The following is a 72,089-nucleotide window of genomic DNA, read 5'->3' as shown; positions in this document are numbered from 1 at the left end:
TCCATGCAGTATACCCCAGAAAAACTGAGAAGTGGTTTAGCTTCTCTCCATGGAACCCAATCAAATTGTCTTTTTCTTTTCCTTTATATCACAGGAAGGAAGAAAAATTAATTGCTCAGGAGTTGTCCTGACTCCTTACATACAGAAAGGAAGCAAGAACATTTAATCTGTAAGTTTTTAAGTCTGAGGTTATGAAAACCAGAATTCACCTCATAAAACTCAAGTTCAAAAACTGCATCTAAAAGGTGGAAATGATGGAAATTCTCAAATAACTTATTAGTAGTTTTATAGAATATTAATAGATATCAAGTGAAAGAAAAAGGTTTTGTGGAGAAATCCACTTAAAAGAATGGAGTAAAACAAAAAGAAAGTGACCCTTTTTTTCTAATATTTTTATTTCTTTGTTGTAATGAAATTAAAGAAATTATCATTTATAATGATTTTCAATATTTATGGTATAATGTGATTGATATATATATATATATATACACATTATATGATTATCACATTAGAGCAACTAACAAACACATTCTCTCAAATTTTCACACCTCTAGCTAATTTTAATGGTACAGTGAGTCAGCTGGACAGTGGTGGCGCATGCCTTTAATCCCAGCACTCAGGAGGCAAAGGCAGGCAGATCTCTGTGAGTTCGAGGCCAGCCTGGTCTACAGAGTAAGTTCCAGGACAGGCTCCAAAGCTACACAGATAAATATTGTCAAGAAACCAAAAGATAAAAAATAAAAATAAAAGGTACAATGAGTCAATATATAATCAATAAATGATAGCTTAGTGTTAACTGTTGTCATTCTGTTGTGTTTAGAGCACTAGGGAACATTCTATCTCCCTGAAACTCTGTGCCTCTTTATTAAACTGTCCTGAAATCCTCCTCTCCCTGTACCCCAGGCTATAATGACACTGTTCTGTTCTTTATTTCTATAAGATCTGCTATGCAGATTTTCATATGAATGAGATCACAAATAAATGCATTTCTATGACTGGCTTATTTTACTTATCACCTATAGATGTTGTCAGAAATGACAGCATTTCATTCTAATATCCCACTGTATATGTGTCTGTACACACCAACGTTTCCTTCTCACTTCATTTGTTGATTTGCACTTCTGCTGATTCTGTGTCTTGTTTACTATGAGTCATGCTACAGTAGACGTGAAATTCAGGCAATCTCTATGGCATAGTGGTTCTTATGAAACCCTAAAAACACCCAAGTAGCTAAAGTAACCAATCCTTTACAACAACAAACATGCCCTACAGGCTAGTCGCCGTCCAGTGATGCTGTTTTGAGAAGCTTTGGACTTTTCTGGACATGGGACTTAGTTGGCAAACATAAAACACAGACAGAGGAAGGTCTTGAGGATTTCAGACCAGCCCCACCTCAGCCTAGCTCCTAACTTCTGGATCCACCAAGATGTCACAATCCCTGCTGCTGTAAACTCCCCACAAACAAAAACAAGTCTTACCCCCCAGGGTTTCTCTGATTGATCCCTCTGAACCATGAGCCAAAACAGGGCTCTTCTTCCTTAGGTTGCTTGCTTCTGCCAGGTCCTCTCTCAGAGCAAAAAGAAGTCCATACCACCTAACTCAAAACACCATGGAGAATTTTAAAAGACAGCAAGGAGAGGTAAATGAGAGGGTTTGGAGGGAGTAAGGGGAAGAAGGAAATAATGTAATTTTATCATAATCTCAAAAAATAAGGAAATAATTTTTAAAACATGGCACTGGTACAAAAATACACAAATAAATATCGCATAATAGAGAGCCAGAAATAAAGCCATGTATTTACAGCCAACTATCTTTGTACAGAAGCATCAAGAAACTGTAGAAAAGACAGTTTCTTCAAATAGCACTGACAAAACAGGACCTAGATAGTCAGAAGAATGAGACAAGTCCCTAACTCTTATCATACACGAAATCAACTCAAAATCAAAAGACTTAATTGTAGGACCCATAACTACGAGTCTACAGCAGAAAACACAGGAGCGATGGAGGACACTAGGCTTAGCAAAGATTTATTTCATATATGACCTAAAAACACAAACAGCAAAAGCAAAACTGGACCAATGGAAATAAACCAGACAAGTTTCCACACAGACGCAACAGCTGCCAGAGTGAAGAGACTGCCTGCAGAAAAGGAGGTCTTTGCAAGCTGGTAAGAATTTTAAAAGGCTGATGGAAGGCATACTGTACTGACCCCAAACTCGACTAAGTAAATGGGATCAATTTGTTCAGAAGATAATTTGAGAAGTGCTACTTCTGAACAACTCAATGTGCACATGAAAGAAAGCTGAATTTCAGAAAGATGACTTACTGGAAGAATGGGTAACCATGGAACCAGTCCTTCAATCTAAGCTGCCTGGCCTGCAACAAAAGAACTCCCACGCCCCATCTTTCTTATGTGGCCATCTCTGCATCTGTTCCCAGAAAAGTTCCAATTTGTCTCACACCTTAAAACATCTATAATATTGTGATGAAAATTACTGCCTCTATCCTTTAATTGAGAGGTCAATTGAGTCAACTTGTAAATAACAGTGGCTACTATTCTTTAGTTGGGAAGTATTCCCTTTCCTTCCCCTCCTCCCCTGGTTTTTCTCTCTTCCTCTTACTGCACTCCATGATGTCAGAAAGATAGGTACTGTTCTCTATTACTTATATAATCTCATATTCATGAAGATATCCTTATAGCTAACATAGGCCAAATGTTAACTCTAATTATACTGATGATAGGTTCTGTCTAAGTGGTAAATCCAGTTCATTCTTGAGGTTATCATTTGCAATGAACAGGTTGTTTCTGTGTTGAAATCCTAAGTTTACTGGGAAATGATAAAGTCACGGGTGTGGTGTCCTCATGGCTATTAGCATCCTTATAAGAAATGGACAGGAAGCTATCATGCCCTATGCTCACCAAGTGAGACTGCAAGAAGTCAGCATTCTGCCACCCACAAGAGGAGCTTTACCTGGATACCACCATTGCTGGCATCCTGATATCAGACTGTCAGCCTCTAGAACTTCAAGAAGTGAATGTCTATTGTTTATAAGCCATTTGGTTTGTGGGACTCAGTCACCACAATCCAAACTAAAGAATAATTATTTCATGCACCAAACATTGTATTAAGTGTTTTTACATTTGCATAGTTATTGAATATCATGAGGGCAATAGTATCAAATCTATCTAATGAATCAAAAACTGTAGACTGATGAGTACTGCCCCAGTCGGCACCACTAGCTAGCTGAGCTGCAAGTTAAGTAGTCACAATGGGACTCTAGAGTCCCACTCGTAACCACTCGCCATATGGATGGTTAGCTCTAAGTGTTCCCAGCAGTTCCATGCCAAGCCACCAAGACCAGAATGATAAATCTGATATGATGACTAAGAAAACAGAAACCATGAATGCAATATTGCTGCTCAATCTGTCATTCAACAGCATGTCCATCTCTCTCCTCAGCAAAGGATTGTTTTATCATCTGTTGCCTCCAACTTCATGCACGGATGGTGGCAGATCTGATACCAGTGGCTTTCTGTATCTACTCAGAATGATTCTCCTCAGAGTATACAACTGTGGGGTCAACATAGCACTAAGCTACAGCAGACATTGCATTATATTCAATAGCCCATGAAGAAACTAACATTTGAACAGAAGGTACAGAGATTAATTTTGCGCATCAAATTTATTACCCAGAATAAAAGAAGGCATTCAATGCCCTCTTTTGGATGCTTAAGTAATAATGATGACTTCTCAATTCAACATGTCACCCAGTCTCATATGCCTCAGTTCGGGTTTGGCCTAATAAAAACTTCTACACACAACTTGCTGTTGGGCTGCCTTTCGAGATCTTTGGTCAGCCTGCATGTACCCATTTTGGTTTTGTGCCTCAGGAAGATGACCTCCTGAGACAGTGTCACTAGACTCCCTTGCTCTCTGACTTCCAGCATGTGTCAACCAGGAAGCTTGGAAAGACATCAGAAAATAGAAACACAAATAGGTGAAGGCATTTATCTCAACACCCTCCCTGCCAGATTGCAGCTTGGTGCATGCTCATTCCCCTTGTTTACAGCCCCAGCTCTAGCTGGGGCTGTGTTTCATTGATGGTCAGGTACTGGTTCCTTCTCCTTGGTGTTTTGTACCTAGAAACACGACTCTTGAACCTATACTGACCCGAGGTGACTCACGGCCATGAAGTCTGTGACCCTGCCTGATTATAGGTCCTTGTTTAAAATAATCAGAGCAGTCCACAGTCAAACAAACCACAAAATCATTGTCTCTTTTTCACTTCAGAGGCAGCTTCCTAGCCAGGAACCAGCACCCATAGGCACAGGAAGTGGGAGGAGGGCCAGTCACTCTGTGTCCCTTGTGTTTGAGAGTGGCATCAGTGGCCCTCTTGAGCACCCACTGACTAGTCCACTGCCTACTTCCTAGAGTTTGAGCTATGAAGTCTTAGATGATAATTTTTATTAGAAGAGAGTTCTGATTTCTTTATTATATACATTTGTGTATGCCTGAGTGTACAGATGCAAATGCATGAAGGTCAGAAAAGGGCATTAGATCCCCCCCCAAATTGGAGTAGAGGCCTGTGTGGGCAACCTGTTATTGCTGCTGGGAATGGAACCTAGCCAAGTCCTCTGCAAGAACAGCCAAGTGCTCTTAACCACTGAGCCATCTCCCCAGACCCATGATTCCTTAACTAAGAAAACTGAGAAATTTTTGAAAGAACTACTTTTAACCACCAAAAGCCATATTCTTCTGTCACTTTTGAAACAGCTTAAATGTCAGTTCCCTTTTGATAGCTAAAGTCACTGAGAATTATTTTGTCTTGATTAAAGAGACTATCATTTTAATGAATCATGAAAGCCTTGATATTTTAATTTCACCAGATATCCTGTAAGAGTAGGCGAGGATAGTTTCAATTTTCATATTACTTTCGGGAAGGCAGAGTAAAAAAAAAAATAGATGAAAAATTAAAAATGATAAAGCAAAGGAAACCCGCACCTTCATATATATTACAATATTGAAGACATTTTTAAAGTGCAATAGTACATCTAAAAAGTTCTAATGAAATGTAAAAACATGGCATGTTTGTTTAAATAAATACATAAAAATGAAAGTATGATCATAAAGTGTTGTACCTGTTTCAGGAAACCCCCAGAGACCAACAAGGAGCCAGTTACCATGCAAGCACATAAGGGTCCTTTTATTGTCAGGTTCAACCTGGGCCACCACCATGCAGATGGAGGGAAATGGGGTGGTGGCTGCAAGCCCAGGTATAGAGAGTTTTTTATAGGGAAAAGCTACAAGTTGGAAATTGCATGCTTTGGCAACTTGGGATTGGGTAGAAGGGAAGTGGAGCAAAGTGATTTCTTAAAACGATTGGTCTACACTTTGGGCACAAAACCACATTTGAAACCATTGGGTTAGACTTTTTGGTGGGGAACCACAACTTGCTGAGCAGGATTATCTGGACTGCTCAGCAGGATTGTCTAGATAGCTACAAGGAAAGTCCATAAACCGCAGATAGAATGTCTGCAAGAGCATACTGCTCTGGATCTGAGTTGTCATGGCACATTCCTGAGGTTCTTCCTGGAACTGAGTACAGTAGGTGGTCTAAGACGGTGGCCTTACCCTAAGATGGGGTTTGTATTGCTTTCACAAAAGGAGCTCAGAAACGAGCAAACATTGTGTTAAGAATTTTTCTTAACACTTCCATTGGTTTGTAAAAATGGACAAATCTGCCCCAGCCTCTCCTCTTGGCTTGCCAACACCATCTTCACAATTGGATACCTTGCTCTCTCCCAACTTAAGGCCATTCCTTAATTACTTCACCTTGGCTTGGATATGTCTGTAAAGACCCTGAGAAGTTTAATCTGAGGTGGTTGGGGTTAGTTAGCATAAGAATGCATTAGAGGGAGGTACAGTTCAACCCAGATTGTTAGAGAAATGACAGAAACTAAAACCCAAAGATCTACTTAAAATCACTGCTATGTGGTTATTCATGAGACCTGAGCCCAGGCCACTATCCCCCAGACTCTCCAAGCTGGGGACACTATGTTCTTTCTGAGACACTATGACATACACATTTATGCTTCTAATTCCCCAGGAGAAGGAAGGTGATGGATGAATGCAATGCCCATCTCTCTCCCATTAGTCACAGACCTCTCTTTGGATAATAAATTCTGAAGCCCATCTAAGCCACCCATCTGCTCTTAAATCACTTTATCAAGAGTCAGAGTCCTGGATCTCCAGCAGATCCAGGCCGAGTTAGATTAGATTCCAACCAGAGCTTTGTGAGGACTAAGTGACTTTAAATTTTTGACCCAAATTTATCTTCTTAGAATTTCATTATTCGGACAAACCCACATTCCCTTTCTGCCACAAGAGATACAGTCTTGATTTTTTTATTATTATTATTATTTTCTTATTACAGCTTTTCAGTATTCAGCAAGTGAAGATGTTGTTCTGGGCATGAAAGGCAGAAGTTTCCTTTGCTAAATGACAAAAACTGAGGGGCCACAATGTTCCTTTAAAGCAGTCTTTCACTTCATTGTGTACTTGTAACTGTTACTGGGTGGAGTGTGTTCAAATGCTCTGGCAGGATTTTTTAAATCTCACGTTAGCAAGTCTATTCTACAAGATTAATCTTGGGTATTCTATAAAGCCTAGAGTAGTTATTTAAATGGATGTGAACCAGGGGCTGAATTTTGCACATACATTTCAAGCATATCTGCTCATTAGCCAGCACACAACGAAGCCATGTGTTTTTAATTATGAAATAACAATAGGCACCCTAAAGTCAATAGTTTCATATAAGTAAACCTGGTTTTCTTTTTATATGTTTTCATGCATCTAGAACTTTAAGGGACTCACTGTCCATTTTAGACAATCTGCATTTCATCGACTTGTTTTTTTTTTCCTTCTTTTATTTATTATATTTGTGTTTTAATTTTACACATCAGCCATGGGTTACCCTGTCCTCCCCCCTCACGCCCCCATCCCCACTTTCCCCCCATCCCCTCCATTCCCATCTCCTCCAGGGCCAAGACTCCCCTGGGGATTCAATTAAACCTGGTGGATTCAGTACAGGCAGGTCCAGTCCCCTCCTTCCAGGCTGAGCAAAGTGTCCCTGTGTAAGCCCCAGGTTCCAAACAGCCAGCTCATGCACTAAGGACAGGCCCAGGTCCCACAGCCTAGATACCTCCCAAACAGTTCAAGCTATTCAATTGTCTCCCTTATCCAGAGGGCCTGATCCAGCTGGGGGCTCCACAGCCGTTGATTCATGATTTCATGTGCTTCCATTCGTTTGGCTCTTTGACCCTGTGCTTTTCATCGACTTGTTAAGCATTGCTCAATGGACTTTCACTCTTGTTTACAAAAAGAATGAAACACAAAGGAGTAGAGAGCAGTCTACTTGGGGTAAATATTGAAACTGGTATTGAAAGTCTCATCCCTCCTTTCTGTTGCTTCCCCCCGTGAGGCAGGGGGTAGAGAGACAGCTAATCAGAAGGAGCTGGGTTTTGGATTCCAAAGAAAATGGAAAGCTATACACAGGATCCAGTAGGCACGTCCCAACTTTTGACATTGCAATGAAAGCAACATCATCTATAATGTTCACACTCGAAGACCACACTACTGAGTTATATATTTTTAAAAAATTACAAAAGGCTCTTATAATGCTCTAAGTAAGTTTTCACAGCTATCCTGGGGTGTGCGCAGCAGTGAGCTGCAGGTTGGATACACATAAAAGGTCTGACCTCTGGAACTGCACTGGAGCAGGAGGGGTCAGTTCTGGTAGGAGGGCTGCTGAGTGAAACATCCACATAGATCATTCATGGCTCTGTGGGGGACCCACCTGGGCTCCAGGAATCTACAGAAGTGCCTGTTATTTTTTTTCTGATGAAAGTTGCTTGTAGGAAACCCTTGATCTGTAGGTATTGACGATGGTGTAATGAAGATAATGAGGCTTGAAGGTGATTCTTTCCTTCAGTGGAAAAAAAAAAAAAAAAGCTATAGAGTATTAACCCATGGCATGCCCTATCTGAGGGAGGACAGAGCTGCTAAGTTGGTTGGATGTTGGCCAGGCATCCTCCCTGCTCCCCAGCAAGACTCTCCCTTAGAAGATCTTTCTTCCTAGCGTGTGAATGGCTGGATTAAATTGTACCCTGGTCTTCCTAAATCTTAGCGCCAATGAGAAGAATCTGAACATGTTTAATATCTTCACCAAATCAACTCCTTTCTCAGTTGCTCATTTATTTACGCACTTCCTAGAATGTATTTAAGCTTACCTTGAAAAACGTAGCAGTCCAATAATTCTTGCTGAAAAAGATATATGGTGCTTCAACCAACTGATTTGGATGAAAATGAAAAGCTAAGTCCATGCTTAAGATTTATAAATATAATATGCACAAATAACATACTTATGGGATGATATAGTCGTGTGTATAAAAAGATGGGAGCTGCTACAGAGAAAGGTACACCTCCTGCCACATTTACTCTTACACTAGCTGTATACATCATTCCCCCCAGTTAGAGAGATTTTGGAGGTTTTGTCATCCTACAGAAGTTCCCATCAGAGGGTGAGTTGTTTCCCTGGCACCTGCCCCAGCATGGTGTTGGCAGCTATCCTTTCCTGCTGACAGAGATTGCTCATCTCAGCATACCTGTCAGGATCTATTGCCCCTTCTGATGATAATGGGCTGACGGAAAGGAGTAAAGAAAACTACTGAGGATAACTGCTCCATCCAGGCTTCCAAGTTGATCATTCAAACCAGAAGGGGACTTGGCAGCCAGCAAAGGGAGGCAAGCTGTTGAGACCTTGTTGATGCCATGCTCAGCTCCAGAGGTATTACTACTCTCTGTCTACTGCATGACAGAGTCTAGGATGCTTCAGACGCTGTCTGTTGACCTACAGTCACTAAATGAAGAAATCCTGACTCAGTGGAGCTAAGTGAGAAGGAAAAAGTAAGCATTTCCTCCTAAATTTAAAAAAAAAAAAAAAGGTATGTCTTGACTTTTTGGGAATTGAATTTTCACTGTGTTCAAAAGTAGAAACAGAATAGGGAAATTTGACCTAGGGCAGTGCAAAGGGGTTGTTCATAATCTGGAAATAATAGTCATCACAAAAAATGCTGTGTTCAAAGCTGCTTCAGTTGCATACAGCAGATGTCCATGAGCTTACTCACATCACATGACAAGTTGAGTCACCACTTGGCAAGACAGATAACAGTTGGTGATGAGTACTACTGAGGTTTTACCTCCATCTTTCCTCTCCTTTTCTCTTTTCTTTCTTAGCTTTACTAACATTATTCTGTCTGTCTGTCTGTCTGTCTGTCTCTCTCTCTCTCTCTCTGTCTCTCTCTCTCTCTCTCTCTGTGTGTGTGTGTGTGTGTGTGTGTGTGTACACACTGGTACATGTGTATACATGGGCTTGTTGAAATCAGAGGACAATGTTGTATGTCATTCCTTGGGCTCTTCCTTCTCTGCCTACCCCCACACTGGTCTAGAGCTCACTGAGTAGGTTATGTTGGCTGAACCAACAATCACTAGGGATCTACCTGTGGATGCCAAGCCTGGGCCACAAGTCTAGCTCTCTTTACAAAGGTTCTAAGAGTTGAACTCAAGTCCTTGTGCTTGTGAGGCAAGCACTTTGCCACCAACGGAGCTAACGCAGCCCTTCTTCTACACCTCTTACTACAACCAGCTTGAAGTTGTTGGCATTCTAGCACTAGCCCTTACCCAAAGATTTCATTACAATCTATCGAATTCCAGTCTCTGGGAAATACTTGTTATTGAATCAGTGGGGACAGATGTCCATTCCTGAGTAGGTAGCTGTTGTAGGGAAATGGATTACATGACAAAAACTCAAAGAACAAGGTACACTCATCCATGGTTGCTCTGAATCCTTCACTTTCTATAGGCCAACTGTGTTGAGAAACCACACCTCCTGACACAAGGTGAGGTCATTGGCTACTTACAAAACCAGGAAATGATTGCCTTCCTCACACCAATAATGTGAATTATCTCCATTTAGGGCTCCTGTTCCTCCTCTCAACTCAGCGCTGCCCTTACATAGATCATGGGGAAAATCTACAGGTCAACCATAGTGGCCTGGGATATCTCATACCCAGCCAATCTGGTTTTATGTTCTTGACTAAAAATATTTGACTCTGAGATCTTCTGGTTGGAAAGAGGGACAGGTAGATGAGATAACCATAACTCTCTCCTACCTCACTTCATTCTGCCCTGAGCTTCACTACCCTCAGGTTCCCTTTAGTGGCCACATCATGTCAGTACCGTGGCTCTCTGCAGTTGGCTCTTGCTCTCTGAGTGCTCCTTAGTACCACTAGCTACTACTGGAATCTTCATTGTTATTAGCCACCCTCCAAGACTCAGTTCAACATCACCTTCTTTCCCTGATAACAAGGACTGTCTTTCCGCACACAACACTGAGGCACCAGTTCCAACAGGAATTTCATTTAGACTTTATTTTTTTATTTCTAAACTTGCTTTCCATCACTTAGGAAGTGATAAATGTCTAAAGCACATAGATGATTCCTTAGTCTGTGTTGCCTGCATGAATCAAGTCTCTTAGAATAACACTGAATGGATGAATGAATGAGTGAGTGAATGAATCTTCATTAATTTCTAAAGCATCTGGAGTTATCAATCCAGCATTCATAGAAACATAAAATATTTTTCAAATAATATTTTGAAAATTTGTTCGTGGTACAATGACCTCAAACATTAATATTATATTTAGTCATGGCCACCAACATGAGTGACCAAGCCAACAGGAAATCAGTTTAATACTTTATACACCTTTTAAATATGTTTTTATCCCAGTAACTAAATGTTTAAGATCAAATTCCTTTGCCAGTTGTTATATACCATCATGAACTTCCATGAGAACCTTAAGTGTCTTATACGCCAAAGAAACTACTGTAAAAGACGAATATTTCATTTCCTTGACTATCATGCCTGCTCTATTTCCTGTGGGCAGCCCATGTTTGTTGCACTTCTGACTTCAACTCCAATATGTCTTTAAGTAGTGCTCTATAGTTTTGTCTTGTAAAAATGAGACAAGGTAAGTGAGTATGACTGTAACTCTTATTATCTCCTGCTGAATCTGACTGTGTCTGTATGCAGTTAATTCTATAAGCAAGGGTATGTCTCCTTCTGGGATCACTCGATAGCATGAACACATGTCTACAGGGGGACTGCCGTAGAGAATCTCTTCTGATAAATATTTAGAAAGTAGCAACACCTCAGAGCAGGGGTTTGAGGTTGATGCCATGTCCTGTGGTGACCTTCTGACCCTCAACCCTGAGAGTGACTTCACATTAAAAGCTAGTGAGAAGAGAATGGGTGATAGGAGATAGTTCACCTGGGGGTTCTCAAATCAGCAAGAGCTTATTCAAACAAGTAGAAACTCAAGTTTCTCACATTAAAATAATTGAGTCACTGTCGCCATAATGGGGGTGGGGGGGGGCAATTGCTTTTCACTCCTCTATTTCAAAACCAGGAATAACGTGAATAGGCTTTGTAAACAGCTGAGCTCCTTCCCTTGCAAATATTTTGCAAAAGAGATTTTTATTCTCATCTAGATAACATGGTTCATATCAATAAAGCTGAAAAAGGAAATCTGTGTTGTTTTAATATTTTTTTAGTTGTAAGAATCTATGTTGCAAAGAAATAAAAAAGACTAACTATACCTCAGAAATAGCAGAGATTCCTGAGGGCTCAAGATGGCCTTGAAGAATGGGACTAGAGAGTCCTCAGATACCCCCAAAGCCAGATGATGTTATTCATTATCTGCATGAAAAGATTATCAACAGATTTGTGACTAAAAAAAAAAAAAAAAAAAAGGCGGAAATTCTCCAAACATCACACAAGGTGACCTGTTGCCATCTCAGACAAGCAGAATGAAGGTACCGCATCTGCAGATGACTTGAATCTGCACATCTACATGACCTTCTTCCAGCAATGGCACGAGAAAGGTGTTTATGCCCCGAAGAAAGATGGTCAGCTTGAAAATAGGAAGCAAGAAATGCTGAGAATCAAGATCAAGTGTTGTTTCTATGGCATGCTCAGAGACTTTGGGAAATGCTAATGCAGGTACTGGAGACAAAGACAGAATACAAACAAAAAAAAATCATTAAGCATCAGCATATTTCATAGAAAAACTCAACATTACCATTCCCCTGCCTCTGCTCATGCCACACTCACCAAAGCTGCTTCTGGTTACTGCTTTGATGGTAATAGACAGCTTGCCTACACATGTGACTTAGAGGAATTGTGGTCATGGACACTAAAGGTCACACAGTGAGCTGTGAAGAACTACTGCCCAGTACTGAGACCTTCCAACCATCTCTGCCAATAATAAACTCTTCCTTCAGTGCCTTCTAGGTGTTTTAACCTTATAAAAACATACAATGCATGTGTTGAAAGGGCCCAGTTCACATATGCATCACCTGTTCACTTTCCACAAACCAAGCTTCTGTGCAGCCTAGTGCACAGCCAGTATCTCACCTGATCAGAGAACATTCCAGAAAGCCTGAAACTTCCCTACAAACACAAGCCATGACTGACTTCACAAATCATTGGACACTTTTTTCTGGTGTTGATGCTTACACAGATGCATGGCATGTTCCTTTTTGTGTCTGCTTTCTCTCAGACAGCATCACATATAAAATTCATAGATTTTTTTTTCCCTGAAGTGGTCTCTTCTCACTGCTGTATAGTAATCTGTTCTATAGCTATCTCATGATTTATTTTTTTAATTGTCATTTCTGAGATGTTTATTTGCAAAAATACAGTGTTGTCTCCAGTTTGTGGAGTTTATTTTTAGGGCTGGAGTGGGTATGTTTGAGTATGATGAACTCTAATAGATTCTATCAAAAGCAGGTCTTCTAAAGATGTAGCCAGTTTCTATTATCAATAGCAGCTTAAGTTACAATTGTTGCATATTCCATCTGTAGTTTATTATCATTTATTTATATATTGTTCATATTTGGTATTTTGATCTCCTAAAATATTTTTGAGCTAATACACAATTTGTTGTATCAAACACTGCATTGAATTGTGCAAGCTCTCCCAGTGTGTTACAGGAAATCATGCAAAGATACCAGTTAAATATACAATGTATGCAACATATAACAGCTATAACCAAATGACTGGTAAATGATCTACAACAATAACTTCCTAGCAATTATATACTTAATACAAGATGGAAAACCTGGAAACAATAATCATTTCTTCTATGTAGAAGTGAGAAATAATTTTTAGCACACAGTAAAATATGAAATTCATTTATTCAAAAAATACTTTCAGGAACATTGATTAGAAGAAGTTAAAGGCCCTAATGAGACTCCCTTTCTAGTCTGATGATGATTAAAAGAATACCATCATTCAGAACATATCTGTCTTCAAATAAAAAATTCTTGTGTCTGAAAAAGAATGTTGAAGCCAATTATGCAAATATGCAGAAGGAAAAAGGCAAGATTTTGAACTATTTAATATAGTCACAGAGAGCATTCTCAAACCAAACCTAGTTTCCAGAGTCATTATCCTATAAATCTAAACACAAAGGCAAAACAGACTGGATATTTTGTGCATAGTGATGTCCTGCTGTTAAGCTGTAGCAACTGTGACCCCTGCTGTCCACAGGTGTTGGCACAGGTGTCTCAAAGCTCTAAGTCCTCTGTGATTGATCTTTGAGCTTCTGATTAAAAGGGCCACTGAAATGAAAACCGATTCAGAACCTGAAAACACGGCTCTGGTTCTGAGGAGCAGGACATTGAGTTCTTTGTGTAGGAACAGATCGTTTTAGCTTATTTGTTTATAAGCATGATTGATCTTAGAGAAAATTATACAGGGGAATGCTTATATGTGTGAGGATGGAAAAGGAAGCATGAAAGATTCGGGAGAAGAGTGTACAAAGCATTTTCCTAGGAAAGCAGGAGATTAGAGGACTAACAATATGGAGTAGGATTTACCAAGCTGCAGTTGCTGGGTATGAATTTTAAGTAAGAATCATTCTGATTTTCTGACCAGTCACCTTCAGTGGGGTTGCTGCACATCCAAGACAGACAAAAATCTGGGTTTATCGGGGTGACAAATAGACAATAGAAGGCTGAATCACATTAAGTTCCCTATATTTACCTTTTAGGTGCTCACTCTCTGTACACGGATCCATCGTGTCCATAGCATAACACTTGTGTACATGGTAAATTCACACTATTTCCTAAATTACCTCATTTGTGTCTATTGTGTGTTTAATGATTGATAGCCATTAAACTGTGTACAAATCTCACCTACTTTTTTAAAACAGGGTAATTTTTACTCCTTGAAAGTTCCACTCATTTATACAAGTTGTCTTGATCATACCTACCCACCTGTGCCTCCTCCAGCTCCCCTTGATACTCATCCCCTACCTCCCCTGGTAGCTTCATGTCATCTTTTTCTTTCCTTGTGTGTTATTAATAACCCCCTAGTCTAATTAATGTTGCCCATATGCACATGAGGTATTTGAGGGGCCATCCTTGGGGGCATGAGAAGACTGCTGATAGATTGTATCAACAGTCACACCTTCAAAGGAAAGTACTCTCCCTCCCTCTGCTAATAATCTTCCAACAGAGGTAGAAATGAGGAACCCTTGCCCCATTCCACACTGGAATTTAGACTGGTTTCACCTTAAGCAGGCCTTGTTTGCTTAACCACAGCTATGGTGAGTTCATATGTGCAACAACTAAATCATGTCCAAAGAGCACTTCACAGCTCTCCTCCCCATCCTCTATCACTTAAATTCTTTCCTCTCCTTCCTCAGTGAAGTTTCCTGAGCCGTGATTTGTGGGAGGTTAATAAAGATGACCAGCCACAGTTGAGCACTGAATTATTTATACTCAGCACCTTGACCAATTATGCATGCAACATACCAAAGACTTTTTTGTTTCATCATATTCTCAACTTTGCCTGATTTTTTTTTTCTCTCGGGGAGTAGCGATCAGCTTCTAGAAGTATCTTGATAGTTTAAACAAAACATGGGAAGTCTATAATGCTTGTTTTAAAAATGAATGCAATTTATTTTCAGTAAAAACAAGATTCTTAATCCTGAGGAAGAATATGTTTATCATTAAATATTCACAGACTATTTTCCTGTTATAAAAACGCTGGCCACTTCCAATTGGTTAATGAAGAACAAAAGTTTCTTACATTATGAAACACAGCTGTGCCAGCCCAAAAACATCTCACATATTTCCAGTGTTATGAGGATTGTTTCAAATGTGCATCACCCCTAATTTTTCAGTGAAAATTATTTATGAATATTGAGGATTTTAAGCAGTGTCTCAACCTAAGATCCTCCCATCATTTTTGGAAGAAGGGGGTTTTCAAGTAATAAATGTATGCCTGTGTTCTTTGTGTGTTCAAGTACTATTTTTAAACTTATAAAGTAGTACCAATACATGAATGATTGATTCCATAATAAATCAGGGCTTAAGCCAAATAGGAAATCATTTTATAATATGAAATATCAGCAATAGCCACACTTTCTTCATAAATGTTTTCCTATTCTCAAAGTCATAAGTTATACATATGATCTATACATATACAAATATGATAAATCCCCAAATCCTCAAGGCCAACTCTTCTTGTTTTGCTAACAAAGGAGATTCCTCCTGGGGAAAATCATTTCTTTAATGAAAATCATTCCTGTGCTTCTAAATAAGCACATCATTTGAGGACCGAAATAGAACACTGCATTCTTTGTGTTCAAGGGTTTCCAGAATTGTCTTGCTTATACCACCTACTTGCAAAAGTCAGTTCTGTCACAGTCACCCTTTAAAATGAAAAATCAGTAGAACATGAAGAAAGGAACTAATACTGTAAGTTCAAGAAGTATGGAATAGTGAATGAGACAAAAGTCTAGGACAAAAAGTAGTGATACACCAGTTAAGTCAGCTGTTCCTTTCAATGAAACATTGCCACCAACTGAACAGTCAGCTCTCGAAGCTAATGGAGCAATCATAACCATAATACCCCAGATTTGAATGAATACTACATAATTTGTTACGAGCTTAACATACTATGGCTTATTCATGAAAGCCCAAAAAAGTGGGTTAGAAATGTTAGATAATAGTGACTTAAAGAGACGGCTCAGCAGTACCCAAGTTAAGTTCCCAGCATCCACACTGGACAGCAGACCATCAGCAATACTCCAGCTCCAGGAGGAATCCCACACCTCTGGTGCCCGTGGGTACCCGCACTCATATGTACATTTCCACACACAGACACCTAATCAAAAAATAAAAGTTTTTTTTTTTAATTTTAAGGATTGTTAGATAAATTATAAAAGATGTCATAGGTGCAGCGGAAAAGCAACCAACACAAATCAGCCTCCAAAAAAGCTTCATTGGGAGAGTAATTAACATCATATCATGGGCAACTGTGATGGGCACCCATGATGTCCTGGAGGGGGAAGTAAACCCTTTGGTTCCCATGCTTGTAAGACAGTTATAGTATCATGATTGAGCAATGTGATGGGGCCCTGAAAGGGGAGGTGAATCCTTCATCTTCCTGACAATTCAGAGAGTTACAGCATCATGTGACAGGCAGTCACAATGGGTTCTCAAAGTGCGAGAACAAACTTTTGAGGCAAGGTCTCTCACTAGTAAGGCCTGGCGGAAGGCGGATAGGCAGGGAACCCCGGTGAACCTTTTCCTGCTTCTGCCCTTCCCCAAGCACTGGGGTTACAGAAACATGTGGCTTCTCACATGGATGCTCCAGATTCAAATTCAAGTCCTCATATGTGTGCAGCAAGAGTATTGAACCATCCCTCCAGCAGCCTCCAGCAGTGAGGTCACCATGTGTTTGTGTATCCACCAGTCACTTCATGCAGCACAATGCCCTCCAGTTCATCCACAGCGCAGCACATGGCGGGTACCCAGGTCTTCATCTTCAATGTCATTCCACTCTGTGTGCGCACTGCATCCTCTTCACCCACCATATATTTAGAGTTTCCAGATGTTGGCTGTTGTGAACAGTGCTGGATGAACATGGGGGTGTAGGGACCTTTCCAAGATGGAGATTTATTTCATTCAGATATATGAGCATGGGGGGGGGGGGATCCTGAAACAGTCTTGCTTTTAATCTTGTGAGACTCTCCCTGATATTTCCCGTAATAGCTGTAAAACTTTACACTTTCCAGCAAGGTATACAGTAGTTCTTTCTCTTCGAATCCTTGAATTATGTCTATATGACGATAGCCATTATGACATTTTTAAAGGATTGCCCACTGCTTATGATCTGTACCTCCTGATGACTAGTGATGGTGAGCATTTTAAATATGCCCATTATAAACTCAGAAACAGAGTTGAATGTTGGTTGCCAAGGAGGTCAGGAGAAATGTAGGTAATAGAGTATGAAGGTTCCAGTGTAGATTCAGTCCCAAGACCTAATGTACAGACTATAACCAACTATAGTGATGACAGCTGACAGTACCATACTATGTAATTGAAATTTAGTAAGGACGTTTCTCTGAAATGATCTCAGTATCAATAAAGGATCATTGGGGTGACAAGTTTGCTGCTGAGTTTACTAGTGGTAAATAGTTCCCAGTGTATACCTATGTCAACATACCCAACTATATACATTACATATGTAATTTTATCAAATCTCTCCAATGTAAGGAGACCACCATGAGAGCCTTTCATATAGAGTAGTGGTTCTCAACATTTCTAATGCTTTGACCCTTTAATACAGTTCTTCATGGTGTGGTGACCCCCCAACCATACAATTATTTTCATTGCTACTCATAACTGTAATTTTGCTACTGTTATGAATTGCAATGTAAATATCTGTGTTTTCCAATGGTCTTAGGGACCCCTGTGAAAGGTTATTAGATTCCCCCCCCTGGGGGTATCGACCCACAGGTTCAGAACAACTGATATAAGCATTCTTGGAAGTGTTCATCAAGCCTCAACTACAGCAGTCCTTAGGAGACTAGAATAGTGAACAACTACTACCTCTCTTTCTGCCTCTTGTCTGCACTATTGCAACACATGAATAGAAACTTAATTATTACCTTCAGCTTGGCTCACTCTGATTTACTAACTCCACACTTGGCAGCCCATCCTGTGAGAAACACATTATTAGCAGGTTGACTGTACAGAAATTTCTAACAACTATCAACACAGAGAACAGAATAAGGTAAAAAAAAAAATGTCTAAAACCTGACAGAAAATATTTATTTGAGTTTTGGCCACTCTTTTAAATGTCCTCACACCAATTGACAATAGCCTCAAAGAAATAAAATAGCTAGAAATAAACCTAACCAAGGAGGGTGAAGGATCTTTACAGTGAACATATTAAACCTCTTAAGAAAGATACAAACACCAGAAAATGGAAAAACATCTCATTGTTTTTGATTGGAAGAATTAATATTGTGGAAATTATTTTACCAAAAGCTACTTATAGATTCAATACAATCCCAATCAAAATTCCCATCTCATTCTTCACAGAGATAAGAAAAAACAATTCCAGGATTCACATGGAACCACAAGAGCACCCTGACAACCCAAGCAATCCTGAACAAAAACACAATGCAGGAGGCATCACCACTCCAGATCTCAAGACACATTATAGAGCCACAATATTAAAAACAATATGGCAAGGTCTCTTGGAGGAGGTTGAAATGGGGGGTATATTGGGGGGAAAGGCTGAGGGGTAGAAGGAAAGAGGACAGGGGAATATGTGGCTGATGTGTAAAATTAAATTAATTATAAAATAAAATATTTATTAAAAAATATGGCATTGACACAAAAACAGCCGTGTAGATCAATTGAACAAAATCAAAGACCTGTGAGTACATATAACATCAGCCATTTAATATTTGACAAAGATGTCAAAAACATATGCTGTAGAAAAGAAATCATCTTCAACAAATAATTCTGAGAAAGGTGGACATCCACTTGCAGAAGAATGAAATTAGGCTTGTAATCTTCCCCCATGTGAAGAACTAACTCCAAATGGATGAGAACCTTAAACTGGACACCTAAAACAGAAACACTGGGAAGAAAACCAGGCAGTGCCGTACATGAAGTATGTACAAGAAAGGACTTCATTTGCCCAAGGATTAAAGAGGGTGAAAGTAAGATGTCTGGAAAAGTCAAAAGGAATATGCTGTTAACTATCTACCCCAAAATACCCATAATACATGTAAGTGAATGTATAAATAACCATAAATTGTTCAAATTAAGTTTTTCCATCTGAGCTAACAATGCTTCCATAGGAGCCATAGACCATCTCACAAAAAAAATCCCAACATCAGACATGAGAAGCCCTCTTTTGAGTTGGTCAAGGTTGTCCAAGGGATCCCCAAAACATTATAGGCTTTTGCAATTGTTCTTGATTACCCCCCTCAAGAGGTAAGTTCCTGTTGCTAAAGACACCATGCATCTCAGACACAAGGCCCAGTCTTTGGTCTGATTCGAAAGCCTCCTCCCTGAGTACTCATTTTGATGGTACCAGAAGATACCGTATATGCTTCCAGAGGAGAGAAGCAACCAACAGTCCTTCCCAGCTGTAACGCCTATGAACCACAACAATTACCAGCTGCCCACTGGTACTGTCCCTGCTCTGTTACCTACAGGCAAGGAAGCCTGGGTGCAGGTTTACCAGCTTCATTCAGGGTACTTAGTAAAACTAGAACTTGACCTCAGGTAACCTGAGCACCTGCAGTAAACCAGGAGACTCGATAGTTGCCTGGAGGTGTCTGTGGGGAAGCCTGGGAAGCTGAAGGTGCTAGGACAAATAATGATTATCTCAGTGGAAGGAAAAGAAAAACAATTCTGGGAAGAAATAGGAGCAAGTGAGATACACAAAAATCACATAACCTGCCCTAAGCTATTGACAAGTCCCTAGGTAAAAATGAGATGTTTCTTCATATACATGTTCTTTGAAAGAAGAAAAATCATCCTTTTTTTTTCTTTTATTCTTTTTTCATATATTACATCCTGACAGCAGTTTCACTTCCCTCCACCCCTCCCAGTCTGTCCTCCCTGCCCCCATCCACCCCTCTGTTTCCCTTCAAATAAAAGAGCTGGCTTGCCAGGGATATCCACTGAACATGGCTTAACACGTTACAATTAGACTAGGCATATACCCTCATCTCAAGGCTGAACAAGGCAACTCAGTAGGAATAAAAGGGTCCCAAGTGCAGGCAGGAGTCATAGACACCCCCACTCCCACTGTTAGGAGTCCCACTCGAATACCAAGCTGCACAACCATACGGTATATGCAGAGGATCCAGCTCAGACCCACACAGGGTCTGTGTGTATCACTTCAGTCTCTGTGAGCCTGTATGAGTCCTTAGTTGATTTTGTGGGTTGTGTTTTCATGGGGTCCTCAAGCCCTCTAGCTCATCCAGTCCTTTCCCCGTCCTCTCCTGTGGAGTTCACCCAGCCCCACCCAGTATTTGGCTGTGGCTCTCTGCATCTGCTTCCGTCAGTTACTAGACGGCGCCCCTCTGATGACAATTGGGTTGGACACCAATCTATGAGTAGAGCGGAGTATCATCAGGAATCATTTTGTTGACGTTTGTGTATGTGTGTGTGCCAGTCATGTTTGGGTCTATCCTGGATCTCTGGTCTATCCTGCCTATGGTTCCTGGACACAGAGGTAGTGCCAAGCATGGGCTCCCTTTCATGGCATGGGCCACAAATTGGACCAAGTCGTTGATTGGCCATGCCAACAAGTTCTGTGCCAGCACATCTAGTAAGCAGGAAATTATACTTTAAAAGATAAAGGGTAGTGGCAGCACACATCTTTAATCCCAGCACTCAAGCTATAAAGGACATGTGACATCTCCCCTCAGGATGAGTACAAGGTGAGTACAAAGACCTCTGTGCTCCCAACACACACATATGCGTGTACACACACACACACACACACACACACACACACACACACACACACCAGCTTTTTTTGAGCTGATTTTTCCATCTTGCCATTGTTACTTAGAAAAAAGAGAAAGTCAGAGGCAAAGAGTCACTTGAAGGAGTTTGAGAGGAGGAAGGAGTGAATTAGAGCACAGGAAAGCAGGCCAGCACTCAAAAGAAAGAAGCCTGCCTTTTATCTGAGTCAAGAGGAGTGAAGGACAGGACATTAGTCAAAAGTTCAGGAGCCATCGAGAGGCACAGAGATGGTGTTTGGGCCAGGTGTGAGGAGTGGAGGCGTTCTCGCACAATGCCCTCAGTCTTCTCGGGAAAATCAAAGACAAGGTCATGAGCGAAGACTAAGATTTGAGGCTGATTGGAAGGGACAGGGCTAGAGCAGCCACTCAGATGATGCATTAGGCAGGGAACGTGCAGTAAATAAGAGAATCACTAAGCAGCAGCAGGCAGAGTCATGACATCACCGCAGCACAGCTAGCAGGGACGGCAGCACTCGGGACGAGATGATGCCCCTGGCAGCCATAGGAATAAGGAAGCAGGCCTGAGATGGAAGGGAATGTACCCTAAATATGATGTACCCTGAAACGTTAGGCCAGATCATTTACACCAGGCAGTGCAGAAGGCTACGTCTCACTGCCTTCCCACTTCCTGGAATTCCTCATCATGACTATTACTACAAAGGGTTACATTTATTATCTCCCCCCCCCAAACATTTATTGTCTCCCCCCCCAACTTGATAGCTCCTATCCTACCTCGTTCATCACTCTCCCAGCAATGAAGAGTAAAGTACCCACCACACCCAAAGGGACCAGTAGTATGCTTGACCTGGGCTGCCACGCTGTGAGCTTCTCACCTTGATGTTATTCCAGCTCCAGCCGCATCTTCCTTTTTGACTTTTCCCCTGGTGGAGACTCTGGTCATGGGACTTGTGCACACCCTGGATTTGAGCTGCCTGTTCTGCTTTGCCTAGCAGCTGTGTTGTCCTTTCACTGTGGTCGCCTGATTCCACAGCCCTCATCCTCTGCTGGTTGCTGCTCCAGCATCCTATCCCAGCTTACTGGTTAGCATCAGTGCAGCTGTTATGATTTTTGTGATGAACTTTGCCTTTGCCTATGAAGAGAAGTGATAGCTACCCAGAATGAGAGGAAACCATCATTCTGGAATGTCGATGGCATAAGGAGACAGAACTAATGGGGTCAGAGTTGGAATTATAACAGGAACAAGATAGCATCTGATACTCTAAGAACAAAGATCAGGAATAGGTCAAAGACCAAGAAACAGAGGGAGGAACAAAGAAACAGTAGAGATGAGGATGCCAAGAAGGCATCAAGTTCCAAACAACAAGCCTACACTCGTGAGTCAGAGGCATATGACCCAGCTCAGCTCTGGCTCACAACCTAAGGGACCAAAAAAGTAAGTATAATAAAAAAAAAATAATAAGCCTAAGAGTTGAAGAGATCTGCTGGCTGGGGGAAGTCTTTCTGTATGCCATTACTATGTGTTGCTCTTATTGGTTGATAAATAAAGCTGCATTGGTCTATGGCAAGGCAGCTCAGAGGCAGGTGGGAAATCCAAGCAGATATAAAGAGAGAAGAAAGGGCAGGAGGGAGAGATGCCAGCCTGCCACCCAAGGTGCAACAAGCAAGCAGATTGGTAATACCACAGCCATGTAGCAAAACATAGAGTAATAGAAATGGGTTGATTTAAGATGATAGAGCTAGCTAGCAAGAAATTGCAGCTTGTAATTAATATAAGCCTCTGAGTGATTATTTTATAAGCGGCTGCAGGACCACAGGGCTGAGTGGGACCAGAGAAACTTCTTGCTCCAGAGATCTTTCTACTTATTGTATTCATTCCCATATGCATGTGTCCTAGTTAGGGTTACAATTGCTATGATGAAACAACATGAATAAAAGCAAGTTGGGGAGGAAAAGCCTTATTTGGCTTGTACTTCTGAATCATTGTCCATCACTGACAGAAGTCCTGGCAGGAACTCAAGCAGAGCTGGGACCTGGAGACAGGAACTGATGCAGAGGCCATAGAGGGGTACAGCTTACTGGCTTCCCTTCCATGGCATGGAATGGGCAGGGCCCTGCCCCATCAATCACTAATTAAGAAATGCCCTATAGGCCTGCCTGTAACTAGATCATTTCCTCAATTGAGGCTCCCTCCTCTGCCATGGCCTTAGCTTGTGTCAAAATGACATAAAACTAGCCAGCACAACTGACCTCTTGTCAACTTGACACAGAAATATATCACTTAATCCATACCTTTCTTTATTATTCATCCCCAAGATCTCATATTAATAGGAACATTATGGCAGCAGAGTGTGGTCTATAGAGTATGTGCCACTATGGATGCCTGGAGTACTTGAAACACAAGTTGGGAAGACTCAAAATGCTGGGCTGGATTAAATACCTGATGAGGATAGTAGGTATTTCAGCAAGTTGGGGTCAGCATACAGTCGGTACTTTGCTCTGGAAAACCATACAGTTCACCTCTTCATCTCAAAGTATTATAAGGAAAACTGGAACCAAATTATCTCTGATTCAGTATTCAAGAGTTCAGTTTCCAGCCTACCAGCCATGCAACAAAATGGAGTCTCATCTACCCAGCAGAGGATGTGGTGGCATCTTTTGCTAATGTTAGATGGGTAGGCACAGAAAAAAAAAGAGCGTGTTTAATAGACTCAGGCCAGAGGTCAGGTCTGAGCCTACCCTTGAGGATGGCCTTCCTTGCTTTGAAAAGCTCCCAAGCAAGCACATTTCCTTCCCCAACTTGCCTCAAGATGAACCTCCTCCAAAAATGACCCTGGCCATTGAAGAGGCCTTGCAGAAGATCTCCACACTACAGAATGAGCTCGCTGCACTTAGAGCTCAGATTGCCAAGATTGTGACCCTGCAAGAGCAACAGAGTCCCACCTCAGGTCACTTAGATTCTTCCACCTCTGTCTCTCACATCACCACCTCCTTCCCATCCCCCTCCATTGCAGCTCCACCAAAGTATGTCAGATTAAAGAGAAAAGAAGAGAGAAAAACTCGGTGCTGGAAAGACTTTGGCTAAGAGCATCCCAAAGAAGCCTGAATGCCAAATATCCTTAAGATATGAACAGAGTAAAGCTATGGTCCATCAAGAGATCAGAGGAAGACATAAAGCCTAAGAGCCAGTGGATGCTACTGACCCTGCTGCCCTCACAGCAGATGCTCTGCAATAGAAGTTTGCTTGGCAGTATTGACACAACAGCCAAGGTGAACTTGAAAGAGAAATTCTAAAACTAGAGTCAGAGGCTACCTCAGTTCTGGAGTTCTCCTTAACTCAAGTATATTATGATATGTTTTGGGTAGGTATCCAGGGTTCATCTTCAAACATGGAAAATTTTTGTAGGGCTTCAGGACACAGACTGGCTATTTGTGGATGTTTCTGTGCATCGATATTTTTTCTTTTCTTTTCTTTTTTTTTTTTTGGATTTTTGAGACAGGGTTTCTCTGTGTAGCCCTGGCTATCCTGGAGCGCTCTTTGTAGACCAGGCTGGCCTTGAACTCACAGAGATCCACCTGTCTCTGCCTCCCCAGTGCTGGGATTAAAGGCCACCACTGCCCAGCTCCTATTTTCAATTCTTAACATGAATATCTGAGAAAATGTCTTATATGCACACATTTGGATACAAAAAAAGTAGGTAAAAACTCGTTCTGATGGCATCAGTGAGGATACTTTTCATCTTCATTGACAGTCTGCTGCTCAGTGATGGAACACCTGGTCTACCATGTCATTAGAGCACAGTATTGGAGATGCCTCCAGCAGGACTCATGTATGTTCTCATTTTTTTTCTGGAGCTGAGTTTACAGAAGATGTTTGCTGCTGTGTCTTGGAATTGCTTTCTGTTAGAGGGAATTGAGAAACAGGAACTCCTTCTACACCTCATTGCCACCCACTACTGGGAAGCAAATGTACTTCTCAAGTAGTAACAAATCAAATTATAGAATTAAATCACTTCTTAAATAAAAGCCAGGATGTATTTTTTTTAAAAAAAGGAATATCACAATATAAAATATTCAGAATTTTGAAATTCCCCCAGTTTTTAAAAATTCAAACACCTGAAAATTCATTCTCTTTAAAATAGCCAATCTTTTCAAATCCAACATCTTTCAAAATTCAAAGTCTCCTGTCAAATCAAAAATAAATTAAGTACTTTAGTACTTCCAAGAGGGAAAAACCAAGCCACAGTCACAATCTGAACAAAGCAAAACCAAACTCCAAAAGTGTAAATAACTCCATGCCCAATACCTGGGATTCACTCAGGATCTTCTGGGCTCCTCCCAGGGGCTTGAGTCACTTTCTGCAGCACACACAGTTTGTCCTCTAAATTCGGGCAGGCCTCACTCCAACACTGCAGCTGCTGTTCATGACCATCCATGGTACTGGCATCTCCAAAACACTGGGGTCTCTTGCTGCATGCAACTAAGCTACGCTTTCACCATTCACTTTTCCTGGGCTCTCTTTGTGATACCAAGCCACAGCTTTTCTGCATGACCCTTTTAATCCTGGCCTGCAGCTGCTATTAAGGCTGTACCTCCACCAATGGCCTGTCCTGGCTTCTCACAGTGCCAAGCCTCAGCTGCTCTCCATGACCCCTTCATGCCTTCAAAACCAGCACTACCTGGGAAATTCTTACATGTGACCAAATTCAGCTGCCAGCTCAGGGTACAACTCTGACAATGTCTGGAATATGCTCTGTGTACTGACTCTGAGAAAACACTCCCAGAATATTTCACCTCAATGATGCTGGTCTCTTCTTAATCACCACTAATTTCTTAGCTGCAGCTGACCAGCATTAATTGCCTCAATAAAGCAAAGGTTCTTCAGTGGTTCTGGTCTCTTGTTAAACACACTTGATTCTTCAACCCCAACTGACCAGGCATCACAGATTCTTAACTCAAATGTAGAGTTTTTGCTTCCCTCTAAAACTTCACCAGACAGTTCTCTATCCTCCACACTGCTCTCAACATTCTTTAAGCTCCTACAAAGCAGCCTACTGTGTGGCGATGTATTGTGTTCCCCAATATACTGTGTCTCCCAATAAAATTTACCTGAGGATCAGAGGAAAAAGCCAGCCACTATATAAAAGTCAGGCAATGGTAGCACACACCTTTCATCCTATCACTTGGGAGGCAGGGAACTGTCTGGATCTATGTGAGTTCAAGGCCACACTGGGAACAGAGCCAGATGTGGTGGCACACACCTTAAATTCCAACACTAGTTAACCATGGATATTTGGAGGTCTGTACAGACAGACAGAAAGTGACAGATCTGGCCAGGAAGAGGAAGTGATGTAGCTGGGCTGAGAGAGCAAACAAGAGAACAGAACAGAAAAGGCATATTGGCATGGATAAACAGGAGTAGGTCACTTTCGAAGTTGTAGAGTTGGTGAGGTGAGGTTAGCTGTGGCCTTTCTTATTCCTATGATCTCTCTCAGTCCCTAACTCCAATTTCTGGCTCTGAGTTTTTTATTAATAAGACCATTTAGCAATTCATCTACACTACTGAGCTTCAACACTCAATGACTTTTCTAGTACCAAATTTCAAAGTCCTTCCACAGTCCTCCCATGGACAAGTCTGTCACAGCCATACTCGACTATGCTGGTACCAATTTCTGTTCTAGTTTGGGTTACTATTGCTATGACTAAACATCATGACCAAAAGTAAGTTAGGCAGAGAAGAGTTTGTTTGGCTTATGCTTCCATATCCATAATCCATTACAAAAGGAAGTCAAGACAGGAAGTGAAACAGAGCAAGAACCTGGAGGCAGGAGCTGACGCAGAGGCCATGGAGGGATGCTGCTTACTGGCTTGCTCATCATAGCTTGCTCATCCTGCTTTTTTATAGAACCCAAGACCACCAGCCAAGAGATGTTCTATCCCTCCCACATTAATCACTAGTTAAGAAAAAGCTCTACAGGCTCACCTACAGCCCAATCTTAGGAAGGCATTTTCTCAACTGGGGTTCCCTCCTCTCAGGTGACTCTAGACTGTGTCTAGTTAATATAAAATTAACCAGCACAGCAGGACATGTTGGAATTACCAGAAGACCTGTGCTTTCAGGTCTGTTCTAATATTTGGTGTAAGAGATGAATCCACACACCCAGCAGACATCTGTTACACATCTACTGTGTGCTTAGTGCAGTGATAACCAAGGCTGTGAGAAGAGGGAAGTCAGAGTGTATAATATCATGAAAAGCAATGTCAAAATCCACCTCAGACAGAAGTATCTTCAGATGGCAAAAGGGACATCTCTTCCTTCTCTCCTCTAATCTATTGGATTAAAAGGAGCTTTCTGAGCAAATGACAGCTGAAGAGGACAGACCACTAGATAGGAGAACATGCCACTAGAAAAGAGCATGCTGAGTTTAGCAAGCCCCGGGCAGCATGGTTGGTGCCTCAAAGAGAAATCCAGCAGTGATGGGGAATAAGACTAAAGAAAGTGAGCAGCAGCAGATGACAAGGACCCTGATCAGGATGAGCAAGCAGTTAGAATCTGATCTTGCAAGTGGGAGGGAGGAATATAGTGAAAGGAACAGGAAAATGGAAGCCCAAGCAATAGGAGCATGTAGGAAATATTTCTGGGATATTCATGGGATAACATCCAGAATTGTGGTTTGTGGTGATATATTGTTTGTAATATAAGAAATAAAACTTGCTTGAAGATCAGAGAACAGAACAAGCCACTTGATTAAACATAGAGGCCAGGCAATGGTAACACACACCTTTAATCCTAGCACTTGGGAGGCAAAGGCAGACAGCCATCTGGATTTCTGTGAGTTCACGGCCACACTGAGCTACATGAGATTGACTCGGTCTAAATAAGAAACAGATCCAGGCAGTGGTGGCACACACCTTTAATTCCAGCACTTGGTATCACACACCTTTAATCCCAGCACTAGGAATATTAAAACAGAAAGTGATATGGGTAGGCAGACAAAGGAAGATAAGGTGGGAGGAAACAGGAACTCTGGCTCTTTCAGGCTGAGGAGTTGGTGAGGTAAGAGGTGGTGACTGTGGCTTGCTCTGCTTTTCTGATCTTTTAGGCAAATTTTATTTGTTCAAAATATCACCACAGTAGTTCCTCACAAATATAGGCCATCTGGTGGCATTCAAGCAAAGGCTCCCAATTGGAACCATCTTGGGTTTCTTGAAGCTTCTAAGCAACAGGACAGACAGCACTATTAGGAGATGTGCTAGCTTGAATGTAACTGGCCCCCATAAACTCATGGGGAGTGGCACTATTGGGAGGTGTGGCTTTGTTGGAGTAGGTATGTCCTGTTGTTTGTTTCTGCTCTTTTTTTTTTTTTTGGGGGGGGGGGGGCTACAACCTAGCTCACAATTAAATCACACACTGAGAGACTTATTATTACTTATAAATGTCTGGCCTTATCTTTTCTTGTTGCTAGCCAGCTTTCCTTAGCTTAAATTATCCTGTCTACCTTTTGCCTCTGGGCTTTTTCTTTTTCTTACTTGTGTAATCTTACTCCATGGCTGGCTATATAGCTGGGTGACTGCCCCTAGACTCCTCCTCCTTCTCTGGCTTCTTCCCTTTTCTTCTACTCCCAGATTTCTCCTTCTATATATTCTCTCTGCCTGCCAGCCCCGCCTATGCTTTCTCTGACCTTGCTATTGGCCATTCAATATTAGACCATTCTTTATTAGACCATCAGGTGTTTTAGACAGGCACAGTAACACAGCTTCACAGAGTTAAACAAATGCAACATAAACAAAAGTAACACATCTTAAAATAATATTCCACAACAATGGCCTTAGAGGAAATGTGTCACTGTAGAAGTGAGCGTTAAGGTCTCATGTATGCTCAAGCTATGCCCAGTGTCTCAGTTCACTTCCTGTTGCCTGCTGATCAAAGATGTAGAATTCTCAGCTCCTTCTTTAGCACCATATCTGCCTGCATGCCACCATGTCCTACCATGATGATAATGTGTAGATGTAACCATCTTGTTAAATAGGAAACACAGAGCCAGTTGTAGAGTTAAAAGCCAAGAGGTCAGAGCAATAGCTGAGAGCTGAAAACCTTACCCTTCACTGCTGCTCTGTCTTTCCTCTCTGCCAGAGACCTACTTCTGTGTGTTTTTTCTTTTTTATAGACTTTTTGTTCTGCTTTCTCATTGGTTGTAAACCCAACCACATGACCTCCTTGTCATTGCCTGTCTGTACAGACCTCCAGGTCTTCTATGGTTGGTATTGAGATTAAAGGCAAGTGTTGCAATGCTGGCTGTATCCTTGAACACACAGAGATCTGCCTAGCTCTGCCTCCCAAGTGCTGGGATTAAAGGTGTGTATCACCACTGCCCAGCTTCTGCTATGGCTTGCTCTGACCTCAAGGCAACACATTTCAGTACAAATAAAATATCACTATACTAATGAAATGAAACAATTAAATGTTTTCCTTTATAAGAGTTGCCATGGTCATGATATCTCTTCACAGCAATAAAAACTAAGACAGAAGCTGGTACCAGGGACTGGGGTATTATTGTGATAGTCCTGACCATGATTTGTTAAAAGTAATACGGACTTTGGGAATTTGGCATTAAGAAAGCACTGGAATGCTTTAAGTGCTATTTAATGGACCATACTAGTAGAAGCATGGAAGACAGTGATGCTGAGAGATATTTGAACTATGAGGGCCTGGCTCAAGATGTTTTGAAGGAGAAGAATATTAATGTGTTGCCTAGAGACCATTCTTGTGATATTTTGGTGAAGAATGTGGCTGCTTTTTGCCCTTGTCTGAAGAGTCTGACTCAGGCTAAAGTGAAGAGATTTGGATTAATTCTTTTGGCAGAGGAAATTTCAAAACAGCCTAGTATTAACTCTGTTGTATAGCTATTACTAGTCACTCTTACACAGATTTATAATGAAAAAGAGAAAGCTGAGAAAGGAAAAATACAAAATGTACAATTTGAGGAGAAAAGGAAGTGGAATGGAGCTAAGTTATGTGTTCAAGGAGTTAAACAGATTAAGGAATGGAATGAAGGGAGTTGTGACCTTAGGGCAAGATCTCACCAAGCTAATTTTCCAAGTTGTGAAAGGAATTTTTTTTAAAAAAAGCTTAAAGCAGGGTGTGGTGGTACTTTAATCCCAACACTTGGAGGGCAGAGACTAGTGGATCTCTGAATTTGAGGCCAGCCTGGTCTACAGATCTGGTTTCAGTTTGGGGACAGCCAAGTTCAGACAGTGAAGAAAACCACTGAAAACATAAAATTGGTGAAGATATACTTGAATGAGGGGGCCATGTTCCAGTCCCTGTAAGCAGTAGAACTTGGCAGCTTCAGCCATGTGGTTCTGGAGTTAAAGATTGAAGAAAGGGGCTATGGAATTTGCATCTGCAAGTGAGGAAAGCCCCCAGGACCAGGCATGTATCAGGGTATCCCTGATAGGAGGCCTAGAAAGGCCATTATGTGAGGCTATGCAGTTGAAGGATTGCCTTGGAGACCCCAAGATGCTGGAGATGCCAGAGCTGTGGGATACATGTCAAGGAAAGCTGCTCACAGGGAGTGGAATAACACACACACAAAAAAGAAGTATGTTGCAGTCAAACATCTGAATGGAATTAGCGATCTGAAGAGTTTATTGACATCAGACATGGGGATGCAGAGTTTGCAGTTTGTCCAGCTGGTTTTTAGTCTTGCTTTGGTCCAGTATTTCCTTCACTATGCTCTCTTCCCTACATTTTGGAATGGTGATGTATAAATCCTGTACCTTTATATGTTGGAAGTATATTGCCTGCTTTTTTTTCAAATTTTATTTTTTAATATGGATATTTGTGTTTCAATTTTACATATCAGCCATGGGTTCCCCTGTCCTCCCCCCTCCCACCCCCACCTCTGCCTTTCCGCCAGCCTCTCCCCCCCCCATTCCCATCTCCTCCAGGGCAAAGACTCCCCTGGGGATTCAGCTCAACCTGGTAGATTCAGTACAGGCAAGGCCAAGCCCCAGATGGAGCTCCAGGAGTCCAATTGGCGAGAAAGAGGAGGGATTGTAAGAGTGTGAATTGTTATTACCTGCTTTTTTATTTCAATTTTATAAGGGATTATAGTTAAGAGATTTTATGGCTCTCAGAAGAGACTGAATTTTGGACTTTAAACTATTGTTGAGACTGTGATAGACTGTGCAGACTTTTGAAGTTGAACTAAATGCATTTTGCATTGTGATGTGTTTACAAGCTTATGGGGGCCAGGGAGTGGAATGTGGTAACTTAAATGTAATTGCCCCTGAAAAGCTCACTGGGAGTGGTACTACTAGGAAATGTGGCTTTGTTAGAACAGGTATGGCCTTGTTGAAGGAAGTATGTCGCTGTGGAGGAGGGCTTCAAGGTCTCATATTTGCTCAAGTCATACCCAGTGTCTGAGCTCACTTCTTGTTGCCTGTGGATCAAAGATATAGAACTCTTGGCTTCAGCACCATGTCTGCCTGTTTGCTGCCATGTCCCACCATGATGATAATAGACTGAACCTCTGAACTGTAAGCCACCCAAATAAATGTTTTCCTTTATAAAAGTTCCTGTGGTCATAGTGTCTCTTCACAGCAATAGAAAGCCTAACTAAGACAGGAGGCCAGTCTCCTCTTCGGTGAGAAAAGTGGAGACTACTGTCTGCCCCACTAGTCTTACTAGAGAAAGCCAATGTGGGAATCAAAATTGACAACTATTTAAAAAAAAATCCTTCCCAGGTCAGGCTTTCTATTTCTCTGTATTTTGGAACCCCAGAATGTTACCTGTTCCAAAGATACTGAGCATTTGATTTTCCAGAGCAAAAGCCAAAATTAACTCTAACAGAATCCTTTAACAAGTAGTCCCAGGCCTTGGTGATTTTATGGAACTATAGTTAAAACCAAATTTCAGCATTTAAAGAACTTCTAAGACTTTGGAGTTTGAGATTTAAGACAGAAAGTACAGAGAGGGAGAGTTCTTAAATTATAGATAAAATAGTTTAGTCTTCTTCAAAATACATTTCCTGATGTTAAGGACATTTTAGCCTGCATGCCACAATGATAGAAAGTCAATTATATTCAAGAGGTTTGGAGCTGCCTTTACTCAGCTGAGGTTTATAAGCAGGTTGTGTCTGTTAGCAAGAGCTGTCTACTGGCCTCTAACCTAATTTATCTTTCCATGAAGATTGAGGTCAGCAAGTAGCAAGTACATTGATCTTATTGGATTTTTTTTTTCATCTCAAATGTGGCATGATCTTTGATTTGCGTTTAGCCGATCAGAGTGTTTGGTAACATATAATTGTTCCTGATAAATTTTAATGTTGTGATTTTTTCAAAAATGGATTTTTTTTCAGATCTATGAACACTGTGTTGTTACTTTTCAAGCTGGATTTTTTCTATCAGTGAAAATGTATTTGACACACCGGTGTTCTGTGTTTTAAATGAACTCAGATGAGACTCTGGGCATCGGTGCTTTAATACCATGACCATTTCTTAAACCCACCTGAGAGGGTTTCATCTCTCACTATCTCATGTAATGTGGATGTAATCTGAGGAGCATCCCGGCAATGAAGTAAGAGAACAATACAACCTAGGAGACTTGGTCTCTTTTCATAGAGTTCTGTAAAGTCTCCATTAGTGAAGTTTAACTCAGAAAATAGGTTGGTCTCACTGGATGGGCTGCATCTTGTGTAGCCATCTCTCTATCCCTCATCCTATTACCTCACCTCAGCGATGTTTCCTACGCTCTGTGACTGTCCATAAAATGTTTCCCATGCCTGGCTGCTCATCAGAATAACCAGAAAATTGTTTATAAAAATCCTTGCCTGAGATCTGAAATCATTAGGCAAAAGCTCTAAAATCTGTAGTTTGTCACAAGTTGCCCATGATAACAGATGGAGCAAATGTGTTGACTGGTATGACATCCAGATTCAATCCAACTTTTTCGATAACCAACTCCATTTCCTAACATCTCAAATTCTCTGTAAATTGCCTGTACCATTGTCGGAGGAGTTTCAAATCAGAAAACATTTACCATAGCATATCCTCCAGCTTGACTATATTATACTTAGCTTTCATCATTGCCTTTTTGACCAACCACCAAAGCCCTACTTCTGGATGTTTTTCCAACTCTATACTTAAGACTAGACTGAGATAACCTCAATACCTTGAGGAAAACCATACACATGGTCTATTGGGGTAGCTCAGTTGGTATAGTGCCTTCTCTGGGTTCCATTTTAGCCACACATAAACCAAGTCTGGAGGAGGTGCACACCTCTAATCCAAGCACTTTGGAGGTAGAGGAGGGGAAATCTGACGTTAATAAATTATCCTTAGCTATATTGAGATTTTTGAGACCAGCCTGGGCTATATGAGTCCCTGCCTCTGCAGCAATCAGAGGTGGCAGAAGGTAAAGAGGTGAAGGTCATCCTTGCCTACACAGCAAGTTCAAGTCCAACCTGGCCTACAGGACATCCTGTCTCAAAAACAAAAGCAAAAGAAAAATTTTTTTTAAAAATCTTTCTTTTCCATATATAATATTGATAAGCTTCATGTTTCTAAAATCCATCTTAAATAGGTATAACCTACCCAATCTATACGCCCAAATGCTCTCATCTTAAGTGTATCATTCAATGACTACTGACAATTATTTTTAACTATGGAACAACTTGTATGAAAATATAGACCATCCCTAAAATCCTCCTATACTTAACCACTGATAGCACTTTCCCTTATGTCTTAAGTTTTATTTTATGTGTGTTGGGTGTTTGCTTGTACCATCTGTGTGCCTGGTGCCCATGGAGGCCAGAAAAGAGCATCAGGTCCCCTGGAAGTTTAATTACAGATGATGTGAGCCACTGGGGATCAGACCTGGGTTCACTGCAAGAGTAGCCAGTGGTCTTAACCACTGAGTCATTTCTTCAAGCCCCAACTTTCCATTGCTTGAACAGCAGACGTCTACTGCAGTTTAAATCTACATAGTCTTTTGGGCTAATTACTTTTTATATATTGACTAAATATATAGCTCTTTTTATGAGGTGGCTGGTAAAATCTTGGCCCCCAATTTTAGTTCCATGGCCTTCTTACTTCATATCATTAAATTTTAAATAAGCCTTGTGTGTTTTGCATACAACACCTTTTACAAATATACACACTCAAAAAGTTGTCCCCAAGTTGTGACTTGCATCTTTCACATCTTAGAGCAGAAGTCGATAGTTGCTTTTATTCCCTATTCAGCACTACTTATAGTGATATTTTATTTGTATTGAAATGTGATTTTATTTGTATGTTAATAAAGTTGCCTTGAGGTCAGAGCAAGCCAGAGCAGAAGCTGGGCGGTAGTGGTGCACACCTTTAATCCCAGCACTGGGGAGGCAGAGCTAGGTAGATCTCTGTGTGTTCAAGGACACAGCCAGCATGGCAGACACACGCCTTTAATCTCAATACCAACCATAGAAGACCTGGAGGTCTGTATGGACAGGCAGTGATGAGGAGGTCATGTGGCTGGGTTTACAACCAATGAGAAAACAGAACAGAAAGTCTATAAATAGACAGGACACACAGAAGTAGGTCTCTTGCAGAGAGGAAGGACAGCAGAAGCAGTGAAGGGTAAGGTTTTCCCGCTCTTGCTCTGACCTCGCGGTTTTTAACTCTGCAATTGGTTCTGTGTTTCTTATTTAACAAGACGGTACATCTACAACTACTTTCTCTTTTGGTTTGTGACTTTGTCCTACCTTAAAAAATGCTTACCAAATCTACTCACTTACATGTGAATATTATTAGTCACATACAGTAAATAAATGATAACCAGCCTGCAATCCATAGACTGAGAGCAGTTAAGTAAAGAGAAAGGGGATGAGTGGGACATATGCATCTCCTTGGGAGGGGGACATAGAATAGATTTTACTGCCAGGAGACAGTGGCACACGCCTGTAATCCCAGCATTAACTGGGAGGTAGAGGCAGGAGGATCTCTGTGAGTCTGAGGCCAGCCTGGTCTACAGGGTGAGTTCCAGGACAGCCAGAGCTACACAGAGAAATGCTGTCTCAAAAAACTAAAAATAATAATAATAATAATAATAATAATAATAATAATAATAATAATAAAACAACTAGAATAGAATAGCTCTTACAGGTAGAATGGTGGAGGGGGGGAGGATTGGAACAAGGGGATGGGGGGAGAGGATATGTGGGTGGAGAGTGGGGATAAAGGGTTAAGGGAGGGAAAGCCAGAAGAGGCCATGGGAAATGAGGGGCATTTAAAGGATGATATGGACCTCTAGTGCAGTGGAAACTTCCTAAAATAGACAACAGTGATCCTAATGAGTTTTCCTCTCTTTCTGCTCCTCCAGATTCAATCCCTTAGTCCCATCCCCAGTTCTGTAGCAGAAAACCTGCTGCAGCCCCCCATTTCCTCTCTGCCCATATCCCCAGTGGATCACAAAGATCTTCCCCCAACTCATCCCAGTATCTCGGCCTCCAATACCAGCAAGAGTGAAGAGAGGCTCTTGTTCCCTTCTATACGACTTTAATTTTGCTTTTGCATTTCTGTCAATAGTTAATTTGGGCTTATCACTTGTACCCTGAATAAGGCAGAAGTTGATATTGGTTTTCCCCCAAATGTGTGAAGTAATATTCTCCATATGGAATCCCTTTGTCAACTTTAATGAAAATCAGTTGACAACAATATGTGGCTCTATTCCCAGCCTCTTGATTCTGCCTCATTCATCTATGTCCACCCTTTGTCAACACAGTACTTTAATGACAGAATAAGCCTTGACATCAGGTGATCTAAGACATCAAAATCTGTTCACCATTCATAAAAATGGTTTTGGGGACAGTTTAGACCCTAATTGCCAATGTATTTCATAATACATTCAGCTCATTTGTATCAGCTTTTACTCAATGATATGAACACAGAGCAACCCCTAAGACCTTTCCTGGTTAACTGTACACACTTTTGGTGGTATATGTGTACAACTTAGATGAATGCCACACTGCAAGTCAAACCAGAGTACTACAGGCATACAGTGGCGTCACACTGAAGTTCACCCCACAGTCTTACATATAGACCACTATCACACTGTAGTTCACACCATAGCTGTGCACTTAAACTGATGTCACACTGTGTTCTACACCATAGCTCCACATACAGACCACTGCCACACTCTAGTCCACATCTTAGCCTGACATGTAAACCACTCTCACAATTGTGGTCCATGCCACATCATTGCTACATATGGTCCAATGTCACAGTGATGTCCATTTCACATCATAACATACAGACCACTATCACAGTAGCATGGTCCATACCACAGCCCTAGTTATAGACCACTGTCAAATTGCAGTCCTTACCACAGTTCTAAATATAAACCACTGACACGCATCAGTCTACACCATATCTCTACATATATACCACTTTCACACTGAAGTCTGTACCACAGTCCAAAGAAAGACCACTGTCATAAGGTAGTCCATATGACTGCTACATTGCAGTCTAAAACACAGCCCTGCATAAAGGCCACAGTTGCATGGCAATCCATGCCTCAGCCATACATGTAAACCATTGTCACACTGCAATCCACACCACGGCCCTTTATATAGGCTATGGTCACAGGGCAGTCTACACCGGAGCCCTACATACAAACCACTATCACACTACAATCCACACTACAGCCTTACACAGTCACACTACAGCGTGCACCATAGTCCTAAGTAATCTGTCACAATGCACAATGTCACACTGCAACCCTACATATGGACCACTGTCACATAGTACTCGCATATGTGCACAGTTGTTCACAGCAGATTTCATCCTGATAACTGCATGCCCTCTTCCTGTAATCTTTTCTCAAATCTCAATTTTCTCAATTCTAAACTGAGTTCCTTTAAACCCAGCCTGAGTGCTGTCACTACTAATTCTCTTAATCTTGATGATAACATCAGAGATCTAACCTTTGCAGGGCTTAGACACAGGACAACCACCTTTACGACATGTACAAATGCCACTGCACATTTGGATGGCATTTTCACTGTGTCAGGGCAAACCTAATTTCTGGTCTTCTTTGGCTGAAAGTCACCTTCTGGCTTGTTGATTCATAACTTGTATTTGCTATTGTGAATCATTTCTCTCATACAGCCGTTATGAGTGTTTTCTAAAACAAATCACTGTGGAAGTTTTTATTCATCCCAAATCATTTGTTTTTTAATGAAATAAAGGTCAGAGGAGCAAATGAATGGTTGAATTTAGATGCCTTATTCTGGAGGTTACATATACTCATTCTTTCCCGGGGAATGAAATAAGGCAAGGGAACTGCATATTAAGAAGAGGGAGAAAGGAGGAGGTAGGGAAGTCCTTGCTGTGGAACTGGCATGAATAAGGTGATGACCAAAGATGTAGGAACATAGGGACGCAGTAATAATAGTTCCAGGCATGTCTTCCTATATTCAGTGTTCTCTTCCACAGACTCTTTGGGAACACACGCTGCTGTCTGTCACTGTACTCATCTAGTCCCAGCTGCTTCAGTGAAATGGGTAGTATGTTCCATGCTGGTAATATGGCTGACCTTGCTTTGATTTCTTTGACCTTTAAACAGAGAAGACTAGATGTAACTTCTCTCTTTCCCTTAGTGCCAAGGTAAATATGACAGTACTAGAAGTACTTAACAAAATGACCCCACGGGTTACTAAGTGTCCCCAGGATTCTAAATCTATGCCAATTCAGCATTGCACAAATTTGCTGTGAGCTTTAATGATACTGGAAAGTTCTATCAGTGATGCATCATGGCCACACTTGACCTCTGAGTTCATAGAGAGACACAAGGCAATGCCCATTTCTGCAGCCTGCACAGATCATCGAAAGCAGTTTGTTCAGAATCATCTTCATTACAACTGTCTCTTTTCTCTTTTTCAAACAGATCTTGCCTCAAGTTTATTTGTAGAAACAGCACAGGGCACCAAACACCTGCAAATAGGGTGTAGGTATGTCACATCTGTCCATCTGTCTTCATGTTGGCCTTTTCTTTGGGGCCTTCACAGGGACCTGGGCACCTTGAGAGCCTGAGGTGGAGCTGAACCCTAGACCCAAGATGGAGCTGAGGCCTCTGACTTGGTTTGAACCTTGGGCTGCCACCCTTGGCCGTGTAGCCTTGAAGCTGCTTCTCAGGCTTAGGGTGAGCCATGAAAGCAAGACGGTTACCATTAGGACCCTTATGCATCTTGAACTTAACTGCCTTAGGCTTCACAAGGACCTCAATAGTCTCCATGCATGTGCATTCACTGCCTTCTAATTATTTGCTGCACCTTCTTCAGGCCTTTCCTGTCATGCTTCTTGACAAAGTGCATGTTCCCCAGGAACCCAGGGTCAGCCTCCTTAAGAGAATCATATCTTTGTGACCAGGGTTTCTTGGTGCCATTTCTCTACCATTTCCAGGATGGGTTATGTACAGTGTGGTGCTTAGACTCGGCCATGTCTGCATGACTACCTGGGTCCCCCCGAAGTGCCTGGGACCATAAGAGTCTATTTTCTTGACAAACTCTAAAATTTTAGAACCAAATGAGACCTTGGATCACTACTGGTTTTAGTGGTTTTGTAGATGTACAAATTGGCTTATGTAAAGACATCCATGAATCTACTCTAAACAGTAACCAATATTGGCTTCCTGTCACAGTCCACAAACTCTGCTAGACCTAAAGTGCCCTCTATGTAACCTTTCCAGACTCTCTTGGAGGGTTTTTTTTTTTTACAGCCCCTTCAAGCTTAAAAGCAACATTGCTTTACATATATGGAGACTTACTTTCCACTGAACAAAAGAAAACATTAAGTTTGGACTACTGAGAGCTAAATGGAATATGAAATGACAACTGGGCTTTTTTTTCCTCCATTGTCCAGGCGTTGTTATAAGGAAAAAGTAATAGCAAACACAGTCAACTGAACAAAGGACAATTTGATGTAATTTTATGTAGGTCATCATCTTAATAGTGTTTTTAACCCTCTTGTGCCACATCTTAATGAAGAATTACTACCTACTCCACTGTAAAAGACACATAAATCTGAGGCCACTGCAGCTCTTTGAAAGCACTGAATGTATCCCCCCTCTGGAGCTGGGGACTATGAAACCAACTAAGCATGTGTACGTGTCCCTTAGACAACAGGCAGTTTATAGTAGCAGATCACCTCAGGCTCCGAGATGTATGTATGCATTTCTGTTGTTAAAGACAGACACCATGGGGCATACCAATAATAATCCCAGCACTTGGACAATGAAGACAGGAAGATCATGAGTTCAAAGCCAGCCTGGGCTTCAGAGAGACCCTGTTTCAAAACAAACAAACAAACAAAACAAAACAAAACAAAACAAAAAACAGAAAACAAAGGCATTAGTAAGAGCAACACATCTAAGTGTTGACACCAAGTTGCAGCCTGGTTTCCATCTTCTAGAAGGTCCTGGCTAGATGGTTCCTCATCCTTCTGATTTATTTGTATTATTGGCAGACTCCAAAGACACCCAAAGATCTCAATGACAAATGAAGTCATTCAGTCAATGACCAGCCAGCAGGTTATAATGTTACCTCAGGTGACTGTCTGCTAGCAGGTTGGAACTCCAGTGCCAGTTCAGCATGTTGTCTGCCAGCATTCCTCTACCTCTATTAAAAGTCTTGTATGTTCATTTTGCAGTTTACACTAAGCTGTGAACTATAAGTTTTTAACTGTCCATATCGACAAGAAATTGTCTTATTGTAGATGGCCTTTTGAAGGACAGTACAGTCATGTGTCAACCTGAACTGTAAGACAACAAAGATTTTATAATGAAATACCTGCAATCACTCTCATACCTGAGCCTACAACCCACTCCTGAAATGTTAGTGGCTTTTACCATTCCCACCTCTATGTCCAGTAGCTATCCCCAAAACACTAACATGTTCATATTGTCATGCCTTTTTATTTTTTTTTATTTTATTTCATGTATATGGGTGTTTTATCTGCATGTCTATGTACCATGTGTGTGCAGTTTCTATGGAGGTCACAAGAGGGTGTCACATGCCCTGGAACTGAAGTTACATATGGTTGTGAGCTGCTGTGTGGGCACTAGGAATCAAACCAAAGTCCTCTGTAAGAGCAACAAGTGCTCTTAACCCCTAAGCCATCTCTCGAGCCCTGCCATGCCTTTCATTATGCAATTTCTCCAAACTCTACACAAGTAAAGGTGTGAAAATTTATCACTTTATGAGACTTTATCTTCCCTTGTTTCAACTCTTGGAATGGATAACCATTTTCTTTTCTTCTGTGAGTAGCTTTGGTGATGTTGAATACTGTACCTCAAGCCCTAACATCTGTTGCTATCAACTTTAAACAGACCGTACTACTTACGTTGTAGAATATTTATACTTTAGTTCTCTCTTCCTGCATGTGTTTCCAATCATGATTTCCCAACTTCTGTGTATTTCTCTATTCCCTGTTTTCATATTGTTGAAATATATTTTGTACATATAACTATATTATCCATCTTTTGATTATTGGCTACAAACTTAAACCAAATAAGCAATGGTTCCAGTGACCAGTCTATGTGATATCTGGTACCCAGAGGAGAAATTAGGTCACTTACTCTAGGAAGCAGGAATCACTGGCTTCATTTTTCTCATAGCAGAATAGCAAAACTAGTTGGACATTTTGTGAGGGAAAGGGATTGTAACTTTAGGATGCACAATCAAGAAGCTAGCCCACAGACAACCTTCCACACACATCAAAATGAGAATCGCCTCATTTGAGTGTGCTAATGTCGACCTTCAAGGTCTCCTGTAATGTCTTGAAGGAGTGGTCCTCAGAGCAATAATTCTCCAGGCCAACAGCAACAGTGTTACATCAGTGGGTTATATGCAAATTCTTCACCACCACAGAAAAGCACCTGCAATCTAACCCATCCATGCCAACAATCCACTTCTCAAACAGCCAGTGGGTTTTAACATCTAGTCTAGTAGTTACCCTCAAAACACTTGCTAGCACCAGTGTGTTAGATGTAAATTCGACACCACAGAAATACCCTAGAAATCTTGGGATCAAATACGGGTTCTTGAAGCTTTTACCTAGATGTGATACAGGTCACCAATGAATGATTCATCCCATAGGCAAGCCTAATGCCACTAAGGTAGAGTACTGTGTCCTGCATGCAAAGGAAGAACAGGTAGGTGTGAATAACCACCCCGCTGAGCACACTGGGAGTATGGGAACCTGGTACCTCCCAGGAGGCTTCACTCAGAGTGTATTCTGCTTTATTCTACATGCCACACTTCATTTTATCCTCACAGCAGCTTATGAGATAAGATGATATACCCATTATATCTGCATACCCAAAAACAAGACTTAGAGGGTTTGTATTAGCTACGAGTTGGCTGATATAGCTCCCATGGTTGGAAAGGAATGTGTAGGCTGTGCAGTGAGTGACTCTTATGCTGAAGAGGAGACTCAAGGGTTCTGTGAAAACGTAGCAAGAGAGACTTTGGGATCTGTTTGTCCAGAAGGTTCTAGGATTCCACAGATACTTATGATTCAAACAGCTATTAAGCAGCCAGACAGTAGCAAATCGATGCATTCAGAAAAGGAGAAAGCAAAACCCAATGTCACAGTCATCTGCCACTGAGGTTTCCGGGTTCCCATTTGTAAATGTTGGGAAAATTTCTATCTCATTGTCTCTTGATCAGCATGCAGCCTGTATCAACTACTGGCTCAGTAACAAAAAAAAAAAAAAAAAACTGCTATGAATTATTACCATGAAGCACCAAGTCTTCCACATACTCTGGGTTCGCTGCACTGGTGGTTCTGCATAAAATGCAGAGATATTGGTATGAGTCTGTCTATCAGTCCTCTGGACACAAATATTCTCTTGGGTCAAATGATAAATAAATGTTCCACCAGAGAGCACAAAAACAAGTACAATTATTTGTTATGTCATTACTTAAAGGAAAGAATGTCCTTGAACAGATGAGCTATGGTTAGGGTTGTGAATTTTAATAATATTTTTAAAGCTATTGAAGGAACCGTTCACTTTCTGGTGACTCTCCACACCCCATACTAACACATGAGCTTTAAGATTTTCTTAGGACTAACTCTAAAATTAGCTATGATTTAAATGGTTTATTGGATGCAGTAGTTTGGATATTTTCGCTTAGCAAATAAAAAATATGGGCATAAAAATGAAAAAAATAAACCTAATTTTAGAGTCCTTATTCCTTTTTTACTAAAGACGCCATTTTTACATGATTCCTCTTCATCAGAGCTCTGTTGGCATAAGAACGCAAAGGATGATAGGTATCTGCATACTTTATGTTCACCAGTCATTTCCTGGTTGTGAACTCAACAGTAGGTAACGTTTTTGGAAAAAATACAAAATCTCAATGTCTTTGAAGTCATGTGAAATATTCAGCATTTCAGAAACTCTTATCCGTTTGTCACCTCGGCCCATCCCAGCACTGCTCATGGCAGAGCAGGGTACCAGAGTGTTAGCAAAGAGATTTTCAAGCTGGTCCTTAGCCAGTGACCCAGTAAATCATCTTCTTCAAACCCAATTTTAAGTGAGGCCAACCATTTAAAACTGATTTTGGTTTTGGCTCCCAAGAGGTCGTGAGTCACAAATGGTACAAAACCTAACAGGTTGTCTAAAATAAATTGTCTCTGCCAGTGTTCCCTTGCTAATACCCCCCAAGATTTTTCTAAAGTCGTGAGATTTGAGCCTTGATGGCAGCCATCATTTGGACACAGCCAATACCATTCGTTTCCTGGAGAAAACTTAAGCCCCAGAGTAAAGGAATGACCAACGAGAAAATGTAAATATTTTCACTTCCCCTGTTTTTTTTTTTTTGCTCCTAGGGAACTGTGACAATCTCAGAGTGGTGCTTTTCCTAACATAATACTCATTGACAGAGTCAGAACCAAGAGATCCCTCTGTGCCCAGTCACAGGAAGTCTGGAAGAAAATGATTTACTTCATGCCCGAAGTCAACCCTATACTCAAGAATCCACAATAATTTTTTTTTTTCCGGTAAAGCTTAGCATTCCACGTTATTATCTTTGGTACATGCAAACCTAAACAAAGTAGAATTTATATTAAGAAGTGTTCTAGATACTTTTAAACAGATAACTCATGGCTATTCTTTTAAAAATCAAGGAGACAGGAAGCAAATATAAGTTGATTTTACTGGCTAAAATGTCCATGATTAAGCCTTTAATAAACAATGAACTTTTCCATCCTGTGTTTATGGTTATAGATTTCAGAACATTGCTAGATTAGAAAACCCATTCTCACAGCCACAAGATTATACCATATGAGCATGCACACACTTCTCTAAGCCAAATGCCCCATTTTATATTCGGGAGTGCTGAGGAATGTCTAACATGTTTTGATGGTTACTGCTTGATTCGGTGAGTTTTCTGGGGCTCTCTGTCCCCTTGAAGTTCAGCAGGATGCCCATTTTCATAGTACTTACATTTCTGTGGAAAAGAATCAACAAAAGTGTAAGAAGCCAGGCGTGGAACACTTCACCATGTGGATAGGAGGAAACTGGGTACTCATGTCAGGGTTTCTTATTCTCAAAACACTAATTATGATCATAACTACATTCTAAGGTTCTCCTGAAATTTAAATGGCTTCATGTTTATAATGTGCCTGAACCCCATGACTTTAATAAATGATGGCATAATAAAATATAAGTCATGAGAAAAATATGTATAAGAATTTTAGGTTCTCAGATTAATACTCAAGTCTCCTTCAACGTGCATTTAATAACTGCCATTTTACTTGTCTGAAATGGTGAAAATTTCTCTTCCCCACTATTTTAACTGTGTGGTCTTGAACAAGTTCTGTAACTTGTTATAACTCCTTATTTCTTTGTCTATACATGGGTGATAGAAGTCTGCACAGTTCAAAATGACTATGTCTAAAAACAATATTAATTTATAAAATATCAAGCAAATGTTTTCATATAGTAAAAGCTTTACACATGTTAAGAATCATTGACTCTTTTGCTATCTGGTCATAGTGTGAATGTTGCATACACACTAGTGATGAGCAGATGGGTTACCTAGGAAATGGCAGAGGTAAAAAAAAATATGTGCAAATATAATGAAGTTAGGTCTTTGTATTGCACCTTATAATCAGGCAGCTGAAAATACAAAGATGTAATAATTGAAGCACTAACTGGATGCTCATTTAGACAATAGGTACTTGGATAACTTGTTTTTAAAACATCACTACACAAAGTGGAAGAGACTGTTCCAGGGATGAGCAACCCTTCCTTGCAAAGAGCTACTTATATCTTTGAGGCCCAGACAGTTTTTGTTGTGTCTAGCCAACTCTGCTTGTTACAACAGAAGGCACAGTAAGAAGTGAGGAATGATTGCATTCCAAAAACACTTTATTCACAAAAACAAGCTGAGGGCCTACACAGATCTGAATACTTTCTCACCACTCAATTATTTTATCCCAGTGACCTAAAACCAATACTTGCATAATCTCCAGTAGAAGTCATGCTGGCTTAACAAAATTATTTTATCATCTTGAGTCTAGACTCTGTAGAACCTGAGGAAAAACAAAAAGATGGTAGGTTCTCTGCCTTCAACAACTTTTCAATCTAACCAAAGATGGCCCCCTGAAAGTAATCCATGAAAAAGCTGTAATGAAGGATGCAGGGGCCTGGAAAGCTGGCTCAGTGCAGGGGCCTGGAAAGCTGGCTCAGTGTTCAAGAGCATTGACTTGAGGACCCAAGTTTGGTTCCCAGCACCCATCACCCATATCAGGCAGGTCACAGCCACCTGTACCTCCGGATCCAGGGATGGGATTCCAACACCCTCAACTGGCATCTTCAGGCACCTGAACTCATGTACACAGTGAGACTCATACATATACAGAGTTTAAATATGTATGTAAGTAAGTAAAAGGTGCAGACTTCTTTAAATTTTACATGGTCTATCGTTAGCTCAGATGATGTTGAGACACACATAAAAGCCTAACTGTAAGATTTTTCCCATGAAACATAATAATTTTACCCTTGACTCATTTCTACCTGTTTTTCTTCAAAATAGGGAGGAAACCAAGGATTTATTGTTCTTTCCAAATTAAATCAGTTATTCATGTAAATTGTGATACATTTTAATTCACATTCATTTAGAGAATGTTGCTTTTTAACAAAGCCAAACCTGTAAACTATCATTTCTGGGTTCTCTTTGCAAAACATCTGAAAAGAAGGCTGTTTGCTCATCCCATTGCCCATGCCTTTCACATCTCATACTCAGATGCCACCTTTCATTTCTTTGGGCTTAATGATTTGGATGGTAAAATGCAAGCTTGAATTATCCCTCAATTAGCTTGTTAAATTAAATATCAGTGGGGCCATCAAGGGTTTCTGTCTTAGTGAACGATGCAATTTTACAAGCATCTTTCAGTCTGTCTATTCTAGCGGGCATCAAACTTTGACAAGCCATGCACCCCATCTTGAAAGTGTCACTTTTTCTACTGGGAAGAGGGACCCTCCTTATGCACCTGTGAGATGTTACAAGGCCAACTCAGATAATGCTGTAGTTCCTCAAAGCTATCCCAAACATTCCCTTGATGAATGTGTGAGCTGATAGTCTCTGGTCCCCACAGAGAGCTGTCTTCTCAGTCCCAGCACAGAGGTGGACATTGGCCACTCTCTTTGTATGATGCCTTATATTCTCTGACCTCCAGCTTCATTCCTCTCTCTGTACACTTGCTGTTTTCTCTTCCTTGAAACCTTAACAATAATCTCCTTATTAATGGGTCTTGTTAATGAAGATTCTGTTGGTCTTATCTTCTCCAAAGTGGCTTACTTAATCAATATGCAACACACTCTCTCATAAAATTGTGGTCAGGAATTCAATGAGGCCCCACATACAAATCTTTCCCAATACTTGCCACGTGGTAAGCACTAAGTAATGGTTATCATTATGCCAAGCACCTCTAGCTTTGTGATCAGAAGTTCCTGAAACACAAGAACATAATAGTTAGTGGACTCACTGGTGATATAAAAATATAGGAAGCTACCTCTACCTGGGAAGCTGGTATTTAGACAGAAAACCTTGAGAAGGACCTTGGCATGGTCCATTAAGTGATATATTAGGCTTGAGATAAGAGTAGCATATGAGTCTCACATAGCTGCTAAACCATTGACCACATGGATTCCCAATATGCAGCTAAACAGATTTCTTGGGTTCTTCTCTCGTGGTCACACTCAGCACAAAAATGGCCTTCAGACAAGGTCTTAGCCATCCTCTGGTCTACTTCCTTCCTAAGGACTGGATGATGCTTGCTAAACTCTTTTTTTTTTCTTTTCTTTTTTTGGGGGTTTTTTTGAGACAGGGTTTCTCTGTGTAGCTTTGCCCCTTTCCTGGATCTCACTTTGTAGACCAGGCTGGGCTCGAACTCATAGAGATCCGCCTGGCTCTGCCTCCCAAGTGCTGGAATTAAAGGCAGGCATCACCACCACCTGACGATGCTTGCTAAACTTCTCTGTAGCCCTCAATTATTCTTTTTTTTTTTTTTTTTCCTGTCTTATGGGCACAGAGATATGTCCCCAGCCCACTGTGTGGGCCAACTCTGTGTTGTCAAGCTGACCCTTATTAACATAACTGTGACACTTGTATGGCTGGCTGGCATCATTTTCACACTGTGGGAAAACCCAAGTCCGGGCTCTAAACCTCAATGTGACCCATCAACCTTCAAATTGACAGAGGATACTATTAAAATATGCCCCTGTGTCCAACAAAGTCTAAGGTGGTCCAAATCAGACAGACCTAAGATTTGATTGAATCTGAGGGCTGAGGTGCTGTGGCACCATGTCTAATAAAATCCATTGTGGTAGTATTGTGTTCCCCAAAATATTGTGCATTCTAATAAGCTTATCTGAGGTCAGAGACAGAACAGCCACAATATTAAACATAGAGGTTAGGCGGTGGCACTCACACCTTTAATCCTACCATTCCAGAGGCAGAAATCCCTCTGGATCTCTGTGAGTTCAAGGCCACATTGGAAACAGCCAGGCATGGTGACACACGCCTTTAATCCCAAGAAGTGAGTCTTTAACCCCAGGGAGTGATGGCAGAAAGCAGAAAGATATATAAGGCATGAAGAACAGAAACTAGAAGCATTTAGCTGGTTAAGTATTCAGGCTTTTGAACAGCAGTTCAGCTGAGAGCCATTAGGATGAGGACACAGAAGCTTCCAGTCTGAGAAAACAGCATCAGCTGAGGAATCGGCAAGGTGAGGAAGCTGTGGCTTGTTCTGCTTCTCTGATCTTCAGCTTTCACCCCAATACCTGGCTCCGATTTGATTTTATTAATAAGTCCCTTTAAGATTCATGCTACAATCCATTTATAATTGTTAAGAACCAAAGGATAAGTCATGATTAAGTCTTCAGAGAGCACAAAGCCTCCCTGTTGGGAACTTTCATTTAATCATCAAATTCTGTGTCTGTGAATCACTTCAGGGTGTTTGAATGATCAGTCCTGCAGAAGTGTCCACATTAAACTGTGGTATACCCTAAATGTGACAATCATAGGTGACCTGGCTAGTTTTAATTGTCAACTTGGTACAGCCTACAGGCACCTGAGAAGAAAGCCCTTTGAGGAATTTCCTACATCACATTGGCCTGTAAGCATATCTTTAAGGATTGTCTTATTTTTTTAATTAATGCAAAAGGGCCCAACCCACTGTGCGCAATACCATCTCCAACCCGGGTGGTTCTAGGTGGTGTAAGAAAACAAGCTAAGCATGGACTTGCAAGCAAACCAGAATGTGAGCCAGCAAGCCTGGATCCTCCATGAATCCTCCCTCCAGGATTCTACTTTGAGTTCTACCCAGACTTCTCTTGATGATGAACTGTGATCTGGAAATGTGAGCCAAATTAACCCTTTCAACCTGTGTTACTTTTGGTCAGAGAGTGTTATGACAGCAACAGAATTGAGCCAGAACACATAATAGCACTTGGGCTGGGACGAAAAGCCTAAGCATATGTCAGTAAGATTCAAATTTCCCTAGTGTTCAGAATTAGAAGAATGTAAATTCTACTGATGAAGTTCAATAGTAGATGTACATTCCTGGTTTGCAAGCTGTATTTGCTCCTCAGTCAGTCATAACAAGAGACATGCTTTCCATCACCAGCAATGATACACTGGGCAGGGTATGCATTTTCCCCCAGAGAAGCACAACCTTGGGGCATTCAATTCTGTATCTCTAGGGCAATCCACCTTACATATGAACATGCCTCATATTTCATCAATGCTTATTAGTTAAGTTGCCTGTGTATATAAATACACTGTGATTCTTCATCATATAGTCTGTACCAGAAGGTTTCTTTGTTAAAAAAGCAGTTAGTAGTAGGTATATGTGAAGCCTCTGAAAACTCCACATTATTTCTCTCACTCATTTTTTTCTGTCACAGAACTCCAGTGTCAAGTCAGTCTCGATTTTTGTTGTTTTGCTTCTATGACAGAGATAATGCTATCTTGCTCTATGCTAAAGAGTTATAGACAGCCAACTATAAGACAAATGTGCCTTTAAAAGTTCAAAGTAAGTATTGGGGGGAGGAGGGTGATGGCTTACTTAGTTAAGTGCTTGCCACACAAGATGAGGACCCGAGTTCAATCCTCCCCAGAGGCCACATAAAAAGCCAGGCATGAAGGTGCACAGCCGTGGACACAAAGGACCCCTGGGGCTTGTGGCCCTGCCAGTCTATCCCAATCAACTAACCCCAGGTTCAGCTAGAGATCATGTCTCAAAAACTAGAAGCACAGTGCAATCAAGGAAGAAACCTGATATCCACCTCTGGCTCCCATAGACACACGCACACACACACACACACACACACACACACACACACACACACTTCAAAATACTCCATATGCCCCAAATGAAATTCTCTTTGACTATATGTTTATCATCATTAAAAAAAAAATGGAGTATTTATGTTGGAAGATAGTTCAGTAGTATAGTATTTGCACAGTATTTATAAGGCCCTAAGTTCAAACCCCAGCACCTCAAAAACAGTAATGTTTAATTATTAAAGTAAATTTATTCACTAAATCACTGTTGACACCAATAAATTATACTAGCAGCACCAATGAATACCTTGCCTTCAAATCTCTCTAGTAAATACAAAACTGATATGCAAATCATGCACAAAACAATTTGAAAAAAAAATGGTTTCACTAACTGCTTTCCTTTTGTCCATGAAGAAAATCAACCCATTTCCTATTTTAAGTTTCATCATTCCCAAGGACCCTAAGTGAGTTAACTGTGGGATACAACATCAACCACAGCGTCCGTTCCTGGTGCCTCAGACATGGCTTTGAGCTCAGAGGTTTTTTTTTTAATATTCATTTTTATATCCTAGATGAAATTGTGTCTACAGTACCTGGCCTTCTGGCATGAAAAGACTGTGGCAGCCTGTGGTTTCCAGCTTGGGTGGGTGATTAACCCTTCAGTAACATAAAGAACTTCATCTTTTGAAGATTCAGAGCATGAACAGATGTTATCATCACCCCCAAAACAGAAGAAACCACACACTACTGAGACCGAAGGAAGCTATTGGTGAAGTCTCAACAATTGTACAGACATGCATTAATGTTGTAATTCTATATGACATTCTCTAGGGACACTCAGTATGTCACTTAAAGACTATAAATAATTCTTCAACCTTTTTTTATTGAAAATAGATTTTTTTTCATACAACTTATTCTGATTCTAGTTTCTAAGTCCTCCAAGATCCTCTCCACTTCCCCACCCACCCAAATCCACATCCTCTCTTTATCTCTCTCATTAGCAAACAAAGAGGCATATAATAATTATTATAATAATAAATTTTATAATAACTATTATTATTATAAAAATAAAAAACAAACAAATCAGAATAGGAAAAACAAACAGGAAAAAAGAACCAAAGGGGGGAAAAAAACACATCCAGATGCTGAGACACGCACATATACATACACAGAAAACCCATAAAAGCAAAATCAGAAACTATAGAGAAAGCAGAAAGGCACCCCTTAGCCATTGTCACATTTCACTACATCAGAAGCCCTTGTTTAAAGCTTTGTCTTGTGGGCATGTGTGATTATCCATTGTGGAATAACATTGGAACTGATACCATATTAAAAATCTTCCCTTAGAAATGATTTCATTCTGTTGCCGAGAATATTGTGGATGATTTGGTAGAAATAAATAATAATGTATTAACAAGTTATAGTGTCCCTTTTTGAATTTGTCAAACCTGAGCTGTGTAACGCTGTTGGGGAAAGGAGAGAGATTTGTACTTAACAGCTAATTCACACTGAGAGAGAGAGAGAAAGAGAGGGAGGGAGGGAGGGAGGGAGGAAGGAAGGAAGGAAGGAAGGAAGGAAGGAAGGAAGGAAGGAAAGAAAGAAACATAGGCACCAGGGTGTGCCAGCATAAGGACATCCAACAATGACAATTCCCTTTGCATGAAAAGCCACTGGCTTGATGTCTGTGCTATGTGTGGAAGTGTCTGTAGTCTGTTTTCACTGGCTAGAGGTTTTGTAAACTCAAAGCAAGGAGAGTCAACGTGCAACTTGATTTCTAAAAACTCTCTAATTAGAATGTTACTTTCACACACACACAAAAAAAGATTAATTATTTTCATGGAGCACACAAAATACAATAAGATTTTTAAAACAAATATTTTTTTAAACCAATCAGGTACTTTTCAAATAACTTCACCCTTTCCATGATTTTGAAGTCCTTTCCAAATCATATATCAGTTGGAAACTTCACTATATTCCACCCAGGGAGAAAAAAGTCCAAATAGCTTAACTTTCAAAAAAAAAAAAAAAAAAAAAAAACAGCTTCTCAACTCTTCAAGTTAAAAGAACTAACCATACTCTGTACCTTGCAGCTAATTAATACATTTCAATCTGAAGCTTTGTGAGTCAGGAGTTTAATTACCAGAAACAAAATTCACGCTCACGGATTGACACAGAAGCCTCCGAGCCCAAGCCCCTTCCAGCGGCCAGGTAACTGCAGTAAATAGACCACGGGAGGCTGAGATGTCAGGGAAAACTCCCAAGGCCCCATCCTGGGGCTGGCTCATCAAAAGAGCTGCCCCAGCAAGACAGGGAAGGTCCAAACTAGCAGTCACAGCCAAGCTGCCGACTTCTGAACAACCACCTCCCCTTGGGAAGCCACTAGCTCAGGAGGAAGTCATGCTAGAAGATGGTTCAGAGGATAATTGGAAATACATACATGAGACTGAAGGACTATATAGGAGTACATGATTTCAGCAGAAGGAATGGAGGGAGGGAGGGGCAGACCAAGGGAGGGAGGGGCAGACCAAGGGAGGGAGGGGCAGAGGGAAGGAAGGAAGGAAGGAAGGAAGGGAGGGAAGGAAGGAAGGAAGGAAGGAAGGAAAGAAGGAAGGAGAGAGGAAGGGAATAGAGAAAGGAGAGACAAGGAGGGGAGGGGAAAGGGAAGGAGAGGAGAGGAGACAAGAGAACATTTTAAAAGCTGTCTTACCCTGAGAAGTTATTCCATGTCCACCATACTGAGCAGCCATTAACTCCACTCTGAGTGTGGTCCTTAGCTCATCCCTAAGTGTCCTTACCTTTCCCTATAGATTCTAAACGTACTAGGTAATATTTTCAGCCAAGATTCCAGGAAAATTCTAAGTGGCTAAAGGTTGTAGAAAACACTTTGATCATTTCATTTTTTTTTTTTTTTTACTCATTAGTAATACTGTTGGTAATCAGAAATCATGCTGTGATAAACTTTTGCTAATTGGTAAAGTTTTGCTAACTGATACAAAAAAAAACTTGGAGGGGGCTGTACCACACCATAAAAGTCAAATGTAAGGAAGAATGTGGAGATCAAGTGAGCCACCCATCCTGAAGACAAACACCTCCAAAGGGTAGTCAGCCAGACTGCTACTGGACACATGTTGATATGGGACTCCACAGATTCATTTCCAGACACAATCCCTCACCCTACCTTGTTACACTCAGCACTGACATTAGCGGTAGAGTGCATTTCCCTAATGCCAACTCTTCTCTAATCCCAGACAGTGGGATTCCTCACACATACCCACTGGTTCTTCTACACACTTGGTCAATTGATGTTGGTGCTAGGCTTGGGTGGGTGCGTAGGCCCTCTACACCAGTTGCTGTGCTTGGTGACACTGTTTTCATCTGCCACTATCCTTGGAGGCTTGGCTTTGGAAGATGGAAACCTCCTGGCCTGGAAACCCATGTAGCTGTGACTACACTCCACACACCCAGCAAGCAAGGACTGACTGTTGCTGTGAGAGTTTACTCCCTTTGCAGCAGGACTCTTAGCGGTGAGCCCTCCAGACCTCCATAAGAAAGGACTCCTACCTCTCCATTCCTTCCTAATGCCCTCAGTCCATTCGGGCATCTTTAAGGGAACATCTTTAAACCATTAACTCCCCAATCTCTGACTAAACCATGACTTTCAGAAGCCCAGCTATGACACTACCCTTCCTCAGATGTGTTGGGCAGTATTTCCTAAGCCACTCCGTTGCTTGTTTTGCCTGTCACAGCAGATGATAGATACACAGGGACTTTTTCATAAAGGTCTCAAGAGTGACTCAACAGAACTGTTCACTGAGAAATGAAGCCCAGTCAAGGCTATTGCACGGATGTTCTGTGTCACTCTGGAGTTTATTCTGTCCTCTGTATCTCTTACCACAGAACCATGCTATCTTCTTCAGATTGGTGCTTGTTTTATGATTCAGGTGTCTCATACCTTGATTTATATGTGAACATTTGAGTCAACATAACTTTGATACTACAAAAACAGAATACAAAGTTGCATCACCCCTAGAATTTTACTGTTCACATTTCATATTTTCTTGAAATTATATAGAATAAGAATCCTGTGGGAAAATTACCACATTGAATTTTTTATGACTTATAGTGGTAATTGAGATCTCAAGAAATCATCAGCATCAGAACTCTCTTTGTAGAACACCTGTGAGACTCCTTTGGGGGGTGGGGTAGAATTTACCAGAATGCAAATAATAAGATGAAATAGCTCAGTGATTAAAAACTGCACAATTCAAAAGAAAAGAGCAAGCCTAGTGTGGCCCCTGACACCTGTAATCCTGGTACTCGGGAGGCAAAGGCAGAGGGATACAAGTAAAGAGACCAGCCTGGACTACACAGCAAGGTCAAGTCCAGCCTACGAAGCATCATAAGATCATAAGATTATTTGCTCTCACAAACCAAGAGCAAAATAATGATCCTATCCAGCTGTGGACTCTACAAACTGCAACATCGACTGCCAGGTAAGACTTGAGCCTTGGGAACTTACTACTATAGTCTAATCAAACAGGCATGGCACCAAACTACCTTCTAAATATTTATGCTTGTAACCATAGACAAATGCTACTCACAGCCTTAACCAGAGAAGCTTCTCTTTGCAAAGGATGATGTTGAATACAGAAATCCTTTGGTCAAGGTGCTGAGAATAATTGAAATGTTGGATGTTCAGCTCTAGGCAAGGCACTTATAATACATACAGAGAGAGAGAGAGAGAGAGAGAGAGAGAGAGAGAGAGAGAGAGAGATCAGAGAACATCACAAAAGAGATGGCAGAATGTAAAAGCTGGAAGAGTCAGGAAAGGGCTGTGAATTGCCATCTTCTGAGCATGACACAGCAGTCATGGACTCACAGCAGCCACAGCTTCCTGTCCTGGGCCCACATACAAATGGGCCTGTCAATCAATCATGGATTGGAAAGGGGCTCACAGGGCCTTACTCTGTTGAACTATTGACTGCTGAGGAATTCTTGGGGCACAGTAGTCATTGTCTTCAATTGTGTGCCCCTAAGGAACTCAACAGGCTCCAATGGATAATTCAAAATCCATGGTCACACAAATGGCCCGGGTTAAGCCCAGTTGGTCACAAGTCAAAATGAAACAAAACAAAGAAATTAATGTGGGAATGGGATTTCAGGGGAGGAGTAGCCAGGGGTAGAAGGGAGGTTGTAAAAAGGGTTAGGGGGTAAGAGTAATCAGAATACAAAAGAGTGATCAAAATGTACTGTACACATGTATGAAATTTTCAAAGAACAAATTTAATTAAAAAAAATATTTTAAACATGAGCTAGGGCTGTGTAGATGTAACCATCTTGTTAAATAAGAAACACAGAACCAATTGCAGAGTTAAAAACCGCGAGGTCAGAGCAAGAGCAGGAAAACCTTACCCTTCACTGCTTCTGCTGTCCTTCCTCTCTGCAAGAGACCTACTGCTGTGTGTCCTATCTTTTTTATAGACTTTCTGTTCTGTTTTCTCATTGGTTGTAAACCCAGCCACATGACCTCCTCTTCACTGCCTGTCCATACAGACCTCCAGGTCTTCTATGGTTGGTATTGAGATTAAAGGCGTGTGTCTGCCATGCTGGCTGTGTCCTTGAACACACAGAGATCTACCTAGCTCTGCCTCCCCAGTGCTGGGATTAAAGGCGTGCACCACTACCGCCCAGCTTCTGCTCTGGCTTGCTCTGACCTCAAGGCAACTTTATTAACATACAAATAAAATCACATTTCAATACAAATAAAATACCACTATAGGGCTGTTGCTCAGTCTTGTGCTCTAAGCATTAATTTTTAAAATGAGAATGTGCCTTCTATATAAGCAAATTTGGATTTGTGGTATATGAATATTCACGAGTTTGGAATGATGCTATGTAGAATCCTTTCTTGCTATCAAGGGAGTAAACAATTTCTCTAAACAAGCTACACTGGAAACAACACTCCAGTGTGACTTTTTTTCCAAGTGGAATTTAGGGAATTCTTTATGTTCAAAAAGAGAGTGGAGACATAGCAGATTGTGCATGTCAAATCCTTTTCCAGCATGTCTCCAGATAATTCCATCTTTTTTGGAAGATGGTAATTTATAGAGTACAGTTTGGAGGCATTACCAAAGACACATCTATATAAATCCCTATAAAATGAATTACTTTGAGTTAATCAGTATTCAAAAACAAAGCTCATAGTATTTATGAGCACAGTTTAACATTTGTATTGCAAATAGCATCACAACTTGATAAAGCTCTGCACAACTCTATTTTCATAAAGTGTTGGAGTTTGAAGCTACAAACAGAGCTCCATGGCCTCTTCCCTATGAGGGGAAAAAGTGAATGAGAAGCACCGGATATGAAGATCAGGATTTAAATCTTGTGATAGCTCCATGTACCCGCTAACTGTCTTATACGCCACACTGACTAACTATCAATAACAAACTTAGGTCAAGAGAGAAAGCACAGAAATCACACACACACACACACACACACACACACACACACACACACACACACACACACGTTGTCAGACCCAGGGAACAGATCCCTGGGACCAGAGCTCAGATGATTTGGTTTCTAGTTTCTTCTACTATCCATGGAGCCTCAAAATAACATTGGAATCTCTCTTTGACTCTGTCAACAGTGGCTTCCCACCACTGACGTCACATAACATCAGAAAATTAAACATATTTTGAAAACACCAAAGCCGTTCACACTAGTAAAGGAAGAGCAATAAAAACAGCAGGCCTTCCTGGCTCGGCTGTCCCTCATCCTCAAGAATCTAGTCACAGACCAGACTCCAGCTCTGGGCTCTGTCTGTCACCCAGCTATTAGCCCTTTGCCGTGGTCTTCTTTGGCTTGGCTCGCTCATCATTTCTGGGTGTTACCCAGGGTCCTCCCTCTGTCTAGTTCACACCCATCCTTCAGATCGTGGCTCAGACACTACTGAGGAAGCTTGCTTAGATGGACCCTTTGAAAGGAAGTCAAAGTCTTGGTCTCTGCTTGACTTTCTGCCTTGTGACGTCACTCATGTTCTTTTTTGAGCACTTGTACTATCTCAACTGTCCAGCCTTATCAGATTATTGTTCCGTTTTGCTTCTGTCACAAATATGGAAGAAATAGAACAGGAGCTGTCGATCATTTTAACATCAGAGCTTAGTGTGGCAACCGGTACAATAAACACTCAGTGAGGGAGGTGTGTAAAGAGTGGATACCTTCATCCTTCCTCTTATTAGTGCACTCAGATATCAGCCAACTGTCATCTTGTGTACGTTACTACGAGATACACCATTTATAACCTGTGTGGCATGGATCTATTTATCCTGAGGCTTTCTAACAGAGCTGTTTCTTCTTGTTAGAGAAATCCCACGTTGGGCTTCTTTGAGAAATGCCACCTGGAACATTTCAATTAGCCAATTAGCATGCTTTTTAAAAAAAAAACTGACTAGTTACAAAACCTCATACTAATTATTTTAAGGATAAGTGTCTACAAAGCATTTAATACAAATTCATACATTCACAAAGTTTATGTAGAAAATTATAACTGACTATATGATATATGGTAAGAAATATGCAAAATAATGACCATAGCAGGTTGGTACAAAAAGAGCTTGTGCTTGTTAAAGAAGAAATGAGCTCAGGAAAGGCTGAATTTGACTGAAGGAAGATAAGCAAGTTCAGACAGCCCTGTAGAGGGGTCTCAGTTTCTATAACCTGGAATCCACCACCCCTCTCCTAAAAGACACATAAAACAGAAGTTGGCTAGGGAAACAGTTCAGTGAACAAGACACATGCCTTGCAAACACAAGGACCTCAGATGACTCCCAGAACTTAAAAAAGTCAAGCCATGGTGATGTATGCCTGCAATCTCAGCCCTGGAAAGGCAGGCACAGGAAGATCCCTGGGGCTCACTGGCCTGCCAGCCTAGCCCAGTTGACAACTTTCAGGCTAATAAGAGACCCAGTCTTAAAAAAATAAGGTGGATGGCTGCTGAGGAATGACACAAGATGTTATCTTCTGGCATCCTCACTCATATGCACACACACACACACACACACACACACACACACACACACATATTAAATTTTTTAAATAAATTAAAAATTTAAACTCTGAGAGACCTAAGAACAGTAAAATTTCTCCTAGAAAGTCTATTTTATATGAACAAATTAAATACTAGGGAAATGTACTTTAAAGGGATGAATTCAGACTGTCATCAGCTTGATATTTTCATTCACTGGTTCACACAAAAGATTGCCTGGAAACAGCCAACGTCAGTAAACTTGGGAGAAGATCATTTCGATGGAATCACCAGACTAGTTTGAGAGAAACCTTTTTAATCAGTCCCCACTGCCAGAACCCTGCAAATTCAAGGAAAAGTGACATCATTTATCAAATTCCAAAGGAATGTCCATCTCATCTGATCTCATGAGCCTACCCTAATGATGACACTCTGTCTCCAGGCAGCTAAGAACCCAGGTGACAGCTCCCTGAAGAGGCACTCTGCTCGTCCAGCCCCTCAGTAGCTGAGAAGTAATGACTCTGCCTGCGTGGAGTGGGCTTTCGTCAGAAGGAAAGAATTCCTTGTTCCTGCTCCTGTGGGCTAGGTGTCAGTGGCAGAACATCTATTCTGAACTTTCTGGGATTGCCAGACACAAAGTTTGCAGATTTATTGCTCAATCCTCCCACTTTGGTTTTATTATTATTATACAATTTATTTTCTTTTTAAATGAATGCCAAAATTTTTCTCTTTGCCAAAGACCTGGGGAATTAAAATATTAATGCTCAGAGTAAAAACTACTTAAATTTCTAACTGATATTTATAACACAGATAAATCTTTTCACCAGAATACATTGCTGGCATAAATAAAAATTGTTATAGCCTTTTCAGACTACAATAAAAAATGAATCAATTAAAACTTCTGTGATGTTATAACTTGGGATGGGGAGAATTATTCTATAGATAGACACTACTTAAAACACATATGCAGAAGGAGGCTGGTGGTACAAAGCAGAAACAGAAACAGAAGAGCAATCCCCATCATCAAGCAAATGATTTGAACAAGTGTGCAGGATTTCTACATTAATCCATGTCATTAGTTTTAAAAAAAAAAAAAAAAGTCACCTTCCCATTTCCAAAAAAAAACAGCCTAGGTCAGCAAAGAGCAATAATCCATCTCCAGGAAGGAAAGGAAGTGAAGAAGCAGAAGGGACTTGCTGATGGATCAGATTGTGGGGCGGTCATCTGACAGTGGGTGCAGGTGGGCTTTAGAAGCTTCTTGGAGAAGAGGACCAGGCCATGGGGACCATCAGGTCTAGGTTTCAGCTCAAAGTAATTTGGGAAGTTGCACAGTGGAAAGACTATAAGGAACATACAGAAGATACAAAACCTCCTGACCCACTAGAAAGGAAATGAAAAAAGAAAAAGATGCTTTCAACACCAGGTCCATTTCTTCACAATACAAACAGCAAGGAATTAACAGAAAGGATTTTCTGAGGGGTTGGTGTAGATCTGGGACATTGTGGGTTAATGGGGGAAAGATAGGGTAACCTTTGGAAGTTTTAACCAGTGAAAATAAGAAGTTGCCTAAACTTCTGACCATTATTTCTCCTGGTATAATCCTATGCCCAACAGGACCATGGTCTGGCTACGCGCCATGGAAAATTGAGAATCAGCTTCTATTGGTTTTCTTTCATTTTCTGTCTTGCTTTTCCATTCCTCCAATGATGTTCTCTGGGATGACTTTGCAATAAGCCACATTTAAATACTTACCCTTGGGGTCTTTGCGGGGAGCCCAAACAAAAAGAGGTTTGATCTGTTCTTGACAAGACAAAGGGAGAACAATTCTTCTGTATGAAAAGACACCAGCTTGAAACCCAAGTCTATGCACAGATGGTATCACCAAGCCAATAGATTTTTTTTTTAATTGTGAAAAGAAAATAAATAAATGAAGCTCCTAAGATAAAAGACAAGAGCAAAAGCAAAAGCATCTCAGGGAGTGTTTCCTCCAAACAATCATTCTCACTGCATGAAATAACCTTGAAACTGAGTTCATAAACTATTTTGTAATCAACAAAGAAACAATTTATCCTGAACTGAAGTCAGAAGAAGTCAGAACCTAGTCCTCCAAAACCTTGGTATGTCAAAGAAAAGATGGGAGAGACCACATAAAATGAGACATTAACATTGTTAGTGTGGGGCAATTCCAGAAATAAGGAGAAATGGCTGCCATGATGATGGAGAGAGTGAAGTGCTCTTGATGTTCACAATGAAATAGGTGACCACTCATGAGCCAGCCATCTTAGATGCACAAATGATCAGGGCTTGACTTGAAGTTGTTCATGAGGGATTGGTGCTTGACTAGGGAGGCTGACCCACCCAAGAGATAAATATCCACATCGTTGCATCTTCTATCACAGTACTGGAACTTCAAGCTGCTACACAGCAAGACAAAGAAATAAAAAGGATACACTTTAATGTTGGAACAGAAAAGTGTGCAAAGGAGGCAGATACAGAAGGACAATATGAAGGGACTGCCTTCAAAACTGCCTTAACTGTCAGTGTAGATGCATGAACCTACCCATGGGATAAAATCACACCAGACTAAATGTGCTCACACTTTATACACTAGTAAGTACAGTACAAAGCAAGAAATCAGAATAAGATCAAAACATTATACTAATGTTAATATCCTACTTGGGTTATGTGTAGATTAGAAAGTGTCATCACCAGGAAAATGAACAGATAGTTATTTTGCAATGTATATAATTTTAAAAAGAAAACAAGGTAATTGCTAAGTTGTTGTTGCTGTTTCTGTTGTTGCTTTGAGATGGGTTTTTTTCTGAGTAACCCTGGCTTTCCTGAACTCCCTCTGTTGACCAGGCTGGACTCAGAGGTCCGCCTGCCTCTGCCTCCCAAGTACTAAGGTTAAAAGTGTGCACTACCACAATCTAGCTAAAAAACAAGGTCATTGATACTAAGCAATGACTAAAGGATGCTAAAATGTAGTGCCAGAACCAGAATCCATGGTGAATATAATTTTCAAAACACTCACTGTTCTGAAATTCCTGGACTCCCATTTAGTCTTCAAAAGTCTGAATAGTACAGTTAGAGTACAGTTAGGGCTCACACACAAACCCAACAGAGATGGGTTGGGAAATTGTGACAAAAGGTACCTACTTTTTTTTTCAAGTACCTGGGCTATTTTCTTTGTGTAAGGACTTTGGCATATGACTGAGCAAGTCAGTGTGCATATCACTGACGCATTCCAGAGACATTTCAGATCACTGAAAGCTCAGAACCTTATAAGGCTACCCACTGCCTGACTTCATGTGTATCTTACTTTGCACAATACATGACTATATATAAGCTCACAAGCTCATGAAGTGGGTATCAGAGTCATTTCACAAGGAAAAAAAAAAAAAAAACTAAGGCTTTTGAAGCAACTTGCCCAACGTACAAGCATGAAAAGCAAAACTTTAAATACATTCCACCAAGCCCAAACCAAAGTTCTCAGTCACTCTATGAATCCCAACATCAAATAAGAGGCTTATGGACTTCTTTGAATATTTTAAGACGTCTTGCCCTCTGTAGACAGTATGTCACAAGATGAAATGCCCCCACAATTTAATATTCAACTTAAAACAAGGTGAACCATTTGATGAATGCCCAAGGAAAGATGATTTATCAGCCCCACATCTGGATGCATCTTTTCAAGAGAAAAAATTTTTAGCCTTGTAAGCTAAGGTTTTTATATGGAATGCTTGTTCAAAATATGAGCCAGGCTAGGTGTCCTGGATTGTCATTTCACCTACTCAAAAGGTGAAGCAGGAGGATAGTGAGTTCAAGGCCAACCTCAGCAATTTAGTGCAACTTTATCTCAAACTTAACAAAAGTAAAAGGGTAAAGGGGAGGGCTGGGTATAAAGCTCAGTTATGAGACACTTGCAAAAGTCCTCAATTTAAACCCCAGTATCATGCCCTCCAAAAAAGTGTATGTGATTTATGTATATGCATCAGAGGAGGAAGAGGGAGCTATATTTGACTAGCTGTGAGAATGCTGAGGTCTCACAAACATATTACATTAAAGTAAGAAATAATACATGTAAATCAATTTTACAAAGAAATGTGTATTCTTCCCACCTCCCTTCACCATCATTATAATTGCCAAAAAGTGTCCATGAATAGAGAAACATCAACCAAGGAACTGACTCTAAATATATAAAAATAGAAACATAAATAATACACATTGCTCCTGGGGCTATTAGACTGGAAATCCAGAATGTTCTCCCTGGCTTGCACAGTGGAAGCTGCTGCCTTCTTGGCCCATTCTTATTCCCAAAGCCAGAACTTGTGCCAGGGAGTTTAGAACTTGAGCATCTGTTCGCTCACCCACCCGCCCCATGAGCCACATACAAGCTGCTGCCACCTTCATTAAGGTTCTGAACATGAAGAAAATTCCAAGGAGATTTCATTGCAACTCCTTTTCCACACATGGTCGCACATACCCTTCTGTCAGAATGCTACCATCTGGCCACAAACGCCCTCATGAATCGGTGCACATTGTCTAACAGACACACCCCCATCTGTGCACACAAGGACTAATCTGGAAATTTTGGTCCCAAGTAGGAGGAGTAATGAGCAGAGGGAACATGGAAGTTTCCAAGGAGCCACCAAGGGAAACTTGTGTGCACTGTCTATGCAATAATCCCCAGAACACTGACTGACAGGAAATGTGGACAGCTCGCTGGTGCAGTGAACAGTGAAGACAGCTGTAAGCAACATGGTCTTTGTTTTCCCAAAGTGGTCATTTGGTTTCTTGTCCCCTCTTGAATCATCCAAGCCTAATGACGCCAGGTCTGTTTCTTCCATGTGTCTCTGTATCTGCCCCCATCCCTGTTTCTCTGTTTCTCTCTCCCTCTTTCCATCCCCTCCTCCCTCCCCACCCACAACAACATTAGTGATGACCCTGAAGAACAGTTCTCAGCTGAGTGCTGGTAAATATAGCTCTCTGCCAACCCTAAGCACACACTGAATTAAATAAAGAGAACCAACATAATAGTTTATCAGCATCCCAAAGGTTTTAAAAGGTGGTGCCACCACCCATTTCGTCCATCAGCAGTTTGATACTCTCCTTGGATGTGGTGCAGAGCATCAGGACACTGAAGCAATGAATGGATACTTGCATTCATGACACACTGTCCACAGAAAGTAAACATTAAAAACTGTTGGTATTTCAGTCAAAAAGTCAATGGAGCAGTAAGTTGAGGGTTCATTGAGATTCATGAAAAACCTCAATTAAGATTAATTTTGTTCTGGTGCTGGTATTTTAGGAACTAAAAACCTTAGAATGTGCCAACATGCTGATGATTAATTCATATTTGATATAAAGTGGACATAAAATTGCTTTGGGTGTTATTTTTTACTCAGAAATATCATGGTTTAGCAATTTAATAGTATTAGGACCCTATTTTTTAATTTTCTGCCTTAAAGCATTAACTAGACATCATAAATCATAGTTAACTAATCTGAAGCATTAAAGAGTTTTGATTGTTTTCATTTTTTAATGTTTACTTATTTATTGATCAGGGGTGGACTTGTGTCAAGACATGCATATGGAGGACAGTGGACAGTGTTCATTTTCCCCTTTGATAGATAATTTGAGCTCCAGGAAGTGAACTCAGGTCACTAAGCTTGCCACTCATGCCCCCTGAGGCAACTTGCCAACACAGTTTTGATGTTTTATAGAGTTCTTAATTTAAAAAAAAAAAACTATACAAATATCTAGACTTTGGACACTCTTGGTTATTACCCCCAGGAAACCAAGTAGAGGATATCTTAATGCCTTTGGGAAATGGAGGCTGTTTCAGCTTGAGTGGGCTGTCCTTTATCTCATCTTCTGTAAGCATCTGTGTGCCAGCTACTGTTCTGAGATTTGTGGATTTTGTATTTGAACATGATAAAAAAAAAAGAAAGAAAGAAAGAAAGAAAGAAAGAAAGAAAGAAAGAAAGAAAGAAGTCTCTGCCTTAACGATGTTCATGCTCTAATTCAAACAAACCGAAGTATTCATTGTAAGAAAACTCTATGAATAAAAATTCACTGCATTGGTGACACGTTTTATCACTGTGAAAAAGACTTGAATGAATCAACTCACAAGAGGAAGGACTGCTTCTGGCTTTCTGTCTTGGAAAATTCCAGCCCATCGCAGAGAGGATGGCATGGCGGTGGGAGTGGCTCAGTCTGTGTTGGGTGGGAGAGCCAGAAGTAGAGAAAGCAGGTCAAAACACTATAACTTCCAAAGGCTTCCCCCACATGCTCATTGGATCCCACTTACTAGATTTCCCCCAAATAGCACAACCATCTTGGAGTAAGCACCCAAAACATGAACCCACAGGGACATCTCAAATTCAAAGGTGGCATCCACCTTGGTAATCGCACCCTCTTGATGTTCTTTCTTCATGTCTTACCACTGGAGATGATGCTACCGGACAAAAACCATGAGTGCTCACAAATGGAGAGGAGCAGATCGTTCTTAGATTTGATTGGAACTGATCTCTACTTCGAGGGGATATTGTGTTTGACTGATTGTGGTAGCGGTGGGGGCTTGTGTGTAGTCACTGAGCCCCCACAACAGTAGCAACTGCCAAACTTGATGGATGCTTATTCCATCAGTAAAACATTGTCAATGTGGTGTCGACAATTTGGTGTTTAAGCAGGTGCAATCAAAGATTATTTTGCTGTAAAATCAAGCTCACTGGGTGCTGGAGAGATGGGTTGGTGGATAAAAATGATTTCTGATTAGTCATAAGGATTGGGGTTCAAGTCCCAACACTCATGTCAGATTGCTCACAAATGCAATTTTCACTCAAGCGCTTCTGGCCCTCCATTGACACCTGCACACACATTTGTGCACATACTCACATAGGCACATATACACAAACATGCATGCACATAAGATAAAGTAAATATATTTTTTTAAAAATCACATTTACCTAAGGATTACTATTATACTTTGTGTGAGTGTATTGCAGTCTTCCTTGTTCTGACTTCTAGGGAATCAGGAGCAATTTGCTCCACAGTTAGGGTCATCATAGCAGCTGTGAGGTCAAAATTCACTGTCCAGTTCATATTTATATCGGGAACATAAACTGAGGGAAGCCCCTCATTCTAAATGGCTTGAATCACCAACTTTTCATCCCTTCCTTGAGGCCATCATGCAGTGAAACTTGTTGCAATGGTTAAATATCCATGCCGGAAGAAAAATAATAAATACATCCGAGAAGTCCTGCTGTGAGAAAACCTTTACAGATAGTTTACACCTACCTTCCCTTTTACAGGGCAGTATATTGTCCTATTGATGCAGAAGCCACATCCTGCATTGCTGGTGACTCCACCAAGGTCTAGAGATAGCAGTTGCCAATATCAATTAAAACCTGAGGTGGCATGTGTCCCCCAGCCACAGGTTTTAGGAGAATGACCTGGTGATATTGTCCTAACACACCATCAATAAAACCAGTCTGTGATTTTAAATTCTGTGTCTTTTCTATGCTAGGCCATTGTATCAGTGCTTGTAGTCAAAAGGAACGAATTAAGAACTTTGAGGGGAGAGAAGACACAAATGTACCCAGTAGAGTGACACTGGGGAAGAAAATGATGTCACACAGAGATGCTGTCATGCATCTGCACCCACACTTTAGGTCTGAGTTCTCACGAAGAACTTCCCACAAGATGCAGCAGCTAAGAAATGCCAAAAGCAGTTGGGAGGCCCTGCTGTTCAGAGGTTGCCACCTACCATGCCTGGAAGCCCTCTGAGCTAGGTAACATGGAGGTTCCCTCCTGGCACCTCTCCATGCCAGGCGTGGAGGGCTTCCTGCTCTCTACCTGACCTTACCTGGAGAATGCCCCTAAGTCTGGATACCTGACTTGTCTCTAGTGTGACGCTTTTTTTATTCCGAGACAGGTTTTCTCTGTGAACTCGCTTTGGAGACCAGGCTGGTCTGGAACTCACAGAGATCCACCTGCCTCTGCCTCCCAAGTGCTGGGATTAAAGGCGTGGGTCACCACCGCCCACCACCCAGCTAGTGTGACCCTTGACACAGTCCCCTGCAGAAGCTTTCCCCTGCTGCCCATATGGTAATTAGGTTTATACTGGGAGTTTTAGGATAGGGGCGTGCTGTTTAATGCAAATTAGGTAATGTCCCAGCCCCTGTGCCCATCCTTTCTATCTCCCCTCACTCTGGAACAGAGTTGAGCTGTCTCACTGAAGCTGCCTTCCAGAAGGCTATTTCCACCATGTTCACAGGCCTTACAAAGCTCTCTGCCCCTTTGTCCTCATGGACTGGTGGCCAACGGACCACGATGGAAAAGGGGACCCCACAAAAATCCACTTGACTGAAACCTAGTGTTTCATCCCAAGATCAGTTTCACAGATGTCACAATTATTTGAATTTGCTTTATTAAGGTTTGGCTTCACATATGAATATTTTATAAGAGTTTCAGAATTATAACTTTGATAAGATATATAACAGTTGATTAAGTAAATTATATGATTAAATTAATAGTTTAAAAGGCTGGGAAATGAAAGACATCCCAAAGCCATCTTTTAACATACAGGACACCATCTGAGAAAATAATAAGTCGAATGAGTAGCAACAACTGGGGAAAACCTTGCCTACCTGCACAGTTTGGGTGGGGAGATGTCTCAGTGGGGAAAGTGGTGGCTGTACCAACAGAAGCACTGAAGTTTGAGTCCCAGCACCCATGGAAAAGTCAGTTCCAGTGCTGGGGCTACAGAACCCAGCAGATTCTGGAGCCTCGATGGCCAACTAGCCTGACCTAAATGCTCTCCACAGAGGTAAGTAAACACACACACACGCACACACACACACACACACACACACACACACACACACGAGTATAAGCCTTTCTGGAAAGAGCCAGAAAGATGAGAAGATAAGTAGCTTAGTTGATTCAAAGCCTTGTGCAAAGGAATTAAGGGTCTGCCCATTTCACCAAGTCTGAAGACAAGTCTGGAGCCCGACAGGGGTGCTGCAGCTCTGTCCATGGGAAGGATGATATCAGCTCAGAGTCTGGAAGACCATAAATAAAATATCTATGTCAATGATTCCTTTTCCTTTGGTTATGATGAAGAGAGTAATAATAAGTCCAGTGTCTTCCTTTTATTTATATAAATATCATATATGACACACAGGTCTGAGGCATGTAACGTCACATAACTTCATGAAGAAAACAAGATGCTTGGATACATCTCACCCTGTTTACAATTACAATTTCTGATCTAATGCATTTTCCACTAGAGACAATCCCAGAACCTTCCCTGAGAGGGGATCAGAGGATCTTCCTTGTTAGGAAAAGGGTAAATATTCTATTTTGTCTGTTTGTTTGTTTTTCGAGACAGGGTTTCTCTGTGTGGCTTTGCACCTTTCCTGGAACTCGCTTTGGAGACCAGGCTGGCCTCGAACTCACAGAGATCCACCTGCCTCTGCCTCCTGTGTGCTGGGATAAAGGTGTGCATCACCACCACCCGGCAAATATTCTTTTTAAAATATTCCTGAAAGCTGTAGAGATGACTCAGTGGTTAAGAGCACTTACTGTTATTGCAGAGGACCTGAGTTTGGTTCCCAGCACCTACATGGTGGCTCAGAAAGATCTGTGGCTTTGATTCCATGAGACCTAATGTCTTCTGATCTCTGTAGGCACCAGACGTGCATGTGATGCAAATACATACATACCAGCAAAACCCTTGTACACATAAAATGAGTAAATCTAAAAACAATGAAGTGTTTCTACACAGCTGGGTCACAGTGTGACACATGATTGCTCTTGATTTGTGACTAAAATAGACATATGACCTTATGTTATAAAAGATATTGGCTTCCAAGTAAGCTTAGAACATATTCGTTATGACTAGTTCTTTTTCTTTTAACTACATTCATTGAAATATGGCAAACAGGTTATGTAGCTGAGGAAAAGACCACATTGAAGACAAATGGGTTGAGTGGAAACCTCTGGCTCTTACTGGAAAAGCAAGCCTTTAATAGAATTTCTGGAGTTAAGACTGTTTCCCCAGTGTTCTTAGAAGAAAGGGAAGGAGCTAGTGAGTGCCTGGGAGGATCAATCCCAAGTCTTATTTGAACATGAGATATTAGGTAGTGTCCTCAAGAAGCTCCTGAATTCATTATTCTAAGAGTTTTGAAAATGAGAATGGTACCAGGTTACATAGCAGGTATCCATCTTGAATAAGCTAAAAAGAGAGCATCTTTATCATCAGAATGCCGATTGCCTCAGAAAATTCCAAATGAAGAGAGAGAGAAGACCCCACAACAGCCTGGAACTCTGGGACTCAGAACACCACAGCAGGTGTCCCAATTCTTCAATCCCTTTCTACAAACTGACTCTGATCCTCTATTACTTCCCTTTCAAAGACAGGTAGCTTCTTTCCAAAAATCATCTGGCATACATTGTTGGATCAGTCTTGGCTTTGAGGAAAAATGAAACCAGTCAACTTCCTTCCAGAGTCAGAAGACAGAAATCTGTGCCACCAAAGCTGTGGGAGAAGTGGTATGGGTGCTGGAATAGGTGCTGATCTTGTACAATGTATCTGTTCCTTATCCTGTACTTCCCTCCGAGACCTGACAAGTGTCCAGCTGCCACGCTCCCCTGTAAGTCTCCAGACCAAATTGCAAATTCAACTTCACATACAGAAGATTTGTGGAAAGCAGAAGGACCTCACAGACTTGTAGATCTAAGTTATTTTTTAAAAAACCAGATGGCTTTGCACCACCAAACCCAACAGCCTGGGTTCAGTCCCCAGGATCCACACAGTAGAAGGAGAGAACCAACTCTGGCAATTTCCCCCTGGCTGGCCCCAAAATAAATAAACAGATGCAATTTTAAGTTAAAAAGAACAAAGAGTAGGTGGTATTGTCACAGTGCTGATTGCTAAAGGTGTTTTATCTTCCCAACCCTACAAGGAGACACAAGGGCAAAAAAATCTCAGGGGAAAAACGAGAAAGCAATGTCAAGAAATGCACTTGCAACGCACATCCTCCAAGTGGTGGTTGGAAACTCAAGACTAACAAGCTCTGAAGGACAATTGGATTATTTGATAAATAAATAAAAAACATTCATAGAAAATAAAAGTTGTTGGTAGGATTTCAATATGAAATTTTAATGAGCTTTAGAAATCAATGTGTAAATATGCACACAGCAACATTAAACATGGGCCTAAATTTTTAATTCTTAATTAGAAGCCAATTTTTATCACTCTCAATTTGGATTGTTAGTCCAGTTCTCACAAAAGCATAATAAACAAGCACATGATTAAGCCAACACCCTCGAAATAACAAAATAATAAAAAAAAAAGTGAAGTCTAAATTTACTTTTATTGGTTTCTGCTCAGAAACTTCCAAGCTTATTAATTAAAAGAAAACTGAGATATTTATATAAATATATTCATTATTGCTATTAAGGAATTCATGTTTATGGATACCAAATCTGTATGCAATTCATAGCTTAATTTTTCTTAACTTGGAAATTTTAAAAGTATGCAATGAAGCATTGTCACCATTTTAGAAGGTCCCTTCAGAAAGACAAAGAAGATCAGTTAATGATAGAATAGTAAAGCATTCACTTAACTAGTAAGACTGAGACAAATGTGAGATTATGCCAACCAAACTGAAATTTTATTCAGGAAGCAAAAGCAAGTTAACAAAGACAGAAGGTAGTATTTTGTAAAATTTTTGATTCCTGAAATCTATTATACAGCATCTAAAAATCATGGTATAAGACTGAAATTGTATTTTGCAAGTATTAAAACAGAAGGCTGGTTTTTCATGGGTTCATCTAAAATAAATAGAGCAGAAATCATAGCATATAGGGGAAAAAAAGCATGCACAGCTCCATCGACATGTTACACTCAACTCTGATCCACCATGCTGGTAATTTCCTCCAACTCTCACGCTCTTGTGTGACTGCTCCTCAGGAATCTACATATATTCACCCCAACAGAAAGGTCAAGACACAAAATAAGCAATGGATAGATCCAATTCCAGCTTAGTGAACCAACATGTTTCTTGGGCTTATTTACAGGAAAGAGAACACAGGTCCCGAAAACAAACTGCATCACTGTGAGTTCCCACTCCCTCATGCTTGATGACTTACAGGGAAGCTGCATAGATGGAGCCCCCACTTCAGTTATTCTCCTTCTCATTTCTACTCTAGTGTCTCCTAAGATCACATGCAGGAGAAAGGAGGGATGGGGATCTTGCTAGTGAGGGTCTTCTAACTCTCCCCATCTCATGAGGGAATTTAAGGCAAATCTTTTCATAGTCCCATGAGTGCAGGTGAGCAAAGCTGCTCTCGTTATTGGAAGCCAATGCCCAGACAGTGTTCTACAATGCAAACCAATAGCTACACTGTACATTGTATGACTTTGCCTTCCCAAAATAGTAATTCTACATTTGTCCTTTGCTTGCTGGATTTTGGAAATGTGTGATTCTTTAATTTTTCAAGTTTCTGTTTAATGGAAACTTGGACCATGAATAGCATGGAGAATGCTACGATGGGCATTCATTTCTTAAATGGCAATAGAAGTAGGCTTAGACAGATTATCTCAGCCATATTTTCAACCAACGCAATTGGTTGTTACTGAGCTAGAACTTCTAAGTCAGGTTGGATCTTTATCTCTCTTCAGTGGAGGGTGAGCTTAGGTGATGAAGGGACACTTTCAGGCACAGCCTCAAAAGTCTCCCTGTGTAGTCTTACCCAAAAGCTGTAGACCCAGTGTTGGACTCTAAGACTCTGGAGACCCAGTGCAGGACTCTGAGACTCTGCAGACACAGTGCAGGACTCTAAGGTTCTGGAGACACAGTGCAGGACTCCAAGACTCTGCAGACACAGTGCAGGACTCTAAGGCTCTGGAGACCCAGTGCAGGACTCTAAGACTCTGCAGACACAGTGCAGGACTCTGAGACTCTGGAGACCCAGTGCAGGACTCTGAGACTCTGGAGACCCAGTACAGGACTCTGAGACTCTGGAGACCCAGTGCAGGACTCTGAGACTCTGGAGACCCAGTGCAGGACTCTAAGGCTCTGGAGACCCAGTGCAGGACTCCAAGACTCTGGAGACCCAGTGCAGGACACTAAGACTCTGGAGACCCAGTGCAGGACTCTGAGACTCTGGAGACCCAGTGCAGGACTCTAAGGTTCTTCAGAACTGTGGAGACTTCACAGAAGAGGAGCCCATTGCTCAGGGACTATGCCAGAGGAGCCTACTACAAATTTGCACTCATCCCATGAACACAAAAAAGAGACATGAGTTCTGAGAGAGTCTCCACTTCATTCATGAAGGACTGTTAAGGTGTGGATCTGAAAAGCCCCGCACGAGCTCCTGTGTTACAGGCGTGATCTGTAGTTGGTAATGATATTTTGAGATGTGAAAGCTTTGGGGTGGAGGTTAGCTTGAAGCAGATGGCTGGTGGTGGGCTCATGTAGGTTCTTTGTGGTCCCTCAATCCCACTCTGCTTCCTAGTCACCTTTGACCTCACAGCCTTCTGCTGTGATACTCCATCTCAACACCTGAGCCAAACACAAGAGAGCCAGCTGCTGATGAACTGACACCTCTGGAATCAGTAGCTAAAGTAATCCCTTTAAATTGCTGCGTCTATTTGTTGCGGCAACAATATCCAAGTAGCAGAAGCATGAATCGTCCTGCCCAGCTTTTTACGTGTGTGCCAGAGGTGGAACATGGGCCCTCGTGTTCACATAGCAAGGATTTTACTGACTGAGTCATCTTATAAAGCATAAAACCTTTTTCTAATATACCATTAGGGAAATGAAACAGCAAGCTCCTTGGGGATAAAATATCCCAAATATAAGAACCAAGGCGTTTTCCAACATATATGTTTTAAAAAAATCTTGATGATAATAATAATAATAAGAGAAAAAACATAAGTCCCAGACTAAACACCTGAGCATACTCCATAAACACACACTGAAAATTGTTGCTTAGCCTGTGAGAAATGGTCCTCCATAAAATGTAAGTTAGCAACACTATGAGATACATCTTCTACCTGACACAGGGCTAGAGTTAGGACTAGCAATACTGACAACTAGAGAAAGAGAGAAACCAGATTTGTGTGTGTTGATGATAAGAGTAAGGCAAACTAAATGGCTTAGTGGTTTATTCAATACAAGGTTAAAATTACACTCATTTTAAGTAGCAAATTCACTCTCTGTGTTTACAGAAGGTATATTAAAGTACTTTGTTAGTGCAAACACTTCTACACAGATGTCCTTACCAGCCTTAGTCTTCATGGACGATAACAACAACAACAAAAATGTATCTCCCACAAAGGGATGGACACATATGTATTTGTGCTTTTGTGTTTTATTCACTCATTCTGATACACCTCGGCAGTGGGAAGAACGCAGAAAATCATGAATAAACATGGTTACTGAAGTAACATGGGGAAACACGTGCATGTTAAGCCAAGTAAAAGAGGCAAGAATCATTTACAAGGATTATGCAAGTGATTATACAAGGATTCTGTTTGTGTGGAATTCTGGAGGAGGCAAAATGAACCTACAAGTGGTAGAAATGAAATTAGTAATTGTCTGGGATGAATAGAGATGAGAGACACTCACATCAAAAGGGCACAAGAGAAATAAACTCCCTAATATGAGTTGAATTGGTGGAATACACTTGTTGAACTTAACTATGGGAAATAAAGCTTCAACTAAAGAATAGTAATAATTATTGGGATATGGAACAGTACTCTGATGAGTGAATCTTTGATCAACCCCTTAGCTTCTAACATTGTGCTATGGGACACTTTACTGGTGGACTGAGCCTGTTAGTAAAATCCCACATATTTGTCCAAAAAATTGCTAACATTACATGTGGCTCAAGCTTTGTCAGTAAGTAACTGTTGTGTGAAATTGCAATCAGTTAAACGCTAAGGTCTTATTGCAGGGTCTAGCCCAAGCCCTAGGGCATAGCTATCTTCTAAATTAGCATATTCTTTCATTAATGAAACCTCAGCAACTTCCTCACAGCTGAAGAGAAAGCAGGGATTCCCTTGTTCTCCAACTATGAAAACTAATTCCACACCACACTACAGTCTGTAACCTATTATAATATACAATGATACATCCTCTGTAGATTGCTGGCAATGGTCGAGAGAAAGCCTGATCTGACCTAGTCTGGTGATCAGATGGCCAAACACCCTAACTGTCGTGCTGAAACTCTCATCCAGTAACTGATGGAAGTGGATGCAGAGATCTTCAGCCAGGCCC

General features: G+C 41.0%; 1 pseudogene; it reads left to right on the top strand.

Annotated features, from left to right (window-relative positions):
* The first annotated feature begins 23,350 nt into the window (after positions 1-23,350).
* LOC118569417 lies at positions 23,351-35,470 on the top strand (annotated as a pseudogene).
* The last annotated feature ends 36,619 nt before the right edge of the window (positions 35,471-72,089 follow it).

This window comes from Onychomys torridus, chromosome 18 (assembly GCF_903995425.1).
Source record: "Onychomys torridus chromosome 18, mOncTor1.1, whole genome shotgun sequence".
Lineage (NCBI taxonomy): Eukaryota > Metazoa > Chordata > Mammalia > Rodentia > Cricetidae > Onychomys > Onychomys torridus.
The sequence above is the reverse complement of the archived record's forward strand: the minus strand, read 5'-3'. Positions and strand labels throughout refer to the sequence as shown.